At 34.2% G+C, this 72089-nt stretch overlaps 5 pseudogenes; 1 reads left to right on the forward strand and 4 right to left on the reverse strand.

Annotated features, from left to right (window-relative positions):
* Positions 1-11478: 11478 nt before the first annotated feature.
* LOC128867145 (cytochrome b-like) lies at positions 11479-12818 on the reverse strand (annotated as a pseudogene).
* LOC128868872 (NADH-ubiquinone oxidoreductase chain 6-like) lies at positions 12723-13321 on the reverse strand (annotated as a pseudogene).
* Positions 13322-15444: 2123 nt separating this feature from the next.
* LOC128867146 (NADH-ubiquinone oxidoreductase chain 5-like) lies at positions 15445-17022 on the forward strand (annotated as a pseudogene).
* A 2762-nt stretch (positions 17023-19784) lies between these two features.
* On the reverse strand, positions 19785-22151 carry LOC128867147 (cytochrome c oxidase subunit 1-like; annotated as a pseudogene).
* Positions 22152-22641: 490 nt separating this feature from the next.
* Positions 22642-29290, reverse strand: LOC128867148 (NADH-ubiquinone oxidoreductase chain 2-like; annotated as a pseudogene).
* Between the last annotated feature and the right edge of the window lie 42799 nt (positions 29291-72089).

A 72089-nucleotide genomic window follows, 5' to 3' on the forward strand; every position in this document is an offset into this window, starting at 1 on the left:
TTTAGAATATCATATGACACAAAAACAAAAAAAAGGGAGACGTGAATAGCCTAACATGTATCTAAGATATATTTAAGTATAGCTCTCTCTCTCCCTTTCCTCCACGTTACATCTTTTTTCTCTCTCGCGGAACGAAAATGCCCAAAACGTTGCATGGTCTTGCAATTTTACTCTCTATTCTCGCTAGTTCATCGACGCCTAAGAAGTTTCACTTCAAAATTGTTTGTTGTATATATGAGTATAAACAAAACTTCCAACGTAAATATTTTTTAGTGAACAAAATTACTTATTTCATTTGCAAAAAACGCATTATTTCAGAAATATAGCCGGGGGCAAAAATTTTATTTAATCTCTCGAAAGTTTAAAGACTGTACTTTTAAGTGAAGTAATGATGAAGTAAGGAAACTTATAAATATTTTTTTATTTATTCCATTAAAACTACCATTTTGAAAGTTTATCAAGAACATTTTTTTTCGAAATACCAGAGGCACATTTTATTTAGCTTTGTTGAAAAATTTGTATATTTATAGTCTCGACAAAAAGTATGGAACAATTGCGCTAAATACAAACAGATTTTTTACGCGAATATTTTCAAACTCGTTCGTTGTGTATTCGGTTCCACGTGGCGTATGAGTGACCTTAACTCAATTACACACCTTTGGCAGGTCAGGTGAGGAATTGATTTCCTACATCTCAGACCTTTATAATTATAAAATCTAAACCACTAAATTTGTGTCTTAACGTTGGTAAATTACGTTTTAATGAGTTCATATTCGTTGGCTTAGAAAAGGATGCATACATATATCCCTGTAGAGAAAAACTGAATTAGTGACGCAAATTTCGAAGTTAGCAATGCTAAGGCTTCTATTTTTTATTTCTGGCCTAATAATGGGGGAAAAATATTGGTGGTTAAAAACTGTTTTATTGCTTTTCTAAACAAGCAGAACAACTTCGAACATCGAATTCGGAATGATTTGAACATCGAAATGGTGCTTTTCACAGAAAATGAAATAGATTCACTTATAGAAGGTGGGTAAAATTATTTGGCAGACGTTATCACGAACAAACCACATTCAAACAGCAAATTCCAAATGAAACTACATGTTGGGTTGATTAATTGACCGAAACTGACTTAAAAAACCAAGAGCAACATTTTTAACAGAGATTGTATATTTATAAATTTTTTTTTTTTTTAATTAGTTAAATATCAAATTATAAAGAATTTTCTAAATTCAAGTGAAAATCTTCATATGGCCAAAACCCAAAATATGATTTAATGAAGAAATGAGGTTGTCTGTAAAGTCGGTTTACTGACGATAGTTTAACGTGACAACGTCATAAGAAAATACTGATGTAATGGTTGCAATTTTCAAAACAAAATTTTAATTTTATTTGTTTAAAAGATATGTTGTATGGATATAGAGAAGGAGGTAAATGGAATAGCAATGGAATAGGTCAAGTTACATTTACACAATCGTGAAAAATTACGAAACATTTATCAAATTCATGAAAGATATGTTCAATTTCGATTGTGCATCAGACGTTAATAAGTCAACAACTCTAAGAGGCACCTTCATCGATTTGCCTTTTTCAAGACACTTTACACTCGAAACACCCCCTTTAATTTCCTACTTTTCCTATCATCGTCCTACTCTCAACAGAGAAATGGTTCATTGGAATGGAAGAAGGCCTATGCAAATACAAATATGTGAATTTATATACAAATTTATATACATACATATATATGCTCACTCAAGTAGGAGAGAGCCAGATGTCGAACGTTGTCGAACGCGCGAGCCGATTGTGCTCTTTGTCGTTCGTTCCGCGCTCTCGCTTGCACTTGAAGCAAAGTAACGACGACGATAAGACGTTATCACGTCAAAAAACAACAAAATGTAGAATTTTTTTATTAAATTTTTTAACAATATTCTTGCTCATACTTAAAGATATATTATACACATACAATTGGCGCTTACACCTTTTACGAGATTTTAACAAATTGACTTTGACTTAACACGTTCACGCCGGTGCGTACCACCGGTGGCCCGCACAAGTCTGCTTTATGGGGCGGCGCGTACCACCGGTGGCCCGCACAAGATTGCTTCATGGGACGGCGTGTACCACCGGTGGCCCGCACAAGATTGCTTCATGGGGAGGCGTGTACCACCAATGGTACTTTATTAGACGGTACCTATGAGATGAGAAGCCATAAACGACTACCCTTATGAAAAAATTTCGTTTTATATAACCTGCAATCGCTTCCGATAGAGCGAAAAGATGTAAACATTGCCGTCTGTGGGCGAAGACCATGAATAACAGCGCCGGCGTGAACGTGTTAATACAAGTAAGTCTATCGTTAGTACATTACGCACGCATTAGTTTTCCACTGTATATGGAGCCAATATTTTATCTCGAGAAATGCATTTTCGTGAAGAGCTCACGAAGGCTAAGTACTGACTACAATTTTAAGTATTAAATTTGCTAATTTTATTTGCTTTCTGGTAGCCGGTTGGGAAACTTAAGTCTCGTTTTGTCGTGTTTAGACAAAATGCATAAATAGTTTCCGCTCAGGTAGTCGGCTGAACAATCTCGCCTCTTCTAATCGTGCTAGCACTCATTGACAAATTTAATTGTCTTTTCATATCATTAGAAGAGAATAAAGAAGATCGCTCTAAATTTTTCTTTCAATTAGTGAGTTGTCTTGCCTTGAAGTTTTTCGTGGCTTTCCTTTGCCACGCGTTGCAGAAACGCAGCTTGTCAATTTAAATTTTTAATTAAGACTTACTTACTTACTACTACTTTTATGCATAGCCTTGCTACTTTGTAAGGCAAGTTAACTAATAAATTACAAATTCGGGCTTTCGTTACAAAAACAATTAGGATGTGCTTTGGCTTTGACTAGAGAACGCCTGAACATCGGTTTCGGTTTCGGTCATGTTCGGCCACAAAATTTCAGTTCGATTTCATTACGACTTCGACAAAAAAACCGAACGTTACTGAAATATTTTATAAAATGTTTCTTGTTTATGTACATTTTTTTAATGCTGGTACCCAATTTTTTTTTAAATTACTTTGAATTAGAGTCTGCTCCTCAGTCGAGCTAGTGAGTAATTGTTCAATGCTGCAGCTCACCTCTAGAGGTATAGATAGGGCTGCCAGCGGGGTGAATATGCTAATAAGCTAATGTTTTAAATTATAATACAAAAATATTGAACAATGAGTATTAAAAAATTACTAATACGCTATAAAAATGTGTCTGGTAAGTAGAGTTATTTGTTATTTCTTTACGCAGGAGAACTAATTCATACACAAACACGTTTCTTTTAAGTGCCCATGGTGGAAATTTGGTGACAAGGACCTTCATTCGGTGTGCGTTCATATTCAAATCAGACGCTAATTCTTTTATTTCGCATAGTGCTGACTTATGTGACATGCAAGTTTTCCTTTGTTTAAGAAGCTAAATTTCTTGATGTAGAATATGTTTATATATATATATATATATATATATTTATTGGCACGTACACCCTTTTTGGGTATTTGGCCGAGCTCCTCCTCCTATTTGTGGTGAGCGTCTTGATGTTGTTCCACAAATGGAGGGACCTACAGTTTCAAGCCGACTCCGAACGGCAAATATTTTTATGAGTAGCTTTTTCATGGCAGAAATACACTTGGAGGTTTGCCAATGCCTACCGAGGGGCGACCGCTATTAGAAAAATGTTTTTCTTAATTTTGGTGTTTCACCGAGATTCGAACCAACGTTCTCTCTGTGAATTCCGAATGGTAATCACGCACCAACCCATTCGGCTACGGCAGCCGTCAATGGAATATGTTTACTGGTGCAAAATAGTTTGTAAACAATGCGACTGCGTACATATTGTATGCGGTCTTCAATTGATAGAAATCCACCACAGGTAAAAGATTTTTTACTGGTGTCGACCTGAATACTCTAAGGCTTCGCCTTACTGCCATGTTAAAAGGCGCCTTGATCTTGTTAAGGGTGCGAGCAGAGTGAGCGCTGATGCCGAGCGGAGCCGAGCCGAGCTTATTGACGCTTATTTTCATGCGAGAAGAAAATTTGTATATAACACAGTGAATGCGAGAATCAGCGCTGAAATTCTGTTTATTCCATGTGTTTTGCTCTTATGTCATTTAATTTTGTTGTTCATTTGTGTTTATAAAATTGCTGTACACGGTAATGGATTCATCTGATGAGGAGTATTTTGCTTCTCCTAGTGTGATTAATGCAATTATTAACACAAAAGAGTTTGGAAAACATCAACAATGCAAAAAAGCGCGCAAAACGCTTTGAAACTGTTTTCTCGCACTCATCGGCTTTGCTCTCTGCTCTTGTCGGCGTTCACTGTGTTATATACAAGCTTATTTGTATTGACTTGTATGTAATCAGTTTTATCGCACTGACAATCTTTATTGCACTGACAATCTCGGCTCGGCTTTCTTTGCTGGATTTACCATATATTTGTGGTCCGTAATCGATTTTGCTCTGTAACGTGAGCCTGGTGACACTAAGAAGAGTTTTTGTGTGTGAGAAGCTTTTGTTTGAGCTTAGGTATTTAATGATATTAAGCCTGGTAGCTAGTACATTTCCTAAATTAGTACAGATTGCCTTAAAACTATGTTTGTTGCCAAATATAACACCGAGTATGCTTAGAGTAGTTACATTTGGATTTTAAATTTTATGCTGCTTGTATTAAAGGTCTTTATTTTTTGCTAATATGTAGGTGCTTGCATTTGTCTGATGAAATGCCAGCACCGGAGTATTCACTCCAACGTTCAATGGCATTTCGAGCGCTATTGAAAGTATCTTCGATTTTTGTTGTGTTTTTGTGACTGCAAAATGTGTATAAGTCATCGGCATAGGCATTATGTTGTTGGCTAAGCAGTCGACTTACATCATCGAATGCTATCAGAAATAGTGTAACAGAAAGCGGTGACCCCTGGGGGATACCATTCTCTAACGGAAATATTGGTGATAAAGCACTATAAATTTTACACCGGAATTTTCTGTTGCTGAGGAAGTACTTAATGAAGTTAACAATCTTCGGACCAAGCTTCCGTTTTTGTAACTTTTTTAATACAACGTGACAACCAATTTTGTGGAAAGCTTTAGTGAAATCAATAGAAAGAATAGAAGTGTGGTTTCTCGAGCATATATTTTTCGAGATATGGTGGTCGAGGAAGAGTACGACATCTAGAGTGCTTATATCACGTTTAAATCCAGTTTGAAATTGAGATTTTTTATGTTTTTCCTTCAGAAACTACATTAGCCTTGTCGATATTATCTTTTCCATAGTTTTACTGACACACGAAATAAGGGAAATTGGTCTGTAGTTAGCAATTGAACCAGGATCTTTATTAGGCTTCGCTATTGGAACAACGACTGCTGTTTTATAGCTTTGGGGAATAATGCTAAAACTTAATATAGCGTTTCAAAAATTTCATTAAACGTTCTTTAAAAATCACAAGAATGAAACGCAGAATTTGGTAATTTATATCATTAAGTCCTGGCGTAGTTCCTTTCATTGTTTTAAGAACTGATTTTAATTCATAGAAGGTAATATCATATTCAGTAATGGCGACACTGTAACCAGTGGACTGCTCCCGAACTATGCAACCATATTTGAGGGTATACTATCAGATTTGTCTGTGACTAAAGGCATCAACAAAAAATCGGTGATATGCACGGACAGTCTATCTGTCTTTAAAGCTGCAAAAAGATTTCGTATTACTGTCGATCCTCTATACCGTTTACAGGAGCTACTAATAAGTCTGTCACCAAAAGTAAGACTCATGTGTCAGTCTAGTCATACAGGTTTTACAGGTAAAGAATATGCCGACAAGCCAGCAAAACATGCTTTAAAATTGTGTCTCCACTACCACATGCTATTCGGACAAAAATCCATCAAAAATATATTCTCCAAAGCTATGGGCTCACGGTAAGTATGTAATTGGTCCAATTATAAACACCAGTACAAAGAAGTGAATCTTCATGGGAACGGGATCAACTTACCAACAAAAACATCAACCTGGATGTAAAAATGTTTTATACGACTAAGGTTAGGCCACTGCCTTCTAACACATGAATACCTTTTGAAGAATTCTCCACCACCATCATGTATGATACTTTCTGCGACGCATCTGATCTAAGTGTACGTCATATTTTACTAAGTTGTACCGCTATCTCCCATCTACGCACGCAATATTTTGCAATTAAAAACCCAATTGAAATTTTCTCCAATGCAACAGAAGCCAACGTAAAACTAATTTTCAACTTTTTAAAACATTTGAACATGGCGCATCTAATTTAAGATATTATAATATACAAGTATAGTATGTAAATAAGTATAAGCATAACATATAATATACAATAAGTAATACTAAGTATTTCACGTAATGACTTAGCCGATAGCCCTGGTAGCTAGTGCTGTAAACATATTATTTTGTAATTTAAATAATATTTAAATAAATAATAATTACTACATACACACATATGAAATTAATTTTTACATCAACATTAGTTCTATGTTATGAGATGAAAATTTAAGTACCATTTTTGTTCCTTGATTAATTCAAATACAAATTAAAAAAAAAAGTATTAATTTTTTAATACTTTTTCTTCTCTCACGCGGTGTGCGATACAGCTTCCTTCACAAAGCTCCTCCAAACCTGGCGATCTTAAGCTTTTGCTTCGTAGTTACGTATTCCCAAACCCTTGAGATCGTATTCCACTGCGTATATCCATCGGTTCCTTGGACTGCCTTTGACCTTTACGCCCATAGGCTTTCCTGTCATGGCTTTCTTCAGCATACAGTCCGCAGGCATACGGGTGACATGACCTAGCAATCTTATGCGCTGCGCTTTAACAAAACGAACAGCTGTCTCGTTTTCAGTGAGATTGTTTACTTTGGAGTTGCATCGGATTCTATAGGTACAACATTTTTAATAATATTAATATTTTTTATTTTAATTAGCGAACTTTCAGTTAACTTTGTTTACCTTTACAAAAGTACCAAACACTTTTCCATTGCAGACAATGCATTTTTCGATTTTGGCCCAATAAGGCGGCCCACTATGCGTCGTTACATATACTCGCATAAACTCCTATTATCGCAAACAAAAAAGTTATTTTTGCCAGCACAGTGTTACGGTAAAGTATGTTAACCAGACAAAAGTGAAACATTTCATTTATGTTTTTGCAAACTTCGAGTACCGAAAAGTGAAAGCGTTTACTTCCTAACTTTTAGAAAATTCCACATTAGCTGACTATATTTATTTACAGCCACATATTTAAAATGATTTTGTATAGCGCTCACACACAAATGTACACAAATTTATTACTGGCCTGGTAACCTCTGCTATGCTGGTCAAGAACATGTGCGTACACACATACTTACATATACATTTTGTCGGTTAGCGCTATTATAACGATGATTTGTTTGCACTGGTGCCAAAGACTAGCACAACAAAAATTGTATCTGCGCAAGCCGAACAGCCCAGCAGGCGAATATCCAACCACACCTCATTTCGAAGGTGGCTGGGTGTGGCAGAGATATTCCATTATTGGTTAGACGCTCGAAGCTTTTACGAACTTCCCCTGTGCTCTTCCCTTTGCACTGTACTGCCTCGTTAGTTTGCGACTCTATAGCGTTGCCACCAACCAAATCGGATGTTCGCGCGCTAAAATGTCGGTGTCATGCAACACAAAGCAGCCGTTGTTGGGCTATGTTGCATGTGTTCAATCTGTGCTTCACGCAGCTTTGCGCCGAGTAGCCGAATATTCGATTGTACGCGTAATAATGATCCTTAGTAGGTGTATGTGTCTGGCTGTGTGTATGTGTGTGTGTGAGGACGCAGCTTGTTCGCTGCAGCTGCAACTCAATTTTCGCCAACGGCATTTCCTTGCATAGGATATGCTTCATCCTGAGCAGCACCAGATTCCATCACCAATACCAAATACGAGTATGTAGGTTTTGAAAGTTATAACTTTTCTTGCAATACAACTCCACCCTCACTACCACCGGGCATTCCTCCTCTGTCACAGCCATGCTGCTGCGGCTGTGCCATGTCGCCGCAAGTGAATTCTGTCTCCACTCCTCGCATGAGTAAAGAACTTTTTTTAACGCTTTGCTCGAAGCAACAGTGGCGGCAGGCATGCAACACTTATGTAGCCACATATATGTGTGTATGTGCATGTGTATGAGTAGCCAACGTGCACCATCTATCATGTTACAGTTTTTGTGAAATCTGCGACCCTAAATGCGCCTCCATCCTATACGCAGATCACGCTGAACTCTGTGCTTTACTCCTCCGAGCCATGCAGTTTTTACAAATAGCTATTTTTTGGCTTCCTCCTCCCCTTATCCTCCTGCAGCTATGCGGATATACGCCGTTTTTCTTCTACTTTAGCGCGCAATTTTCCAAAAGTGCCATTGCAAACCAAATTTTTGTGAAGAGACTGCGAGCGGAATGCGGACTATTTTTTGGGTAATGGGAGCAGGGAGTCAGGCAGAATGCGTTTGCGTTGAAAATTGAATTGTACTAACAAAAACTATGTAACTATAGTAAAGTATGTATGTATGTAGTTGATGCATATTCAAGCAACTGCACCGTCGTTGCCTTGGTGATTTGTTAGCATACACTGCCGCCTTGCCCTGCCAAGCTATGAGTGCTCGAGCACTCAGCCATTCCCCATTGCCGATGGAAAAAATCACTCTTTTTCGCTGTCAAAGCGTGTGTTTTTGCTCTTACGGAATGCATATCAGCTAAAAAATATCCACTCACATCCCATTTTGGCATTTTTTTGTTTTTTTTTTACTAGTAAGGGTTACCATTTAAGGGCACACATTTTAGTAGTTCGAACACTCAAGTGTTTAAGAGGGTGTAGTCTATTTTCTACACACTTGTTATGGCTTTATTTTGGCACTTACCACTAAGCTGGGAAATTGTTTACTTTATTTTGGCAACCATTAATGCTGAGTGGTAGGTAAACCTAAAAATTTTATTTTTCTAAGAATTATTCGATCTTTGTAAATGAAAATAATAATTTTTTTTTTAATTTTCTATGAATAAAATCAAAAGCTTTCAAATATAGTAGAATAGTTTTGAATTTACGTACGTTAGGGTTGGTTAAATACATTCGCTACTTTGCCTCAGCGACTAAAATATTCTACTGGCAATTCTGAATAGAAAACTCCATGGAAGCTATTAATCCCCAATCAGGTTTTTTCTTTTCATTATGCGAAACATTTATAGAAAAAAATTTGTGTATGTAATTTGATTTAATTTTTTATGTAATTGTTTATGCTGTTACGATTCACAAATTTGAGCGATATAGGTACATATATAAAAAATATTATTAAGAATCGCATTTAATTTTTTAATTAATCGCTCAACAAATACAACCATACCACTTTGGTTGAAAAACATCCGGAATTCAGAAAGTTCAAAATAAAAATTTATTCCTCAAAAGTAATTTGATATTATCGCCTTCTAAGTACTCCCCATCAACTACAACATACCAGGCGTATACATATGAAGTGTGACTTTCAGCTATCAGTTCATAGATGTCGCTAGGAGTATTTTTAAACCTTCCCACCTTGTTTTTTTCGTCTGTCATCTGTAAACAATATTCAGTTCATTGCTTGTTACGTTTCATATAACAATGCATTTTTGTCGTTCTTAACAATGTCAAACTTCGTGCCTTCAAACTACGATTCGCGGACATCGTAAAACCACTTGTTTAATGCTGCTCTCCCGGTTCAAAAGGAAGTCTTTTTTGCATCGAATCGTTACGGGTGATGAAAAAGGGGGGGCGTAATCGATCGTATGGTTCGCCCGGCCACAAGCCAAAAACAACATCCAAACCAAATCGCTTCGGCCGCAAGGCAATGCTGTGTGTTTTCTGCGATCAGCGTGGTATGATTTGGTACGAGCTTTTATAATCAGGTGAAACAGTTGACGGTGCACGCTACCAACGACAATTGACCGATTTGAACATAACATAACAAAGCATAATATAAGATAGCATAACATAACATAACATAACATAACATAACATAACATAACATAACATAACATAACATAACATAACATAACATAACATAACATAACATAACATAACATAACATAACATAACATAACATAACATAACATAACATAACATAACATAACATAACATAACATAACATAACATAACATAACATAACATAACATAACATAACATAACATAACATAACATAACATAACATAACATAACATAACATAACATAACATAACATAACATAACATAACATAACATAACATAACATAACATAACATAACATAACATAACATAACATAACATAACATAACATAACATAACATAACATAACATAACATAACATAACATAACATAACATAACATAACATAACATAACATAACATAACATAACATAACATAACATAACATAACATAACATAACATAACATAACATAACATAACATAACATAACATAACATAACATAACATAACATAACATAACATAACATAACATAACATAACATAACATAACATAACATAACATAACATAACATAACATAACATAACATAACATAACATAACATAACATAACATAACATAACATAACATAACATAACATAACATAACATAACATAACATAACATAACATAACATAACATAACATAACATAACATAACATAACATAACATAACATAACATAACATAACATAACATAACATAACATAACATAACATAACATAACATAACATAACATAACATAACATAACATAACATAACATAACATAACATAACATAACATAGCATTACATAACATAACATAACATAACATAGCATTACATAACATAACATAACATAACATAACATAACAAAACATTGGTCTTAAGAAAATTTCCTCTGCTCTGTTAGAGTTTTTAACTTTTTCTTTTGGCACAATGATCAGCGATTTCCACTGGTTCAGTAAATACAATTTTCTGTTGGCAAATAATTCTTATAAACAGGCCCCATATTAGCAGTAATGGTTGATCACGAAATTTTGACATATTTTTAATGTAACTCCCTTATTCCGGAATTTCAGGATTCTTTTCGGGGTTTGGTTTTATTAAATTTATTAAAAATTCCATAAGTCCAAAGCAGTTAGAAGAGCCCCCAAGTATATTGAGACCTTGTATAGCTACATACAAGTCTACAAGAGGATTTATGTATTAATTTATTGTATTCACTCATCAAAAATTTGTATAATTACTTATCGATATCCCAAAACGCTTTAGTCTTTTTTTTTAAATAAAAATAACAGTAATTCGTTTTTGAAACTTCAATTGTCACCTTTTTCAGATTTATTTTCTAAAAGCGGACGCTTTTCGGCGAACAGTAGCAAGCCTCCGAGTATATTTCTGCCATGAAAAAATTCCTCATAAAAAACCATCTGCTGTTCGAGGGGGGCATCAGGCTTTAGGGCTCTCCATTTGTAGAAAAACATTAAGAGGCACGCCAGAACTTGGATGAGGAACTCGGCTAAATACCCAAAGGAGGCGTGAGCGCCAATTAATGTTAATGTTAATTAAATTATCTCATCATTTATTAATTAGTGGATTAATAATGTAGTATAAGAAGTAAATTACTGTTAAAATTTGTCCAACTAGTACATAAGGATCTTCTACAGGTCGTGCTCCGATTCATGTTAATAGAATTACAGTAACTACTATAATTCAAAATAGAATTTTATTTACAGGGTAAAATTGGATTCCTCGGAAGTTTCTTAAATGATAGAATGGTAAAATTGCTAGGATTGCAATTGATAAGACTAATGCAATAACTCCTCCTAATTTATTAGGAATAGAACGTAAAATTGCATATGCAAATAGAAAGTATCATTCAGGTTGAATGTGTACTGGTGTTACTAGAGGATTAGCAGGGATGAAATTATCAGGATCTCCTAATAGATAAGGGTTAATTAAAGTTAATAATAGAAGTACTATAATCATAATAATAAATCCTACAATATCCTTGTATGTAAAATATGGATGGAATGGAATTTTATCAATATTGGAATTTAATCCAATTGGATTATTAGATCCTGTTTGATGTAAAAATAATAAATGAATTAGTGTTATTGCTAGTACAATAAATGGTAAAATAAAATGAAATGTAAAGAATCGTGTAAGAGTGGCATTATCTACTGCAAATCCTCCTCAGACTCATTGAACTAAATCAATTCCTAAATAAGGAATTGCAGATAATAGATTTGTAATAACTGTGGCTCCTCAGAATGACATTTGTCCTCACGGTAAAACGTAACCTATAAAGGCTGTTGCTATAACTAAAAATAGAATTAGAACACCTACTAGTCATGTAGGTGTAAATAAATATGAACCGTAATAAATTCCTCGACCAATATGTAGATAAATGCAAATGAAGAAAAATGATGCACCGTTAGCATGTAAAGTTCGTAATAATCAACCATAATTTACATCTCGACAAATATGATTAACACTATTGAAAGCTAAATTAATATCTGCTGTGTAATGTATAGCTAAGAAAAGTCCTGTTAGAATTTGAATAATTAAACATAACCCTAATAGTGACCCGAAGTTTCATCAGGCTGAAATATTAATTGGGGCTGGAAGATCTACTAGAGCATTATTTGCAATTTTGAATAATGGATGTTGGGTTCGTAAAGGTTTGTTCATTAGTTTAATTTATTAATCGAAGGGGTCCGTGGAATAATTTAGTAATTTTTACTACTGCAATTAATGTAATTAATAAATAATTTATTAATAAAACAGTAATTAAATTTGTTGGGTAATTATATAATTTATGAAGATTTAGAGAATTTTCTTCTGTAAATGTATTTAAATTAATTATAGTTTGTATTTCGTTATTTTGAATGAAAGATGAAATGTATGATTTATCTATAAATCATCTGATATTTATTAATAAAATGAAAATTAATATAAAAGAAAAGGCTGTTTTCATTGAAAGTGAGAATATTTCATTTGATGCTAGGGATGTAACGTAGATGAATAATACTAATACTCCTCCTAGAAAAATTAAAAATAATACATACGAGAATCAGAATCTTTTAGTTATTAATCCAGTTAAAAGACAAATTTGTAATGTTTGAATTAATAATATTAATCCTATTGCTAATGGATGATTTATTTGAATAAAAATGAGACTAGAAATCAATGTTGTTGAGTATAAAGTTAATTGTATAATATCAGGAGGTAGTTTATTTAAAATATTAATTTTGGGGATTAATGAAAAAGTTGTTTCTTTTCTCTTGAAGTTTTAAAAGATTAATTCTTATTTTTGATTTACAAGACCAATGTTTTTGTTAAACTATTAAAACTAATGTTAATATTATTATATTGGGGATTACCTTGTTTTTTAATTTTAATGGGAGTATTTGTTTTTGTTTTTAATCGTAAACATTTATTGTCTATACTTTTAAGATTAGAATATATTGTTTTAAGTTTATTTTTTTTATTATTTATTTATTTAAATTTAATAGATTTTAGAAGATATTTTAGTATAATATTTTTAACTTTTAGTGTTTGTGAAGGGGCTTTGGGTCTTTCAATTTTAGTATCTATAATTCGAACTCATGGAAATGATTATTTTCAATCATTTAATGTATTACAATGTTAAAATTACTTTTTATAATAATTTTTATTATACCTTTTTGTTTTATTATAAATTCATTTTGAACGGTTCAAAATTTACTATTTTTGGTAAGTTTTATTTTTATTTTAATGAATTATTGTATAAATTATTTTGTAAATATTTCTTATTTTTTGGGGTTTGATATTATTTCATATGGATTAATTTTATTAAGTTTTTGAATTTGTACACTTATAATTACTTCTAGTGAATCTATTAATAAATATAGTAATTATGAAAACTTTTTTTTAATTAATGTGTTAATTTTATTATTGTGTTTAGTTTTAACTTTTGGTAGAATAAATTTATTTATGTTTTATTTATTTTTTGAAAGAAGACTGATTCCTACTTTATTTTTAATTTTGGGTTGAGGGTATCAACCTGAACGTTTACAAGCTGGGATTTATCTTTTATTTTATACTTTATTAGTATCTTTACCTATATTGGTAGGGATTTTTTATTTATATAATACTTTGATGACATTGAATTATTATCTTTTGATAAATTATGTTAATTGTTATGATTTATTATACTTATCTTTAATTTTAGCTTTTTTAGTTAAAATACCTATATTTTTGGTTCATTTATGATTACCAAAAGCTCATGTAGAAGCACCTGTTTCTGGTTCAATAATTTTAGCTGGGGTTATGCTAAAGTTAGGTGGGTATGGATTATTACGAGTTTATTCTTTTTTACAAGTAAGTGGTATTAAATATAATTATATTTGAATTAGAAATAGATTAATTGGAGGTGTTTTAATTAGTTTAGTTTGTTTACGTCAAACTGATTTAAAGGCTTTAATTGCTTATTCTTCTGTTGCTCATATAGGAATTGTTTTAGGGGGTCTTATAACTTTAAGATATTTAGGGTTTTGTGGTTCTTATACATTAATAATTGCTCATGGACTTTGTTCTTCAGGACTTTTTTGTTTAGTTAATATTACATATGAACGGTTAGGTAGTCGAAGTTTATTAATTAATAAAGGTTTATTAAATTTTATACCTTCTATAACATTATGATGATTTTTGTTAAGAGCTTGTAATATAGCTGCACCTCCTTCTTTAAATTTATTAGGTGAAATTTGTTTATTAAATAGAATTGTTAGTTGATCTTGATTAACAATAATTTCTTTATCTTTATTATCTTTTTTTAGAGCTGCTTATACTTTATATTTATATGCTTATAGTCAGCATGGTAAGTTATTTTCTGGAGTTTATTCATTTAGAGGGGGTAAAATTCGGGAATATTATTTATTATTTTTACATTGATTTCCTTTAAATTTATTAATTTTGAAGAGTGATATTTGTATAATTTGACTTTAATTTTATTTAAATAGTTTATTTAAAATATTGATTTGTGGTGTCAATGATATGATTTTTGATCATTTTAAATCGTGAGAAAGTATTTATCTATTTGTAGAATTAGATTTTTGATTTTAATTTTATTTAGAACTAAATTTTTTTTTTTTAGATTATTAATGTTAATTAAGGATTTTTGTATATTTATTGAATGAGAAGTAGTTAGATTTAATTCTTGTAGAATTGTTATAACTTTTTTATTTGATTGAATGAGTTTATTATTTATATCTTTTGTTTTGTTAATTTCTTCTTTAGTTATTTATTATAGAAAGGAGTATATAGGGGGAGATGTAAATATTAATCGTTTTATTATATTAGTTCTTATATTTGTTTTGTCTATAATGTTATTAATTATTAGTCCTAACTTAATTAGAATTTTATTAGGATGAGATGGATTGGGGTTAGTTTCTTATTGTTTAGTAATTTATTTTCAAAATGTAAAATCTTATAATGCTGGTATATTAACTGCTTTGTCTAATCGAATTGGAGATGTTGCCTTTTTATTAGCTATTGCTTGAATATTAAATTATGGAAGTTGAAATTATATTTTTTATTTGGAAACAATAAAAAATAGAATTGAAATAGAAATTATTGGTGGATTAATTATATTAGCTGCTATAACTAAAAGAGCACAAATTCCTTTTTCATCTTGATTACCTGCTGCAATAGCAGCCCCTACACCTGTTTCTGCATTAGTTCATTCTTCTACTCTTGTTACTGCTGGAATTTATTTATTAATTCGGTTTAATATTTTATTATGTGATTCTTGAATAGGTCAAGTTTTACTTTTATTATCTGGGTTGACTATATTTATAGCTGGATTAGGAGCTAATTTTGAATTTGATTTAAAAAAGATTATTGCTTTATCTACTTTGAGTCAGTTGGGTTTAATAATAAGAATCTTATCAATAGGATTTTATAAACTGGCTTTTTTTCATTTATTGAGTCATGCTTTATTTAAAGCGTTATTATTTATATGCGCTGGAGCTATTATTCATAATATAAATAATTCACAAGATATTCGGTTGATAGGGGGGTTAGGGATTTATATACCTTTAACTTCTGGTTGTTTTAATGTTGCTAATTTAGCTTTATGTGGTATACCTTTTTTAGCTGGATTTTATTCTAAGGATTTAATTTTAGAAATTGTATCCTTGAGTTATATTAATATATTTTCTTTTTTTCTTTATTTTTTTTCTACTGGATTAACTGTATGTTATTCTTTTCGGTTGGTTTATTATTCTATAACTGGTGAATTAAATTGTGGTTCTTTGAATATACTAAGAGATGAAGGGTGAGTTATGTTGCGTGGTATGAGAGGGCTATTAATTATAAGAATTATTGGTGGTAGAATACTTAGATGATTAATTTTTCCTACTCCTTATATAATTTGTTTACCAATTTATTTGAAATTATTAACTTTATTTGTTTGTATTAGTGGGGGATTATTAGGTTATTTAATTTCAAATGTATCTTTATTTTATTTTAATAAATCTTTAAATAATTATTTAGTAAGTTATTTTTCTGGTTCTATATGATTTATACCTTATATTTCTACCTATGGTGCAATTAATCCTCCTTTAGTTTTAGGAGGAATTGTTTATAAATCTTTTGATCAAGGATGATCTGAATTTATAGGAGGACAGAATTTATATAATAAGTTGGTAGAATATTCTCAATTAGTTTATTTTTTACATAATAATAATTTAAAAATTTATCTTTTATTATTTGTTTTATGAATTACTTTCCTTTTTAGTTTTTTTTTCTTATTTTATTCAAGTAGCTCAAATTGTAGAGTATAACACTGAAGATGTTAGGGTAATTGTTTAATTCTTGAATGTAGTGAATAAGTTTTAGTAACTTACATAATTTACCCTATCAAGGTAACCCTTTTCGTCAGGCAATTCATTAAAGGAAAATAGCTTATTTGAAATGAAAAAGGCTGTTTTCATTGAATTTTTTTTATTATAATAAATAAATTTATTATAATTTTATATGTATTAGATAAATGTAAGGAATAAAATTTAGTAATTTATAAAAAAAATATTTTTAATTTTACAATGAAAATGTAATGTTTTTGTTAAACTATATAAATAGAAGTATAAATGGAATTTAACCATTAAAAGATAAAAGTTAGCAGCTTTTTCTTGAACATCTTACTTCCTTAATTGGAAATTAAATTTCAGTTCTATCATTAACAGTGATATGCCTCTTTTTGGCTTCAATTAAATTAATAATTAAGAATTTACTAAATAAATAGATTAAACTAAATTTAGAATTTTAGAATAAGGGTAGTAAATTACCTAAAATTAGGTCGAAACTAATTGCAATAAATCGCTTCATATTCGTTTTTATTTATTAAATTAATAATTAAGAATTTACTAAATAAATAGATTAAACAAGATAGATTGAAAATTCAATACTTTCTGAATGCAAATCAAATGTTATAATTAACTACAATCCTTCTTTATTTGTATTATTTATAATGTTAGTTAGATCAATTTAATATACCTTGATTTCATTCGTGATATAAACCAATAATTAAGATTAAAATAAAAATAATTGATGTAGTTGTTCATATTATAATGTTTGATAAATTAATAATTAAAATTATTGGTAAAATTAATGCAATTTCTACATCAAAAATTAAAAAAATAATTGTAATTAGGAAGAATCGTATAGAGAATGGAAGACGTGATGATGATTTTGGATCAAATCCACATTCAAATGGGGAGCATTTTTCTCGATCTGCTATACTTTTTTTTGATAAAATAGAAGCTAAAATTATTACAATACTTGTAATTGCTATTAGGGTTAGAGCTATGATAATAATTGAGAAAATTATCTATACTACTAATTAGTAGACTTTATGATTGGAAGTCAAATATACTTTATATATTATATAGATATTGTAAATATAAATTATATTATTTTATTACCCTCCTCATCAATAAATTGAAATATATAGAAATAATCAAACAATATCAACGAAATGTCAATATCAAGCGGCTGCTTCAAAACCGAAATGATGTGTTTTTGAAAAATGATTATTTAAATGTCGGATTAAACAGATTAATAAGAAAGTTGTTCCAATTAATACATGAATTCCGTGAAATCCTGTAGCTATAAAAAATGTAGAACCGTAAACTGAATCAGCAATTGTGAATGGTGCTTCAATATATTCATATGCTTGTAAAATAGTAAAATATACTCCTAATAATACTGTGAAGAATAGCCCTTGTGTTGCTTGAGAATGATTACCTTCTATTAAACTATGATGGGCTCATGTTACGGTTACTCCTGAGGCTAATAAGATAGCTGTATTTAATAAAGGAATTTGAAATGGGTTGAAAGGTTTAATTCCGGCTGGTGGTCATGAAGCTCCTAATTCAATTGTTGGAGATAGTCTTCTGTGGAAAAAAGCTCAAAAGAATGACACAAAAAATAAAATTTCTGATAAAATAAATAAAATTATTCCTCATCGTAGGCCTAATGTTACAGGTAGGGTGTGTAATCCTTGGAAGGTTCCTTCACGAGAAACATCTCGTCATCATTGATAGACAGTTAAAATAGTAATAATATTACCTAATAAGAATAGTGAGATGTCATATTGATGGAATCATTTAACTAAACCTGAAACTGATGTTATTGCTCCAATAGCTCCTGTTAAAGGTCATGGGCTATAATCTACTAAATGAAATGGATGATTAGCGTGTGTTGACATTATAAAAATTAATTTACTTCTCTAGAGTATAAAGTACTTAATACTGCGAATACATAGGATTGGATAATTGCTACAGCTGATTCAAGTACTAATAATGCAATTTGGGCAATAATTAATAGTGAAATAATAGTGTATGAAAGTGATGGACCTGTATTTCCTAGAAGAGTTAATAACAAGTGACCTGCAATTATATTAGCTGCTAATCGTACTGCTAGAGTTCCTGGTCGAATTAAATTTCTAATTGTTTCAATACATACTATGAATGGTATTAAAATTGCTGGTGTTCCTTGAGGAACTAAATGTGCAAATATATGTTGGGTGTGATTAATTCAACCATAAATTATGAAACATAATCATAAAGGTAAAGCTAATGTTAAAGTTAATGTTAAATGACTTGTACTTGTGAAAATATAAGGGAACAGTCCTATGAAATTATTGAATAAAATTAGTGAAAATAAAGAAACGAAAATAAAAGTTGATCCTGAGTGCCCTGTAGATCCTAATAAAGTTTTAAATTCTTTGTGTAAAGTTAATAAAATTGAATTTCAGAAAATATGATATCGTGAAGGTATTAATCAATATATTGAAGGAATTACTATTAATCCTAAAAGAGTTCTTATTCAATTAAGAGATAAATTAAAAATGCTTGAGGTGGGGTCAAAAACTGAGAATAAATTTGTTATCATTTTCAATTAAGAGGTTGAGTTGAAGACTTTTTAGTTGAGTCAGATTTAGGGGATTGAGGAATTACAGAGTAGTAATTTATTATTCTAAAAAGTATAAATGTGATAGAAAAAATAATAAATAAACTTAATCAACCAATTGGGGCTATTTGTGGAATTAAAAAATACTAATAAAGTTTAATGATTTTAGTTTGACAAACTAATGTTATGTGTTTAACTAATTTTTTTAAAAATTAAATATAATTTATAAATCATTAGAAGTAAGTGCTAATTTACTATTGAGTGGTTTAAGAGACCAGTACTTGCTTTTCAGTCATCTAATGATGAATTTACTCTATTTGTAATTCATTTAATAAAATGGTTAACAGGAATACTTTCAATAACAATAGGTATAAAACTATGATTAGCACCGCAAATTTCGGAACATTGACCGTAGAATAACCCTGGTCGATTTATTAAAAAATTAATTTGATTTAATCGTCCAGGAGTTCCATCTACTTTTACTCCAAGAGCGGGTACTGTTCATGAATGAATTACATCTGCAGCTGTTACTAAAATACGAATTTGTGAATTTATTGGTAAAATAACACGATTATCTACATCTAATAGTCGGAATCTATCTGCTGTTAATTCATTTGTTGGGATTATATATGAATCAAATTCTACATTTATAAAATCTGAATATTCATAACTTCAGTATCATTGGTGTCCAATAGCTTTTAGAGTCACTGAAGGTTCATTAATTTCGTCAATTAAATATAAAAGTCGTAAAGAAGGAAAAGCAATAAATAATAGAATAATAGCTGGCAGAATTGTTCAAATTACTTCAATAGTTTGTCCATGTAGTAGGTTTCGATTTGTGTATGAATTAAAAAATAATATAAATATTAAATAACCTACTAAAGTTGTGATTATTACTAAAATTATAAGGGTATGGTCGTGAAAAAATGATAATTGTTCTATTAAGGGAGAGGCACTATCTTGAAGGCCGAGGGCTGCTCATGTTGTCATTATGTGTATATTATATGTGTATATATAATTAAGAATTTACTAAATAAATAGATTAAACTAAATTTTTACTTTATAATTATAATTCTAATAAAAGTGAAATACTTTATATATGGAGCTTAAATCCATTGCACTAATCTGCCATATTAGAAATTAGTTAAAAGTGGTAATTCAGAATAACTGTGTTCAGCGGGAGGGGTATTTTGAAGTCATTCAATTGATGAACTTAGTTGTATAGGGTAAATAACTTGTCGTTGGGAAATTATACTTTCTCAAATAATAAATAAGAAAAATAAAATCCCTAATAATGAAATAGAAGATCCAATAGTTGAGATAATATTTCATGTTGTATATGCATCTGGATAATCTGAATATCGTCGAGGTATACCTGCTAGTCCTAAGAAATGTTGGGGAAAGAATGTTAAATTTACTCCAATAAATATAATAATAAATTGGCTTTTTAGTCATCTAGGGTTTATGTTTAACCCAGTAAGTAAAGGGTATCAGTGAATAAATCCAGCTATAATTGCGAATACTGCTCCTATAGATAATACATAATGGAAGTGTGCTACTACATAATAAGTATCGTGTAAAATAATATCTACAGATGAATTAGCAAGTATTACTCCAGTTAATCCTCCTACTGTAAATAAGAAGACAAATCCTAGAGCTCATAGTATTGCTGGTGAGTAATTTAATTGAGTTCCATGTAGTGTAGCTAATCAACTGAAAATTTTGATTCCTGTTGGTACTGCAATAATTATAGTAGCTGATGTAAAATATGCTCGTGTGTCTACGTCTATTCCAACAGTAAATATGTGATGGGCTCATACAATAAATCCTAATAGTCCAATTGCTATTATTGCATAGATTATTCCTAAAGAACCAAATGTTTCCTTTTTACCTGATTCTTGACTAATAATATGAGAAATTATTCCAAATCCAGGTAAAATTAGAATGTAAACTTCTGGGTGACCAAAAAATCAAAATAAATGTTGATATAAAATTGGATCCCCTCCTCCAGCAGGATCAAAAAAAGATGTATTTAAATTTCGATCAGTCAATAATATAGTAATTGCACCAGCTAGTACTGGTAAAGATAAAAGTAATAATAGTGCTGTTAATACCACAGCTCATACAAATAAAGGTATTCGGTCAAATGTTATACCAGTAGATCGTATATTAATTACTGTTGTGATAAAATTTACTGCTCCTAGGATTGATGAAATTCCAGCTAAATGCAGTGAAAAAATAGCTAAATCTACTGAAGCTCCTCCATGAGCGATTAGAGATGATAATGGAGGATAAACAGTTCATCCTGTACCAGCTCCGTTTTCTACTATACTACTTACTAGTAGTAGTGTAAGAGAAGGGGGTAATAATCAAAATCTTATATTATTTATTCGTGGAAATGCTATATCAGGTGCTCCTAATATTAAAGGTACTAATCAATTTCCAAATCCTCCAATTATAATAGGTATTACTATAAAAAAAATTATCACAAACGCGTGAGCTGTTACAATTACATTGTAAATTTGATCATCTCCAATTAAGGCTCCTGGATGTCCTAATTCAGTTCGAATTAGAATTCTAAGGGATGTTCCTACTATACCAGCTCATGCTCCAAAAATAAAATATAATGTTCCAATATCTTTATGATTTGTTGAGAATAATCATTGTCGCGATTAAGACAATTAAAATATTCATTAAAGGAAAATAGCTTATTTGAAATGATTAAATGGCTGAAGAATAGGCGATAGATTGTAAATCTATTTATAAGAATAAATTCTTTTTAATCAAAAATTTAGTTATATAAATTTATTCTTATAAATCACAAAATTTATTTGTAAGTAAATTTTACAGATCAATAAGAAGTTTATCTATAAGAATAAATTTTTTATCAAAAAGAATTTATTTTTATAAATTGATAATTAAGAATTTACTAAATAAATAGATTAAACTAAATTTTAAATTTAGGGCTTTATAGTCAATAATGACATTAGACTGCAATTCTAAAGGAGTATAAATATAGTATTACTAAGGCTTAAAAGATTTAACTTATATTTATAGCTTTGAAGGTTATTAGTTTATTTAACTTAAAGCCTTTATTTTATAATAAATTAAAAATGTTTTTATATTTTATAAAATTTTAAATTTTTGATTTAGCTTAGGATGATTAAAAAGCTGTATAGATAATAGATACTAAAATTAATCTAAATGTGGAAATAAAAGATAAGATTATTATACATTTAAATGAAATTTTGTTAATTTGTATATAGTTTGTTCAATTATTTTCATCATAGTTTAGTATAAAAGCAGCGAAACATAAACGTAAAAAAAAAATAATGTGATTAAAGTTATCACAGTTATAATTGTTATGAGAGTATACTGATTATTTAAAACTAATAATTGAATAACTAATCATTTTGGTATAAATCCAATAAATGGTGGAAGTCCTCCTAAGGATAATAAATTTAGAAATAACATAAATTTTAAAATTTTTGAATTAAAAAATGAATTAAATAATTGATTAATATGATACATTTTAAAATTATTAAAGATAAATGTTAAACTAAAGGATAAAAATGTATAAAAACAAAAATAGGTTATTCATATGGATTCGCTAACTTGTATAGCAGCTAGTATTCAACCTAGATGATTAATTGATGAAAATGCTATTAACTTTCGTAAAGATGTTTGATTTAATCCTCCTATTGATCCAATAACTGTTGATAGAATAATAATTGAAAAAATAAAAATATTTTGTTGAATTGTAATATATGAGATTAATATAATTGGGGCAATTTTTTGTCATGTTATTAACACTAAAGCGTTTATTCATGATAATCCTTCTATAACGTTAGGGAATCAAAAATGAAAAGGGGCTGCTCCACTTTTTAATAAAAGAGAAGAATAAATAATTATATCATTATATATTGAATTTGATTGTAATATAGGGAAATTATTAAGGTATATTATAATAATAGCAAATAATAAAACAGCAGATGCTATTGCTTGAGTTAAGAAATATTTAAGAGAGGCTTCTGTTGATATTAAGTTGTTATCTCTTATTAGGGGGATAAAAGATAATAAATTAATTTCTAGACCTATTCAAGCTCTTAATCAAGAATTAGATGATACTGTAATTAATGTTCCTGTTATTAAAATAAAAAAAAATATGATTTTGGCAGAATTATTGAAAATTAAAAAGAAAAGGATTAAAACCTTTATAAATGGGGTATGAACCCAGTAGCTTGATTAGCTTATCTTTTTACTAAATAAATAGATTAAACTAATTTGTGATTTATTTTATTTTAGTTTTTATTAATAATTATTTTATGTTTATGTTTTAATTTTAATATGTACCATTCACACAGGTATGTAACCAGTCACACGAATATTGTTTTATTTTGCTTGCTATTGGTCTTACAAAGTGTTAATTACATCAGTGAGAATTTTCATAAGAATTTCTTTTCATTGTCGTGAAAAGCGTTGCTTGCTGTACACAATTAAGTTCCTTTAAAAAAGGATTATATAAAAATAATTTGAGTTTAATCTCATAGAAAACTAACCACTTTGACAAACACTAGCAGATGGACGCAATTACTGCATCTCTCTGCACACAAAACTTATAATCCCAAAACGAGTAAGAGCTAACAGACCTCCAGACCGGCACACACCTGGCAAATATATGGTTTGAATGCCACGTCCTCGACCTTAACATCACTAGTTACACTCAGATATTCCCAGAGAAGTATTTACCTCTCTGTATGTGTGTAAAAATGCTTGCCTTGGCAGAGTTTAAAAGTATTTTGCAGCTTTTCCGCCACATAATTTTTACGTCAGCACCTTAGTAAAATATTTACGACGAGCTAACACTGATAAAACGCATGCAAATTACATTTATGTATGTATGTAGATGTGTGCATGCTATGTATGTATATGTATTTACGTACACAATCTGATGCAATTTTGCATAAATATGTGCACAGTTATGCATTAAATAAGGAAAGTCATATGTGGGTGTAGTTGCTTCTGGAAAGCCGTACTCACCTAATGCTACATAGTTGTTGTTAGTACTTAGTTTCTATTTTTACTGTGTCTTTCTTTACTACTGTTGGACTTTACTAGGTATTATTTGCATAAAGAAAAATAGCGTACCAGACTCAAGTTCATACAAATGAAATGTTTTTGTGAGAAAATTTGTGCATATACAGACCACGGAGACTTCATGATTACATTTTGTGCATCATTCCAACCAAAAGTAACTTAAAAGGTGGGTTTTTTGCTAATTCTCAAAGAATGGGTCGAAGCCCTCCGCTTCAATGGGAGACTAAGGAAACGATGATGATGATGAATAAATGGCCACTTTTATTTTTATTTTATTTTCATATACTTGTAAACGCGGACTCATTTCATGGTTAATAAAATTTTGAAGACACGGCAGGCATCCTCCCTAGCTATGCCTCCGTTTGTACAGCCGCAGCTGCAGCGATCCTTAATGCGGTTACCTTCGCCAAAAACTCTTTACCAAAGGCAGTAATTTGCACGGATAGCAAACCAAAATTTTATGCCTTAGGCACTATAATGCACAAATGGTCACTTGTATAGGGTTATTCAATAGGTGAACTTCAACTTTTTTCCGATAGGGAGGGCGAACGACGCAATATTTTTTATTTTTCGCTTGTCATTTGTAAACTTCATTAGTATACATTTCATCATGGAACGCTACACATTTGAGCAACGATTGCAAATCGTGCAAATTTTTTATGAAAATAATCGTTCTGTTGCTGCTACTTTAAGAGCATTACGGCCATTTTACGGTCCATTTAACAAGCCGGCCCGTTTTGGGGTTATGTGAAGTCATTGGTCTACAGTAACAAGCCGGCGACGATTTGTGAACTCAGAGCCAATATTGAACGCGAAATTGTTGGAATTTCGGCCGATTTATGCAAAAGAGTGGTCGAAAATTGGGTTCAACGATTGGACTTCGTAAAACGTGCACGCGGTGGTCATGCAAAAGAAATCGAATTTCAAACTTAAATGTATATGTTCAAACTCGGTAATAAAAAAAAATTAGTTCAAAAAAGTCAAACCGTTTGTGTTTTATTCAAAAAAGTTCAAAAGTTGAAGCGCTCTTACTGAAAAACCCTATACCATCGCAACGATATCAAAGCATTTGCCCAAACTGTAAAATGTACCGAATTTTCTCTTTGTTGGCTTCCGTTGCTAACACCCTGTAACACACAATTGAATGGAACAAACAAAACACAAAAAAATAATTTCTTTAGTGTAAAATGTCACCTTGACAACGAGCATAAAGTTTGAATTGTTTGATCGGTTCTTTACGAGACATCGATCAATTTGTACGATAATTATGGCCATAGCCTTTATTACGGCTATGGGAGAATTTTCGTTGACTGTTTTATGTAAAAAAAGGAAAAAAACGCTATTTCAAAGAAACACAATTTATTTTATGTACATATCGCACCCTAAATACAAAACGGTCACAACTCAAAATGTACCTTCTGCTCAAATATGAACGAGACGTTATCCATAAAACGGTCCGCGGATGACATATGGCAAAAATAAATTTTTTGTTTTTTGGTAGGACTGTTATAAGCTTACACGGCAAATTTCAGCGTGATATGTCACATAGTTTGTTTTCTGTGCTACTGTAAACAAGTCAAGCTCGAGTGTGGAAAATTTTGAGTTGTGACCCTTTTGTATTTAGGGTGCGATATATTTAACGTAAAGGCAAATACAAAGTTAAGGCACGGCGAGCTCAAACTGATCCGCGCAACGTGGTATATTATTAAATTGCGGCTGCAGTTGCCCTGTAGTTGGGCACAGATATATACTTGTGTTAAAGTATATTATATTTTTATATCGGAATTATGAATATTATTAAGTTTTCAAATTTCTCACAAAACATTTCAGAAAAATATTAGGTTTTTCAATATGTGAGCAGGGCCGATTTCAAAGTATCACCCAAATTGTCGTTTTTTTAGATTTTGTTAAAAGTTAAAATTGTGAAAAATAAATTTTATTTACTTAATTACTAATTTTTTGGGATAATTTTCAAATCGATCCAGTTCACGTAAGTTTTAATATTTTTCCGAAATTTTTTTAGCGAAAACCTTAAAATATAATAAATTTTACAATTCTGGTGCAAAACTGAAACCTTTTGTGGTGAGGCACCCTAATGTGTCTAAACTGCCAATAAGTTTTTATTAGTCTTGTATATGTTGACGGGTGTTTACAAATCCATGCTGAGGTAATTGTTCCTAATTGCACGCTGAACATATTAATAAGAAAACGAAAAAAGGAAAGAAACAATCAATGAAAAAGAAATAAATAAATAAAAGAGGCAAAAAAGTAAAAGAAACACTTAATAACTTTTTTTAACCATAACACCGTGCGACAGAATATAAATATTATTCAGCACGTGAAAATAACAAATTAAATCGCTGTGTTGCATATTCAATTTTTTTTAGTTTTCTCATCAATTTAATTTTTTAAAGGACTTTAAACTTTAAAAGGACTAAATTTTTCAAAAATAGTTTCAGGTATCTCAGCAAAACTGACTTTTCAGAAAAGCTCAGAACAAATGCTCAGCTCCATCTTCTCTCTTCGTGTGCTATTCCGAAAACTCTTTGACCCCAGTACAATAGGCATAGGACGCAGAAAGTTCTAGGGACTCCACGCCATCCAATTTTCAAACTCGTAGTTGTGTCTTCCGGTCATTGGACGCTCGCCACACACGCAGAAAAACTAGGTTTACCATTTAACCCCCGTTGCAGAAGCGTATCGACCTTTCAGAGAAGGAGACTGTTGAGCACCTTTTCTGTAAATGTCCGGGTGTGGCAGTTAGACGATTAAGGCCATTGGGTGCTCCATTCTTCGACAGCCTGAGGCAATGCGCCAACCTAAATCCCATGAACCCTATCCATTACATCAACTCCACTAGTTGGCTGTAGATATCTGCCCGCTGAAGGTATCAAAACGGCGCTTTAGTGCTACTTGGGGAATGCTAAACTGGTACTTCAATCATTTCACTTACGTTCTTTTTTTGTCGGGAAAACTAGCAGCACTCAGACACAATTAAGCCCACTGTACTACACTCAGGTGCCCTTTTTAATTTTCTTTAAATCTGCCCTATCTCCGAGGAAATGTGAGTAAGTTTTGTGGTGCCAAGGTCGTCGCTTCTTAACTCATCAGTGCCAAAAACCTCAAGCCTGATTCGAACGGGGTTCCGGCAAACGCACAGAAAGTGGTCCGCCGTCTCATCTTCCTATCCACATACTGGGCAGAGTGCACTGTCTGAGATGCCCACTTGTTCCATGTGCTTTGCCCTTAGAAAGTGGCCTGTCATCAGTCCAACCAGCTGCCTATAGTCCCTTTTGCTTAATAACAGAAGGATCTGCGACAGTCGGTCGGACATGACAGGTAACATCAGTTTTGCCCATCTCTCGTGCGTACCTACCTCTGTCTGTAAACACATTTTTTTTTCGTTTTTCGTTGCGAAAAAAATAGTTGGGCTTTCCTCCTACGATATAAAGTATACGCAATGGATACTATAAAAAATCTATTTCTGTCCTGGCGAAAAGTAAACAAAAAAATGTTTCGTTTGATATCCATTATTAATATGAGTATTAGTATTTAAAACACTTTTTTTAATTTAGTCCTTTGTAACTTTAAGGTATTTTAAAAAATTGTATTGATAAGAAAATGAAAAAATCTATAATTGCACATTCAAATGAAAACTCTCCCGAATAAAAAAAATGGTTTTTGCCGCATGCCGTAACATCAAATGAAATGAAATTTGAAAAGTCGACCCCAGAAGCACCGAGAGATTTGGTAACTCCTAAATCGCTCAGGCTAACAAGCCCATTATATTCAAAGCTCTGGAAAATGAAAGGGTGGATAGTCAAGGAGGAAAGGAGAAAAGTAACAGAAGGAAAATATCGGATATAATAGAGAAATAGAGGTAGTTAGACCTGTAAGAATTTTTCCAGATTCTTTGGTAAATCTAAGGGGAACGAGTTTTACCGGTATGCCGTACCATACCCGGGAATTGTTTTAAAATTGCTATAAATTATATTAAACAGAGCGGCGAACACATACAAAAATGTTGATTAAGATTATAAGTTGATAAAAATTAGAATATTTTGTTCAAGTTATAATTTTATTACAAATTTTTCTCCAATGTATTGTATTTTAGTAACACAGTCGACTCTCGTTAATTCGAAGGACTCTTAAAATATTACGAATTATCGAGAGTTTGAAATATTAAATGGTTCGAAAATTTTGAGAGAAAATAAATAAAACTTCGAATTATCAAGTGTTTTTATTTAACTGCTAATGTTTCACATATTCATAATGTGAATTAATTAATCTTTGAAAATAACTCATTTAATCGGGTTTGCTTCGAAGCACATTGCTGCTGCTCAGACTTTTCAATCATTTGTTTAAGGAGAAAAAGTGTCTGATATGCTGTTTCATCAGTTTCGTTTTGTAGACAAAAGCTTTTTAAGTTATCGAATGAGGTTCTTGCTACCTTAACTGACACCTTTCCCAAAGGTTCTGATGTATCGTCTTCATCTTCATCGTTGCTCTTTTCATTCGTATCTGTCACAGATAAAATTTCGCCATCGGCTAGTGATCCAGAGGCAGCAACATCTTCATCCACTTGAACATAGTTAGAAAAACTCACACCGCTGATGTCAACTACTGGTACCATTGATGGTTTTTCATCATTGACAATTATTTGCTTCTTCTTTTCAGCCATCGTCAAACATTTATACTTTTTGGGACTCATATTTAATACAAATTTTTAATCTGTATACCAAGGACGCGATTCGTGCGTCAAAATGTGCCTATGTTGTATGCGTAACACGCAACCACGCACAGTAAAGGTATTTTTAGGGGAGTCCCAAAATTCAAAATTAAAAATTCTTTCTAACACACCAAACAACTTTGCAAATTTGAATTGTCGAGTATTTGATCATATGAGTTCGATTTACCGCGTCGTAACAATGATTTTTTCGTTCGAATTACCGAGTGCAGAAAATGTATGGACATAACCCGAAATATAAAGAGATTTTGTAGGGGACTCGTGATAACTTTGAATTAATGAGAAGGTTTGAATAAAATATCGCAGGTTTGAATTAACGAGAGCCTACTGTATTTAGTTAAATTTAATTGGGAACCTATTCAAAAGACATGAATTCCTTTCGATTTTTCAAAAATTAGTTCTAAATCGGTAAATTTTTAAACCAAAACTTGGCAAACCTTTTTTTATACGAGTATTCTTAGCAATTACCAAGAACATATACTCAATCCCACTTGTTGTGTATACAGCATTTTTATTTGAAAAAAAATTACCTAAAATCGCTAGCTGAGACCTGAAATCGCAATCACTATGCATATCAGGTTATCCCTTCAGGGTATCTGTCGAAATCCAGCACATAATTATAAATCAATCAAGCACAACTGAGGCACAGCTCCTCGTATTTGCAGACAAGCAATTTGTGCCAATTCTTCCGGCAATGACAGATAACAAACACAAAGTGACACACCGCAGTATGTGGGGCGCTCTTGCATAAAGTCATTGATTGGGTGGTGCACAAGTTTTCGATGTTAATGAATTTAGCAGATTTGTAAATGATAATTGGCGAATAATGACGCCAATGAAGGTGATTTGTGCTGTACTCGTAGACAAGTGCAAATGTTCCACTACACTTAAGGCCAAGGTAATCTGTTCCACTATACAATTTACTCAGTAATGCAAAAGCGTTTAGCCTGCGAGTATCATTTGTAATTAGGCGACTTATTGTCGCTTTCGGGAGAATGCAGATGGCGGCGCTTAGTGCTTGTATGGGTTGGTGAACTGAATGGAATCGATTGAGGCTTAATTGCCAATTAGTTGGGAGACAAGATGAACTGGTTATGATGCTTTCTCTTCAATTTGTACTGTGCGCCGCTATGTTGGCCTACAAAGTGCCTTCGGAAGGCAGTTGATTTTTGTAAGAAATCTTTTCATGGCTAAACTACACTCGCTGGCTTACAGTCTTCGTCAAAAGGACCAGGACCAACTGAAAGGTAGTAATGTAATACAAGGCCACTGAACAACAACAGTCACCTGGGCAATTAGCCCCAATTTATGATTTTCAATCTTATATCGCTAAAAATATATAATACATTTAACAAATACGGCATATTAAAGACAGTTCCACACGAATTTATAAACTTTTTTATTTTTTTTTTTTTTTATTTTAGAAAAAATGTTAAATTCAACCTTTTCAGTTCGCAAAATTATGAAAAGTAAAAAGAAAAGAAAAGAAAAAATACGTTCCTTTTAGTTTGTTTTTCTTTGGACCCTTCGAGCTACGGTATCGACTTACTCACTCACATAGCAATCAATGTGATACTTATATTACAATATAACTGACCCTTACACCATTTATTCGCCGAGCCACTCCTCCTATTTGCGGTGTGCATCTTGGTGTTGTTCCACTAATTGGGCGGCCTACAGTTTTATACCGCTTCCGAGCGGCGAATGAATTCTTCTGAAGAAATTTTTCCTGGCAGAAGTACACTCAGAGGTTTGCCATTGCCTGCCGAGGGGCGACCGATTTGAGAAACAAATTTGGTATTTTATGTTCGGAGACTCGAATCTCAACCGAATGGTAGTCACGCACCAACCTTTTGGACTACGGTTACAACAACAGCAACTACCGCGGCTGTATAAATACGTGGTAAGCCATACCGAAAATGCAAGCGCGATCAATCAAAACGTTTAGACAAAGTCAAACATATTTGCATACAAATCGACAGATAATATTCCATTTTAATTTACAGCTATTAAAATTTATTCGATTTTACAATCCTTACAGAATAGTTAACTAAAAGCTAGTTAATTCTAGGCTACGTTTGAGTTTCTTTGAGCAGCATTTTCCTTCCAAATACAATTTTCTTGGCAACATTTTATCTAATATTGCACCGGGAGTCTGTTATTTTCATTTTTACGTTTTTTGTTTTATTGTTGTTTGTGCTAGTGTTGAGTGAGTGCTTGTAAATGCAAATTGCAAATTGCAATTATTTCGGTTGATTGCGTGTATATGCTATACGTCGTTGTTGACGCATCAGTGCTGACGTTAACGTCTGTGTTGTCGTTGTCGTTGAAATTTTTGTTTTTATTGTCATGCAGGCAGCAAAAATAACAAAAACATGGTTCGAAGCATTCGTTCCGCACTGTTGTTACATTTGTCGTAAACTGTCCAAACGGCATATTTTCGCACTTTAAAGCCAGCACCATTGGCAGCATCAACTCCCACGCTAACAACAAAACCAAAAGCAGTAGTGCAAAAAACACCTTTACACGGTCTACGACAACAACTTTGCACCAGCTGTACGCATCTGTCATGTCTGACACACCTACATACATACATTCTTCCGTCCGGATTTTGTTTTTCTGCCTCTCCTTCAGCATTCACTTCTTTGAATCTCACTTCGTTCTGCCCTTAATCTTCATGCAAATAACACTTTTGCACTTCCAACCATATTCTAATGGCAATTCCAACACGCATACACGCATACATATACATAAGTATAGGCTTTGTATGTGTGTGTGTTTTCATGCAAATATCGCTCATCCATCGGTTGTGAGTGCTTTGTCCTGTATATGTTTGTCGCGCATTTTGCCATTCTGCTGCTATGGCTGGAAATTTCTTTTTGTCTCAATATTGCTGTTAAGATTTTTGTTGTTGTAGCCGTTGTCGTTTCAGTTGACTTTGAGTTTGCCTTCAATTAAGCAATCACGCACTTGCTTAGATACGAGCAAACATCCGCCTATTTGAATGAATATAAATTAAACAATTATATTTAATATAATATTAATTTTTTATTAATGAATACTTTTTGTATCACTTAGTAGTAGTACAACTTATTACTCCAATTGCCGCAAACAGAAAGAAAGCTTAATTCTAATTAGAATACCCTGAAGCCACCGCTGCTCACATTCCGCTACTCACTCTCCGCTGCATTCCAATACTCCAAGACCAGGACCATTCCAGACACCGCTCTCCCAGCATTCAACGTACTCTTGCATTGCAAGTGTTCGCGAAGCCGTTACTTATTTACAAAATATGTTACGTGGGTGACCATCATAGATTATTGGCTTAACTCCTCCCCCTCTTAGTGAGGAGCGTCCTCGATCCTTTATATTTATGCACGTAAGTACGTTATTAAAGCGTCAAGTTGCAAATTGAAAAACGTATAAGCCTGTTGACTAGACACAATGGTTTCTAGTTTGCCGATATTAAAGTATCGAAAATGAATTGTTGCGGGCTCATTACTTCCTTGTAGCGAAATGTAAGAGTACTTCGGGCGCACTCATAGTATGTGGATGAAGATGTTGCTTATATTTTGGAGCGAGCGGTAACTCGATGTTCTGGCTTAAAAACTACTTTTCTAATACTAAGTACTTGTTGATTTGATAAGCTATGTTTTAGCCGATTTTTAAATTATATATGAAACATTTTTCCTTAAACTTAAAACTTTTTAACTACTTGTGAGATGCTCAGTTCAAACTTTTAAAGTTACAATATAATGACTTGAATTGCAAATAGTCCTTCGATTTTCTGCAAGTAGCGTGTCTGAACGTTAAGCTTAAACTTATATGAAAACTTCATCAAAAAAGTAGGCTTATTTCAAATTGTCCTTATGGACCACCCTCCCTTTAATAAGAACCGTAGTTCCCAAGTCTTTTTCTATTATCTGTTCATCGTAAAGGGGGGTTAATTTATTACCAAGTCTGGTGTTTCTTTTTACCAGTACCTTGTCACCTGCATGAAATTTACGTTCTATTCTGTTTTTGTTATGAGTATTTAGCTCTAGTTGCTGTGCGTGTTTCAAACGTGCCGGTATTTCCGGGCTTATATTTGTATTTTCGGTCATAGGTCGAAATATATCAATTGGCCTTTTGTTGGTTACCGAATGAATTGTTTTATTGTATTCGATAGTCGCCAATAAAATTAAATCCCGAGTGTCCTCAATGCTCCTTTCCAATTTAATGCATCTAGCAATCTCTATCAATGTGCTGTGGAACCGTTCCACCTGCCCGTTAGATGCACTGTGGAGGGGTGGGGCATTAACAATTTCAATACCAAAGCTGTTGGCAAGGAGATATCTGACAGTATTGGAATTAAATGATTTCTCATTATCACAATAAATGGTTTTAGCATTAGGGAATATGTTCAAAAGTTGCATGAGCTGAGGCTTTATATCTACAATAGTTCTAGATTGTACAGTTTGCACAACTGCAAATTTGGAAAATTTGTCCAAACATGTTAGAAAATATTTCGAGTCTGTACAGAAAATATCAATATGAAGGATTTCTCCCACATATGACGGGATTGGTGTTTGGGATATTTTATGTTTTTGGTGATGCCTATTATACTTTGCCCTTGAACATATTTTGCAGTTTCCGACTGCCTCTTTTGCTTTTTTCTCCAGTTTTGGAAAAAAATAATCCTTTAAAATTTGTTTGACATTTTCTTGCGCAGCGCGGTGTGCGCGATTATGTTCCATAACTATAATCTCAAGCTGGTCGTTTGGGTCAAAGATATCTGTTACAAACGTTTTTGTGTATTTAAATTTCGTATTCGGAAATATTTTGACTATATCATGTTGAATATGTGCTAAAATAGGCAAACTGCAATGAATTGCATTAACTACGTTTGTGTTTACAAGGTCTTGGATAGTCCCTAACAGAGTGTTTTTGTCATGAAATTGAATAATATGTCTTGTCCTATTTCCAAATACAATAAAAGTTCGTTTAGATGGGTTCTCTGCTTCTTCAATAATAATCTGGTTTTTGAAACAGTTTATGGGTTTTTCAACTGACTGTATGGTATACGTCAAAGACCGTTCACTATGAATTGTTGCACAATCGGAATTCGTATCCTGTTCTACCAAGTTAACCTGCTGTCGCGACAAGGCATCTGCGACATTGTTCTCCTTTCCTGGTTTGTAGTGCAATTTTGCGTTATGCTCATCAATAAATGCCCTCCAACGCTTGAGTTTTGCATTCGAGTTTCTATCGGAAACTGCAAATGTTAGCGGTTGGTGGTCTGTGAATATGTTCAAGTGCTTTACACCATAGAGATAATTTCTGAGATTTTTTAATGCCCATACTATGGCCAGGAGCTCCCTTTCGTTTGTTGCAAAATTGAGCTCATTACCTTTCAAGGTTCTAGATATCATGGTGATTGGCCTGCCATCCTGAGACAGAACAGCGCCCAGACCATGGTTAGAGGCATCGGTAGTCAAATCAAAATGCTTTTTGAAATTAGGGTAAGCGAGCATAACATCTTCGGATATTAAAATACGTTTCAAAGTATCAAAAGCTTGATATTGCATTGAATCTAATGTTATTTTTACTTTCTTTGACTGATTAGCGCTGACTTTTCCATTCTCACCTTTTAGAATGTCAGACAAAGGTTTGGCTATGCTGGCAAAGTCTTTGATGAAGCATCTGTAATAGCTTGCCAGTCCCAAAAATGATCTTAGAGAGTATAAATTTTCGGGGGCTGGGAAGTTCAGCATTGTATGTACCTTGTCTGGGCACGTTTTAATACCTCCTCTTGAAACGATAAACCCGAGATACTCGATTTCGTTTTTAAAGAACTGAGACTTTCCTACTGAAACCCTCATATTGGCATCATATAAGCTCTTTAAAACCCAGTTTACGTCCTCAACATGTTTCTCTTTTGTTTGCGAAAATATTATGACGTCGTCTACGTAAACATAACAGCTTTTGCCTATTTGTTCCCGTAGCACGTCGTCTATGGCCCTCTGGAATATGCTTGGGGCGTTTTTTAAACCGAATGGCAGTCTGCAAAATTCATACTTGCCATTGCTTACGGAAAATGCTGTTTTCTCCCTATCTCGCTCTGCGAGTTCGATTTGGTGAAAGCCCGATTTCAAGTCAAGTGTTGAAAAATATTGCGACTGACCCATGTTAGACAAGATCGATGTTACATTTGGTATTGGATACTTGTCATCGATGGTAACTTCATTTAACTTTCGGAAATCTACCACCAAGCGTTTTTTCCTGTTCCCTAACTCATCGAAGCCTTTTTTGTCCACCACCCAAATTGGATTATTATATGGAGATCTAGAGGGTCTAATAATGCCATTATGCAAAAGTTCTTTTATTTCATTTTTCACAAAATCTGCTACGCCTAATGGATAAGGGTATAACTTAGAGTATATGGGCTCTTCGTGTTTTGTACGAATGGTTGCGACTATATTAGTGTTATATGGTAAAGAGTCATTTGGATCAGCAAACGCGCTTGATCGTTTGCGTATCATTTTTAAAAACTCATCTTTCACTGCGAGCGGTACGCATTCATGTTTAATTTGTATAATGTTTATGTTTTCACATTCAGTAAATAATAACTTTTCTATACCAAAGTCGTGGGTAACAATACCTTTTTTTAGGTCCACAATGGCATTAACCTGCGTTAGCAAGTCAAGCCCAATTATCGCATCAAAATTTATTAAAGTTGGCAAAATAACAAAATCAGAACTTATTCCAAATAAATGTACTTTACATTTTTCATTTACTTTAGTTTCGCCATGAATTGACTTAACTAAAAATGGTTTGGCTAAAGGTACGATTCCTTTTAGCTCCTTAAAGGGTCTTATATAACTTTTTGAGGCCCCTGTATCTATTAACATTTTTATAATTCTTTTCTCATCTCCTATTGTTCTGCTAACCCAAGGTAGCAGTGACCTTTCCCTAAAAAATTTATCTCTTCCTCAATATCCTCAACTTCACTCTTTACCAAGTCATCGTAAGAATTTTTTCCAGCCCTATCTTGGGTAATATGGTTAATTCTTTGCATTTTAGGCCCGGTACTCCTCTCAAAATCAGAGCGACGCTTAGCTTGTTGTCCTAGGTTACCAGTATTTTGAAGAAATTGTCTTTGCCTAGACCCTTGAAAATTATTGGCTTTGGTTTGATCTAAGATATCGTTCGGCGAATTTTTGAGCTCAAAGTTTGATGGACGACGAAAGCGAGACGTTGACGGATCTATTTCCATCGGTTCAGGTCCTTTCTGCGTACCGTTTTGAGTAAAACTACGTTTTTGTTGCCAATTGTAATTATGCTGGAAATGTGGATTCTTACGGGTATTCAAATATTCCAACTGACCATTGTTGTTTTCAAGAGACCTTCTGTCAGAAGGTTGGCTTCTGCTATTATCATCAAAACGCTTCGAAAAAAGTGTCGCGAAGGTGTAACGTTCATGATTCGCTTCTAGTTCCTGAGCAAGTGCCAAAGCAGACGGCAAGTCAGTTGGCCTTGTAGAAAATAAAATGTCGCAAAGGGGTTTTCTGAGGCCAGAAATAAAAACGCGTAACGCATCCGTTCTGTATTTTTCATTTATGGAATTCGCTAAATTGCCCTCGTAGGTCATTATGGTTTTATTCGCAAGAAGTGTGAGCTTTCTCTCCACTTCATCATAAAATTGTATAATCGTCAGATTCCCTTGCCGTAAAGTACTAAGCTCCTGCTCAATCAAATAAATTGGCCGTTTATCTGCATAGGTAAAATCTAGCCTAGCTATAATGGCCTTGAAATTTAGCACAGTATTGAATGAAGCTAGAACATTGTCTGCCGGACCCCTAATTTTGTTTCGAATTAGTGCCACCGCTTGGTAGTGCTTTGCACTTCCCTCATACCTCTCATAGAGTTTGTAGGCCGTGTGCGCAGCCTGCCTCCATGAAACATAATCCTCTTGTTTGCCGTTAAACTCGGGTAACGATTTGACAAGGTCAAGAGTTTCGTCACATTGTACGTTTCCTACAATTCTAACCTCTTCAAATGGTTCTACGTTTCCAGGCAATGTAGTAGCAAACTTTTTTGTGATTTGTTCTAATTTTTTATCAAACTCTTCTTTCTGCGATTTTAGTGCAGCCGAAATTGCTGCAGTAATTATAGCCGTCAACTCATTAGAGTTCATACTTACTTCGCTTTTGTCCTCTAAAATTAACGTGTCAAAAAGGTTAGCTAATTCAAGGTCGCACATAAACTTTTAAGTATAACACGCGGTTTTAAAAGGGATTATTTTGCATAAGCGAATGCTTTAATAGAAAAACTGGGAAAACAGTTCGAGAAGGGAAAAAGGTCACCAAAAAATTCACAAAGACAACTTTTCGAAACAAGCCAATGTCTCCTTGAATTATTTTAGCATTTCGTAAAATAACTGAGCATATCACTTACATATTTAATCTCCTTTTTTAAATTAATTATTCTTTTGTTTGTTAATGTTGTACTCAATTAAACGTGATATTCCATGTGAGTAGTTACTAGGCGCTTTAGATATCAACCAAGGTTACACCGTTCAATCTCAAGTTAAATTGCTGTACTCCACCGATTTTACTTGCAGTAGCACAAAAATATGTAGTGATAATTTCCGTTGTTTAAGCTTTGTTCTTCAATGTTGTATTTGGTAGACGTGTTGATTAATTAACCACCGTTCCTTAGCGGTTCTATTAAGTCCCTTTTTCCAATGTCAGCAAAGGTCAGCAGCTATTATTTCATTTAAGTTTTGCAGTGTTCCGTCTGATTGAATAAGTTCTTCGATGTTTTTTTTCCGACGAGGATATTAATTTAAATTATTCATAAACTTCCCGTGCCCCACGTTGGGCGCCAATTAAACAATTATATTTAATATAATATTAATTTTTTATTAATGAATACTTTTTGTATCACTTAGTAGTAGTACAACTTATTACTCCAATTGCCGCAAACAGAAAGAAAGCTTAATTCTAATTAGAATACCCTGAAGCCACCGCTGCTCACATTCCGCTACTCACTCTCCGCTGCATTCCAATACTCCAAGACCAGGACCATTCCAGACACCGCTCTCCCAGCATTCAACGTACTCTTGCATTGCAAGTGTTCGCGAAGCCGTTACTTATTTACAAAATATGTTACGTGGGTGACCATCATAGATTATTGGCTTAACTTATACAAGTATAGACACGTACGCAATTGAATTGAGTTGTCCGTTATTCTCATCTCTCTCTCACTCTTTGTAATGCACTTTGACTGCCTGCGTATACTTTTAAATTTTAAGCTCTGATTACTCAGTTACAGTTACGGCAATTGACACTTGCTAATAGAAAATTATAATGTAACTAGTTTCAATTAAATTGTTTACCTACTTACATACTTATGTACATAACAAAACATACAAACATATGCAGTACTCATTTGAGTTTAATCTTAGAATTGTTTTTACTTCTTTCAGCGTATATCTGTCTGTTTGAGAGTACTACTTCAGGCCTGTAACCAGAATTTTATTTCGTGGGGAGTCAGCAGATATTAAATTATATGGCAAATACATTGACTCATACATACGGCACTTATGTTTTGGTGAACACTCGTATATGTAGCTATAACAATTTGTTCTTGTTTATAACAACAAACAACAGCTTTTCTCTCACTTTACCGATCGCTTTCAAACATCTTGCAATCTCACGTTTTGTTCAATGCGATAATATCACTGTATAAGTTGTTGTTGTTGTTTTGTAGTTATGGAGCTCATCAATTCACCTAATAATAACATCTACGTAACTTTCAGTCTTATTTTTAGCAACATTTTGCTCTGAAGCTCGAGTTAAAAAGATTGTGTTTTTATGCTTTCGCTATTTCAATGTGGAAAAATGAGTTTCAAAACAGCAAAAAAACAAAGCGTGGAATGACAAAATCTACATGTGCGAAGTGCAAAGAACGCGTAGTATCTGGTCAAATACTCATTTTTTATAGATATTTTTAAGGAATTTTTTTTAAGACAATAAAATGCGATCGTGTTGATTTTATAGTATTTATGTTAAATATTATTGACATCAAATAGAATAAAAAAAAACAATTTTTTTGGCATATTTGTTTGTAGTAGTGTGGCACCAAAGTAAGCGTCTTAACAAGAAGATAGGTGGCTTGTCAACAGGATTCTGGCTCTTCAGGACATCTGAAACGAAAAAGTCAAACTGATTATTATTCTGTAGACCTGTCATTCTGGCAGGTGCTACTTTCGATTCTTTTCAGCCCTAACTTTCCTTACTACAGTCTGACTTCCACCCGAAAAACATACCTTTTTTTCAAAAGTCCGCCATTTTGTTATTTTTCAAAAAACTTTTCCCATTGTAGGGAAAAATGATTGCTCTTAAAACGAAAAACGTATTACTCTTTAAGCGATATATAGGGTGGGCCATGTAAAGTTTGATTTTTGACTATAAAAAACAACTAATCAATATTTTTTGAAACTTTTTTTTTTTTGAAGATTGAACATTGTCATTTATGAATGAAGAATAATATCTTTCTAATGACTGCCACGACTGGCTTTACAGTAGGTCATTCGATCAACCCAATTTTTAAGCACGTTTTCGATTGTTTGGGCTCCGATTTCATGAATGGCAACTTCGATTTCGTGTTTTAAAGCATCAATCGTCTCTGGATGGTTCGCATAGCATTTGTCCTTAACGGTTCCCCACAAAAAATAGACCAACGGGCTTAAATCACAGCTCCAAGACGGGCAATTGATATCGGAATTTCGGCTGATTATTCGGTTTTCAAAAACGGTAGCCAAAAGTTCTAGTGTAACTTTGGCAGTGTGACAAGTTGCACCGTCCTGTTGAAACCAAATGTCGTCCATGTCATCCTCTTCAATTTTTGGAAACAACTCGTTGAGCATGTCACGGCAACGCTCGCCATTTACTGTAACCGCAGCTCCTCGCTCATTTTCGAAAAAAATGGCCCGATGATGCCGCCAGACCAAAAACCGCACCAAACAGTGACTCGTTGTGGATGCATTTGCTTCTCTACAGTAACGTGTGGATTTTCTGAGCCCCAAATCCGACAATTTTGCTTATTGACGTAGCCACCGATGTGAAAATCAGAAAAGAAGAAGAAGACTCACCACTTTGGAAATAGGTTTTCAATATTTCCCAATTTTGTTCAAGCTTATAGCGTCCCATTTCGTAAGTGTCAAACCTTTAAGTAAATTATGAACACATTTGACATGTCATTTGTGTTACCATTCTCAAAAAAATAGGTGGTTCAAAAAGCAAACGCTATATAGAAAAAAATGTATAACACTGACAAAAAACAAAAAATACCAAAAATCAACACGATTTTTAATCTACTTCCAACTGGCACTTTAGTTGAATGAGCTACAAAACTTCTTGCCAAGAATTTAAAAAAAAAAATCAGACTAAAAAGTTTTAGATTTTGATGAGAATTTATCGAATTTTTTAAGCTTAAAACATTAGTTGTATTATTTTTATAGTAGTACGAACTATATTTTTATGAAGAAATCAAAAAGTAAAAAAAAAATTGAGTATGATGAAAATATATTTAACATGCAAGATAAAATAAAAATAAAAAATAGTCACAACTTTGCAGTATGTCGCGCTCCTACATTTACTTAACGCACTTTACGTGAGAAAGGATTACAACTAATTTTTCACGTAAACCAATATAAGATTCCACATTAGTTTTACTTACCTGATTCAGAAAACGAAATATGCCATGGAAAAATGGCGTATTACAAATGAAGAAAGAGAAACCCTGACTAGCCACAGTAAAGGGTTGGCAACCTGATAACCGTACATCTACGTAAGTCACTCTTTAACAGGTTTTAAATAATCGATACAGATGAACACGTACATTTACATGCACCTCCGTCTTGTTCTCACAATAAAATGTTTTAAATTGTGCACCAAAATTATAGTCGTATATCATTTTTAATCCTTAAACACTTTTCTGACGGTAACTTCGTTGGTATTTCGTTAAGTCCACTCACTTTACTCAACAAGACCAGCATTGTCTTCTTTGTGGTCACATGCCCTGTGTGTTTTTGAATTGAAAATTTTTCCAAACTCTGCTTGCCAATGAAAATTGTTAGAATACTTTTAGCATAAGTTAACTTTTGGTCTCCTCAAATTGGCAACGAACAGTGAAGCGCAGCTGGTAGATTTGTGCCAAAAATCTCGGGCGACATTAAGTTATACAAAAATGGACAAATCACATAAAACTATTGTATAAAAATCGACAAACCTTAGCAAGCGAAATTATTGTAGAGAAATTTTATTACAGTATGATTTTGTTTTTAATTCCAAAGATTTGTTCCTTAAGGGGGCCTCTTATCAGTCGGCTTCAAAAAATCAATTTTTTTTTACTGCAATCGATAGATATATATAGGAGAATATAAAAATTGTATAACAGAATTCAAGGTGATTTCGGAGTTACAGGCCTGTGTGCCGTCCCTCGTGTGAGTATACTGTCTACCTTCTGAAAACTTTGAAACACGTTTTCTCAAAACCATGTTTTTGAAAATGGCGTGTAAGATTTAAAAAAATCGACGAAAGTTATCGGTTCAAACCGATAGATTATAAAGATAATTAAAATGCGCAACTAATTATTGTAACTAACAAAATACAAACAAAAATTAATTTAGCAAAAAAAAGCACTTTTTTCAATAATGAATTGTGTGCTCATTTTTTCATATTTTTATACAAGATTATTTATTACATATATGCGGAAAAGCCTTCTGAATAAGACAATATTTTTCTTTGTGTTTCAGGTGAAAACTACGACCGCAATCTTACACGCCGTTTTACTAGCGCGCAACGAGAAGCTATCCTCATATGTCCGCATTTTGTTTTTTTATTTATGTTAAAAATTGTTTATTACTCTTCAATCATGCCTTTAAATAAATGCAAATGATTATTCCTGTGTGTCGCTTTTTTCTCTCAGCTCACGGTGAGCTTTAGCTTCATCCACCATCCTCTTCCAATCTGCACGGTTCATAGAAATAGACTTCCAGTTCCTTACTCGTAGCTTTTTCAGGCTATAATTTTCAAGTTTGAATAAATCTAAAAATTAAAAGATTTTATTCAAAATTTTTTCACTTGACTTTTTTTTACGTGAATAAATCAATTTTTAGAAAATTTGCCGGCAATCTCCAAAATAGTGGGACCACTACACGGCTTCGCTCATTGATGTTTGGTCAAACACTTTTGACTTGCGTACGCCCCAATAACGGCAATTTCGTTTATAAACATATCCATTGAATAGAAAGTGGGCCTCGTTCGACAAGATAATATTTAACCAAAATCCGGACCTGTCTCTTTACAACTGAGCAGGGATTTTTATAATATTTTTTATAATTTTTCACACGTTCGGAAAGCGTTAAACGATGCGCAAGGAAATGGTAAACCTTCATGAATATCTGGGTAGCTGAATGTCTTTGGTGATTTTGACAGAATATTCATTACGGATTTAATTTTTTTAAGGAATAGCGAAGTGGAATAGAGCCTTTTTAACACAATTTTTGGAATCCTACTACAGTTAAACTTAAATTTAGAATCTCTCAGCCTAACAAAAATCAAAACAGGTAAACATTCTATGAACGATTCTGAGGCACTTACAACCGCTTTGTCCCATCGTACCTCCACAAATCACTGCCCTACGTTGGCATGCAATGAAAAGTATGCTTTGAATTTTGGACAACGCATTTAAGAGTACATCTACTTATATATGTATATATGTGTTTAAACAAAACTTGCACAATTTATTAAGGTCTGGAAGGACAAAACAGAAGGAGAGCACAAAATAGAAAAGTGTACTTCCGCAAAAAATTATAACCATTGCACAGTCGCCCTTTCCTCACATTCACGAATTCATACTCGTTCGCAATGAAAAAATTAAATATAAAATATTGTCACACGCAAAGTTTTTTCTTCAACCGTTGTTTCCTTACAACTTCTGTCGTTGGCCCGAAGGCCGCGTGTTTTGTCTGAATCGTGCAGCTTTTGCAAAGCGAAGACTCTTTCCGCTACTTAAGCTCGAGAATATATGCTGAAGTGTCTCACTCACGCAACGGTAAAAAGGCAAAGTTTTCAAATATTCACATATTTACGTACACGTTCTATACTAATGCGCATACACGCACGCACGCACGCTACATTTGTAAGCACCACTTCCAAGTGATTCTATGTAGCGCGCACACTGTCGCCTCGCTACTCTCAGCCAAGCGCATTCAAGCCAGTTTGTTTGTATTCCTTTAATTAGCTCACGTAAACGCTCACACATGTGTTTTCGCCTTGCTTGCGTTGCTTCGCAGCTGATTTATGTATCAGATAAATTTTCGCCCAAATTTATGACATGTAAATTGCCTTGGCACACCGAAAATGTTCGGTTAAATTTTCTATTGAATTCTCGGCCGCTCCTTTGCAGGCCTCCAAATTCAATTTGCAGCTTTGGCAACTTGTTGTTCTCCGTAATATTAAATATCCAAAATGTCTGGCCTTGAACTTCGTCCTCATGTGGCTGCATAGGTTAAAGTAAAGAAAATTGCCTCACGTTAAAATGTTATCGTTGGAATTGCGTTTATTCAATTAATAGAAAATCAACAAAGCACAAATTCTATGACGACATCAGTACGTTCGTACTCAAAACGATGATGCTAATGAAGTACACGCTGTCTGAGAGATTGGGAAATAATTAAATTTTACAACTACTGCGATCTATTAATTTCGTGAATATAACTCAAGTGGCGTTTCTCTTCTTCTTAATTGGCGCAGTATCCTTCTAAGCAATTTTGGCCGATTGGACGTTATTCACTTGGTATTTTCAGTGCAAAGTAGGTCTTTCCCTTCTCCCAGGTCTAACTACCTCTATTTCTCTATTATATCCTATATTTTTCCTTCTGTTACTTCTCTTCTTTTATCCTTGACTATCTACCCTTTCAATTTCCAGAGCTTAAAATAGGCTTTTTAGCCTGAGTGTTTTAGGAAGTACCAAATCGCTCGGTGCTTCTTGGCTCGACCTTTCAAATTTCGAATTTCAATTTCAGACCTTTGCATTCCTCCGCGCCTTCCAGTAAGCATTTTCAGGGCTGTACATTCGTATTTCTTCAAATGAAGCCATGTTCACTGCATCACATTGTTCTAAAATTAATACAGCTTATCGGTTCCAGTGCCCGCGATACTTGTTGTCGCGAAGCTCAAAGCCCCACAAATGCTCACACATCCGACAAATATCTCCCGAGTACTCATCCGATGTTCTAATCGTTTAAATTTCTGCGTCGTATAATTAGACAGGTTTTATGAGAGTCTGTAGAGTGCGGCTTTTATTCGTCAAAAAAAAATTTGACTATTCAGTTGTCTACTTATAACTGTAGGGTACCCAATGGCCAACACTTCGACCTAAGAGATCGTTTTAGTCCCACTTAGACCAAAGTAACACCTGCTGGCAACATTAATTGGTAAAATGTTGCTTATCTCTCACGATTTTATATTATCGAGATTCCACCGTACAAGGAGTTACTTGTGCACCAAAGGTCTTGGTTTGAAAGCGTATAAAATGCAACTAATCAAAGATTTGAAGCCGGCCGATCTTCCAAAGTGTCATGATTTCGGTCGTAAGGCTCTTGAAAAACTCGCCCAACATCCGCATTTTGGGACTCGAAATTTGTTCAGTGATTACATATAACAGGTATATGGGCTGAATAGCAGCCCGCAGCCATTCAAGAACAGCCATTACATCCATTGAAAACAATCGTTTGGTGCGGCCTATGGGCTTGAGGAGTCATCGGTCTATATTTCTGCAAAGACGAGGCTGGCGCTAATGTAACAGTGAAGGGCTAACGCTATCGCGATATGATAAACGACTTTTTAATGCTAGAAATTGAAGTCCGTGATCTCCACAAGATTTGGTTCCAAAGAGACGGCGGACGGCACTACTTGCCATACAGCCCGTGAAACAATGGATTTATTGCGTCGTCGTTTCGGTGTTTAATTCATCTCTCGTCTCGGACCAGTGGATTGGCTAACAAGATTGTGTAAAATCACACCTTTGGACTTTTATTTGTGGATTCAAGTCTCGGTGAAAGACCAAAATAAAGAAAACGTTTTTTCTAATAGCGGTCGCCCCTCGGCAGGCAACGGCAAGCCTGTATTTCTGCTATGAAAAAGCTCCTCAAAATATCTGTCGTTCGCAGTCGGCTTGAAACTGTAGGTCCCTCCATTTGTCGAACAACATCAAAACGCACGACACAAATAGGAGGAGAAGCTCGATCAAACACCCGAAAAGGGTGTACGCGCCAATCATACATACATACATAGGTACATTCACGAGATACCGACCGAAGTCTTCCAGCGAATCATTCATTCACAATTGGTGTTTATGGATGGCCGAATTACAGCGCAGTTGCGACGAACATTTGAAGGGATTATCATTAAAAAATAAATGTCATGAATGGTACTACAAATAAATAGTAAAGATTGCCCAATCAATTTTAAATCCGATACCTCTAAATTAATGACTTTTTACTACATTTGTATGAATATGCACGCATGTACAGGGTGTCCAGTGGCAGAATTAGAAATCAAAAGCTAAATTAAAAAAAAATTACAAATGATAAAAGTAATTACAAAAACTATTACAAAAAGACAAGTGGGGAGTTTTTTTCAATTATATCCTTGGAGCTGTTGACTGTCCGGCTTATCACTTCGTTAGGGCAGAAATCACGCAGTATCGCCATAGTCTCTCTGGCCGTGTGCGGCGGAGCGACTTCTTGCTGAAACCATGTTTGTGTACTGAAGAAAGGATGTTCTCCCATTATTAGTAGAAAATAAACCCTCAACTAGCGCCGATAAGAGACACCATCCATAGAAGGTGCATAGTGGCTCAATAAGTCCACTGCTTGACAAGGCACACCAAACCGTCCCTTAGGGACTGTACAGTGGCTGTTGGTGTTTTAATAGTGGGTTCTGTCCTTTAGATGGCCAATAACGGCAATTTTGTTTATTTACACCTTCATTTAAATGAAAATAGACTAAAGATAGGGCTTACCGCAGAAAATCGCTCCAATATTGTCTCGCAGAAATTGTTACGTACGGTTCGAACTTTGAAATCTAAGATCCTTTCTCAATATTTATTGAATTGCAGGGGCGCTATTGGCAAAATACGGGGCTTTTTGCCTAAAGTAACATTTTGGCTTTACAGCAGAATTACAAAACCAATTTTTTTTAGACAGAGTCCTCGTCTGCTCGAACTCACTGGAAAAGATGGCATCAGTTAAGAAGCTGGAGAGGGTTCAAGGTCTGCTCTCATTGGAATCAGTGGGGCGCTTCGATCGCTATGCACCCGTGAACATTGCACGATAAACTACCGCTGCAGGCGCCGCAATCAGATTAAGATGTCCGGGCCATAAGTTGGACTTAAGCTACGGACACTCTAGCATTCCATGTGACTGGTGATTGTACGCTCACGCTAGGTCCGAGCAGAACTTTTTCCATTCATATGGGAGAAGTGGGCGGTGGGCAACATTCGGAGGCAGGGCATGGTAAAATGGCTTACGGATGGCTCTAAGTTGGACGGAAGAGTTGGTGGGGAAGTATTCTGCTCTTGGAGCTCTCCATCAAGCTCAAATTTAGGCGCTACCGGACCACTGTAGTGTTCTCCAAGCGGAGGTAGCCGCAATTATGAAAGCAGGGATTGGTTGCGCATTACGGTAATTACCGTAATGGAAGTAAATCTTCACTCCGACAGCCAAGCGGATATAAGTGACTTGGGCTGGTTGTTTGTGCATTCGAAATTAATCGGTATGGTATCACAATGGACGAATTTTGAATATTTGTCTCCAAGTGGGTCCATCGCAAGGGCCCCTCCTAACCTAAGTTGCACAAGATTCATTGGCCTTGAAATATTCTTTACTTGCAAACTCACACTGTTCATCCGTCCACTGCGACCTCGTGGCTTAATAGACTGTACGAATAACGAAACTAACGCTGTCCCCTCCCTGTTGATAAACTCAGCGGTTGGGGAAAACTTTAAATTTAAAAGCTAATTTTGCCACCGGTCGCCCTGTATGTGGTTTCGTACTTGAATACCTTTACGAGTAAATAATCTAAAGGGCAAGAGGAGCTAAATTTACCTTCCTATGTAGCCGTTCTTTGTCACGTAAATAGTTGTTGTTATCTATGTTTAACGAGCATTATATGCTTTTCATTATTTTTTCTCCTTCTTTGTTTTTTTTTTTGTTGTTCAAAATGTTTCACATACCTATATGCACACATAGACTCATACACACCCATCGACTGCAGAAGACAACTAACTTTTGCTCATTAGAGTTGCCAAATGTAGTTAGTCGGATAAGTAAGGCAGGCAGCAGCAGAGATATACCACTTAGCCTGACAGGTGGCATATCTGGGTAAATAGTTGTGAACAAGAAGAAAAAGCTAAGGTAGCACACACCGACCGATCGACCGACCGACGACGTTTAGCAAACAGGCTAAGGAAAGTTGTTAGTGTACGAAGTGGCTGACTGCCTGGTGGGACATGTCGACGTGCTGGCATATATTATTTATGCGCTGTTGCATGTCCTCCAGCACTTTTTCGGCTACTTGTCCTAGAAAGCAAGGCGAATGTAACGCTAGGGAGAGAGAGAGAGGGATAGTGCAGCATGAAGGTGCCACACGAATCCACCTCCACATATCCAAGTTGGCAAAGCAAGCACCGTCAGGCGAGTTTTCAAGTTTCAACTTCCAAATTTTGCTCTGTTCTTTCGGCTCTGACGTTTGCATTTACTTTCACTCGTTCAACTGCTTTTGAGATTTTCTTCTTGCACTCATTTATTGTTGCATTTCGCATTACAGATAATTCAGTTAAAACTACTTTGCAAATACGCAGTGTGCACATAACCAACTGCATATGCACACATGTTTGGGAGTATGTGTGCATGTGTGCTTGCATACATATTTGCAGCCACAAGCCTTTCAACTGCAATAGCAACAATCTTAAAGAAGGTTAAGTAGAACGAAACCCGCAATAATGCTCTTAATGGCGAGCGTGCGTGTGTATGCAATGAGAATAAGGAGAAGAAGTTTAGCAAAAGTTGCCCTGGAAAGTTGGCAACTGTAGTGAAAGTTGTTTTTACACGGCATTTCTTGCCACAACATCAACGAATTGGCTGCATGTTTTTCTCAAAGCCACATATCTCAAAGTGCTCCTGCAATACCAGCGGGTACATTTTTTATTTTCTGTGCTTGTATTTTACGAGTATTTATGCGTGTTTGTGTATGAGTTTTGTATAAGTTTCGTAGCAATCCAAAACAAAAACAAAAAGCAATAAAAATTACGCTTACTTTTTTTGTTAAATTTCTTTTCAATATTAAGATATTATGTTCCCTTAAACAATTTTGAATTTTGTGCTTTACATTAAATGAAAGAAAAAACGAAAGCATGACTTTGCAAGTTTGCACAACCGATTCAATAAGGCACGACTTTGAAGGAATAATTTATTTGATACTTACATTTATACCTTTACAATATCTGAAATATTATATGTGCTACATTTTATTTTTTAATTTTTAATATTGCAATATAAGCAAAGTTCATTGCATCACAAAAATCTTATATTAAAGTTCCAAACTTTGTACAAAATTGGCAAAAATTTTACAAAATTCAAAATTGGATACGTTTTACTCAGAATCCATTATTCAATAATAAGGGGATGTTCAGACTGGAGATACTTTTTGCAATAGAATTTTTTAACAGATCACACGTGAGTGCTGTCAAACTAAATACATAATTTTTTTCAGTATTCATTGACATTTCTTCATGGAAAGACTTACGCCTCAAGAACGTTTACAAATCGTACAACTGTATTACGAAAATCGAAGCAATGCAGAAGACTTCTCTTTCAAAAATATGAGCCATAGGGTTTACTTTAGTAAAGTGCATGGCAGATACCCATAAAAGTTAGTGAGTATCCCAGATTACAAATCATTATAGTATCTTAGTAAAAATCTCAGTTTCTTTTCGTTCAAATAAAGTAAAACGAATACAAATTTTAATTTTCCAAGGTTTCATACCTGTGGCTATTAAATAAAAAAACATGTTTTTTGAAAGACTAGGGGGTGGACAGAAAAATGTTTTTTGATTATAAAGGGTGATTTTTTAAGAGCTATAGGAAAGTTTAAAAAATAACACACCTCAAATTCAGAAAAATACATAAAATTTTTATTCAAATCGTTAGTACAGTACATATAATTTAATGTTTGAAGATTATTTCATGCAAATGTTGACCGCGACTGCGCTTCAAATGGTTCATCCGCTTATTCCATTTTTGGCATACTCTTTCCAATGTTTCGGCCGGTATCTCACATATAAATGTTTACTGTTGTCTTCCAATGCGTTAATTGAAGCAGGCTTGTCTGAATAGACATGAGCTTTAACATAGCTCCACAAAAAAGAATCTAAAGGCGTTATATCGCACGATCTGGGTAGCCAATTGACAGGGCCAATTGATATGTCGCTCGTGAAGGCCACTAAACTTAAAAAGTAAGATAAATGAACCGAGATGGTATTACTTGTGACATGATTTTTATTTTTATTTGTTTATCGTAATATGCAATCTACGAATTTGTACAGTCAAATCTAATTGGCAGACTTAAATTTGTCATTAGTGGTGTCTAGAATTTTCAAATAATCGATTTTTTGTTTTTTCCATATTTCGATAGCATAGGCTTTTGAGAATATATAATGAATTTTTTGGAAGGATATTCCCAGTATTTTCGATTCTACAGGCGTTTTAGCAAGTAGAGTCAGATGCGTGGTGTTGTCAAAAAACAAAAAAATAACTATTCAACCAAATCGTCTGAAATTTGAGTATGTTGTTCAGAACATCAATGGCTATCGCGCGTACTAGAATCATATTATTATTTCAATTATTTCGTTTCTTTTTTTTTGGATTAAAAAACTGAAAAAACCCCAATTTTTAGAGTGTCGAACTCAAAACCCCGTCAACTTGCCAACAAAAATTTTATTCTAGTACGGAATATGGCTACACTCATATTGATTAAACATTTTTTTGGTTTTTGTCTTTCAGATAAATAGAAGAGCCAAAATGGACAATTACGTCCAGGTCCACTTTGGGAGGGTCCACATCAGCGCCATTTTTTAAATTATTAAAATAAAAAAAATAAATTTTTTTCAGTTTTGGATGTAAAAGAAGTTAAATACAAAAAGTTAAATATCGTTTTTAATTTTTGTATTGTAAAAAAAATTTCCGAAAATACTCTAATTTTTTTATTGTAAAAAAATTCCTGAAAATACTCTAAATTTTCGAGCTCTAGCCCACCGGAACCCTTTAAGTTTGTTAATTATTAAAGGCACGGCCAAATGTGCCATGTGCTATAAGAAAGAAAAACGAAGAAAATGGCCGTTTTTGATGTTACAAGACTACACACTAAGGACTTTGTTTGTGCTAATCACTTTTCACCCGTGGACAAGAGTTCTTTTTTTTAATCATATGCTGCATTTTAATTATAGGAATTTTTGGTATTTTTATTGAAAATTTTAAAATTAATTGATTTGAGTTAAGCTTATTGCTTCTAGTACGGGTGGGCCATATGGCGTTTGCGATTTGAACCACCTATTTTATTGAGAATGGTAACACAAATGACATGTCAAATATGTTTATAATTTACTTGAAGGTTTGACATTTACGAAACGGGATGCTATACGCTTGAACAAAATTGGGAATATTGTAAACCTATTTCCAAAGTGCGGAGTCTTCTTCTTCTTCCGCGGTTACAGTAAATGGCGAGCGTTACCGTGACATGCTCAACGAGTTGTTTCCAAAAATTGAAGAGGATGACATGGACGACATTTGGTTTCAACAGGACGGTGCAACTTGTCACACTGCCAAAGCTACACTCGAACTTTTGGCTACCGTTTTTGAAAACCGAATAATCAGCCGAAATTCAGATATCAACTGGCCACCTCGGAGCTGTGATTTAAGCCCGTTGGACTATTTTTTGTGGGGAGCCGTTAAGGACAAATGCTATGCGAACCATCCAGAGACGATTGATGCTTTAAAACACGAAATCGAAGTTGCCATTCATGAAATTGGAGCCCAAACAATCGAAAATGTGCTTAAAAAGTGGGTTGATCGAGTGGCCTACTGTAAAACCAGTCGTGGCCGTCATTTGAACGATATTATTTTTCATTCATAAATGACAATGATCCATCTTCAAAATAAAAAAAAAGTTTGAAAAAATATTGATTAGTTTTTTTTTTATAGCCGATTCAAAAAGCAAATTTGACATGGCCCACCCTATATAAAAACTTGCATTACATCCAGAAAACTCAATAAAATCCAATTCATATTAAATGAAGTGAATATAAAAGATGAAAAAAAATATATCCATTTTTTCAAACAACTTATATTAGGGCAATTTTTTTTAAGTAATAAAATTTTATTTAGAAGGGGATGCTTTTTTCCTATTCTTTAGAAAAAATTTCTAATTTCCTTAAACATTAACCAGCGGGCCGGCTACTTATCATCTTGCTTGAGAACATTTTGGAAAAAAAGGTGCTTTAAAATTCCCCTCCAATGAAATGTCTCAATTGAGAGCAAAAAGGTCAGAAAGCAGAGAAGAAGAAGAAGACTGCGCAAAACTAAATCAACAAAAGTTTATTAGAAATGTATGACAATTAGCTAAATTGCAGCATTGTCTCACATGCGTGAACTGCCACAAAGTTGCGAATAAGCGCAAAATCCTATCTGACGCGATTTGTCGGCCTTTCACACTTCAAATTTCTCGCGAGGCTGGTTTTGTTTTTATTTTTACAAATTGTTTTATTATTGCTTTCAAAAATTTTTGCGCATTATTGTGTTTTGTTCACTGATTTTTCTGACAGAATTTAAAGGAAATATTTTGCATTTAAAGCTTTAAAAGTAAAGCCAGCACCTTAACACCCTTTTCAAGTTCAGCCGTACAAGGTGCAATTCGTGACAAATATTAAGGAATAATAAATATTCAATTGATTCTTTAAATAGAGTTTTTTTTGTTTTGTTTTTGAAATTAGTGCCTTTGTCATAAGATATCATCCCGTTAATATGCGTCCACTCAGTGTACCCTTGAGGTAAGTTTCTCGATGTGCAATAAACTTGCGGTAAAATTTTCTATTTATTTATAAAAAACTGGCAAAGAGAGAAAGCGCAAAATCAAAGTTCACGTTTGATAATTTCATGCACACAATTGCAACTGCCAACTTTTGTTTAATACTGAATAACAAAGGACGTCGGCTAAATGATAAGAATGTCGCCAGACATCACAGTCCAAGCAGCACACACACTTTAACATTTCCACAAAAGTTAAAATAAATTTGAAAATTAAAAAAAGTTTTAGGGCGAAAATGCTGCAGAATTGCACGAAGATGAACTGTGAAGAATAAGAAATGCAAATATGACGCAATTTGAATAAAATAAATTCTTGCAATAAATAGACGACATTTAGAGAAATTGAAGTGAAAGAAGTTTGCGTTTATTGAAATTGCATTAAAAGAAGTTTCTTGACAAGTTTGAAGCTCACATTGGTACATATGTACATACATACATACATACACACATACATACATACACCCATACATACATACATATATTATAGCAATTGAGAGCGATAAAATGTGCCAAAGTTTGAGCGCCTGTAGTCAATGCAGTGCAATGAAATAGCAAAACGTGTTCTCGTCATCCGATGCAAATGAGCTTCCATCAGTGCACAGCAAATCATCATTCTATATCATACACTAACCTGGGAATACATGCCAGAGGAACTTGCTGGCTCTGAAGGGAGGAAGGTGAAACCGCCAAGTATGTGCTGGCATCGTACCCAGCACCGATCCAAAAGATGGATCGTTAAAAGGAAGTTTTTTTGCCCGAGGAAGAAATAATACTCCACAAAATAAGATAAATACTAAAATTTACTGAACAAGTTGAGCTCAACGGAATTCGAAAAATAAAAAGCATTTAATTGTTTGGAGTAAAAAAAAGTATTGCTGAACGTTAGAAAACAGATTGCAATAAATAAATGAATTAGAAAAAACAAAAAAAAGTTCTTTGGAGCAAACCATTTTTATTTTTCGACATAGTCTCCCTTTAGGCTTATACACTTCGTCCTACGTTGTTATAGTTTGATGATCCTTTTCGAATAGTAGGAGTGAGTCAAGAGCGGAGAATAGGGTAAGGTATGTGAAACGAATTGTAACAATATTTCCATTAATTTTGTGACTACAACTGCTGAAGGAAAATCACTCGACTTTCTCGATTTAAACGAATAACAAGCACAAAGGAATAAAACATGAGCTAAAAGTCCCGGGCCTAACATACAGGGTTGCCTATGTCCGACGGACCCATCTGGCAAACTCGTATCGTTTGACAGAGACGTCAGATCGCTTAATGACATACCGCGTTGAAAGTGTCAGTCCAAGCAGATTTTTACCATGGAACAGTACACGCTACGCGAGCGCTCCCAAATTGTTGAAATTTACATTCAACAAAAGAAGTTAATTGTGAAAACTCAACGTGCGTGTAAAAAATTAAATAATGTGAAAAGTGCGCCTTCTAATAACACCATTAAACGTTTGTACGAAAGGTTTTCGACAGGTGATGCGACCAAGGCGATCGGATGAGAACATTGCTCTTGTACGAGCCAGTGTTGAGACGTCCCCAAGGACATCCCAAAATCGCCGTTCTCGGACCACTTTACAACGAATTATCCGCATTGATTTGCATTTATTCCCCTATAAGATTCAATTGACGCAAAGATTGTTGCCTGCGGACAAGCCTTGTCGATTGGAATGGGCCCAAAAAATACATGGGTCCGTCGAATATGGGCAACCCTGTATAATTGGCACTATTTTTATTGCCTTTACCTCTTTTTCAGTTAGTACTACCCTTGCAAAGACAGCTGTGAAAATTTCATGACATTTTATTCATTAGTTAGTGAGTTATTGAGCTAAAAGTGGATTCAAAACAATGGATCAAAAAGAATTTCGGCTGCGACGTCCAATGCGTCCAAATGAGGCGGCAAAACATAAAAAAACCATAAAATCGTTTTGAATGATCGAAAAGTTAAGTTGCGTGAGTTAGCGGACATCGTAAAAATATCAAAAGAACCTATTGGCTTTGTATTGCATGAGGATTTGACTATGAGAAAGCTGTGTTCAAAATACGGGCTGTGTTTACTAACTGTTGACCAAAAACAAGAACTTGTTGATGATGGCAGAACTACATGAATTGAACTTCGAATCGCTTACGCATTCACATTATTCGCCAGATTTGGTTCCCAGCGGCTATTGGCTGCTCGCAGACCTAATATTGATAAATAAAGCTAATTTTGAACAACAACAAAATGTGTTTTTGCATTGTTATGTCCAGGACTTTTCAGCCCGGTAATCTGGGTGAAACTTGGTGTGTGTTCTTTTCAGAGGTGTTACTAACTAAACATAGTCTCGATATGCGGCAGTAGTGCCATCTTTCTGACTTTACAGGGACTTTTCTAACGATCCTTGTACTTTGAGTACATGAAGGGGCACAATAGATCTTTCAGGTCGCGGTGCTACACCACTTTTAGTATAAAACTAATAAAATCATATGCATTACACGCACAAAATACACGAATTCTCAATTGTTGTTGAATAAAAAATTTAGTAGAACGAAAATACACGGGAAGTAAATACTGTGATTAACAACTCTGGTTGTTACTTGAGACAACTAATTAAACGCAAAAAAAATTTAGCACTACGACGTAAACACATCAAGTTAAATTAAGCAAAAATAAAAAAAAATAAAAAAACAACAACAAATACAAAGAGAAATATTCTTGGCAGAATAATAAAAGACAATGCAATAAAACAGCTCGCTCTATTCATTTTTTGACATTCCTTTATCTTGTATTTTACAACGTTGCCTTTTTTCGTTGGACGTTTATCTGTTGCTTCTTTGGAGGCATTAATTTGTACAGGGTTACCAGGTATACGTTGCCATGTTCACAATCAGATATCAAAATCCAGTTCACAAGTCAAGTCACACAACGATGTATACATATAATGCATAGGGGGAGCCAATATCAGATCATTAACCGGCTCTCAGCGACTTTCAGGGAATCAGCTGATTTGCTGATGTAACCGGGGAAGTGATAGCGGTTTGTTTACGACAGCGGGCAGAAAAAACTTAGATTGTGTTGGTGATATACGAGCACAGCCAAATCAAAATCAACGAAGTAACTGACTGAAATACTAATTGGATGCGTGTGCGAGTACGTGTGAAATGATCGAAGTTATCGATGTTACTCCCACAATTTTACTTCGGATAATCTATCATCCTTGAAGTGCATCTATCACAGATGAATTGCATAAGCAGACTAAAGAAAAAAGAAACGATTAAACACAGTGAGGCATGCACACTTAGAGGGTCTCCTGAACACAAAACAATGTTCCACCGACCTTTTTCGATTGCTTAAATTATGCCTGATTAGTAGGTAGTGTTTGCAATCAATGTTTCGTTATGTTGGACTACCTGCTAAGTCTATAGCATTCAATTACATTACTCCTAGAATATTATGCCTAAAAGGACATACTACAATAGTTTCTAAAATAATTCGCGAAATAGTATTCATATAATTTTTTTCATGATGTGGCTTGCAAGCAAAAAAATATTTTCTTAAAATAATCTTTTAAATCAAAAATTTCAAAAATGGTTACGTTTTGGACATCATGTCAAGAAATCAAATTAATCAAAAATGGTCTGAACAAAAAGGTCCTTGAGTACCGGGGACGACTTTTTCGGAAATGCTTTATATGTACAATGTCTAGTTCAGATAACCAGAGTTTCAGTAACGGATATGTTCTAAATAGAGGGCAATTTTCAGAAAAAATTTAAGAAAATCGACTCTAGGCATGATTGTTTAACTAAATAATTAAAACAATATTTCGAAAACACTGAAAAGGGAGGTCCTACGCTATTTCCCAGACATTGCCCCTTCTTGCACTTACTGCTTGTACATCATTTTCTTCAATAAATTTTCGAAGTTGTAAGAACTTTAAGTTGTATTTTTCTAACGATTTGATAATATTCAAGGTGGCGCAAAATTAGTCACCCTACCGCAAGATTTATAATTTGTTTAAATGCCGTACGTCAATCATATTTGACACTTTTGAACTACATAGCTGTACGAGGGCGAATTACGTTATGAACTGCCGAAACCCGTATTCACCTCATCTGGCTCCCTACGAATTTTTCTAGTTTCCAAATATGTAGAAATGGCTCGCGGGAAAAGGATATAGTTCAAACGAGGTAGTTATCGACGAGACAGAGACGTATTTTGGAGAGTTCGGTAAATCCTATTTTTTGGAGAGGTAAAGCAAATGGCCGGAGCGTTGGGAGAAGCGTATCTTTCTAAAAGGATTTTTTGAAAAAATGGCGTCTTCATTTCTAACCCGGGTACTTATTGAACCCCCCTCGTATTATACAAACAGACAAGCAACGGGGGTCATCAAGGTCCAAAAACAGATTTTCTTCACTTTATTTATTAAAAAAAGTTAATCAAAAACAAAATTGGATGATTGACTTTGTGCCACCTTGTACATAAGTATTTATTAAATTCATGTTCAGGCTATACAAATTTAAGTGCTATTAAGATCATCTAAATATCCTGCAGTTATGACCAAGCAAGTAGCTGCATACATACATAGATTTGCATACAAAGTTTTCACGTGAAAGTAGATCCACAGAAATACTGCACTTAATCCTAAAGCAACTGAAAGCCATAAACTTCTTCGAATTGCAAGATGTAAATTTTTCCCAGAACAACGTAGTAACCAATACTGCTTTTAACATCTTCTTCTGCTATGCAGCACCTGTGCCCCGAAATCCATGAGTCCAAAACAAAGTTATTCATTTTTACCTGCGCTTGACTGAAATATTGTGGCCGGCTACAGTTTTAATTTCGCAACGTAAACTTTTTTAGCCAAACTTTTCGATTTGTGCAAACGAGACGATTGCAAGTCCAATGGCAAGACGCGTGAGGCGAGCGGAAGCTAAACTTTAGAAATTGCACTAAATCGTCAAAGTCCTTTGCAAATTCGCATGGCCATCAGGCACCCGCCCCCAACAATAATTCCCTAAACGAGAGCACAGTAGTGAGAGGAGCGGAGAATACACTCGCATTACACCTTGAGAGTATGTGCGTAAGTGTGTGTAATGTCGGCAGGGCGACAGACGTACGACTTCATCCTGACAAAAGTTTTACTTCATTTGCACAATTATTATTTTTTCCCCATTTTGTTTTTAGTTTTTTACTTTTTTAATTTTTATTTTTTTCATTGTCGTTGCTCTTATTGGCGTAGTTGTAATGGAAGCCTGAGAAAGTTTCACAACTTAAAGCGAATTAAGTGGGATTTTTGTCCACTTTCGGCGAGCACGCAAAAGCCGGTAGAATGGCTGTGGGCGCTGTAAACAGGCAAGAGTCTGTACTCTTGGGTGGGAGAATAAAAAATGCAAAAAAAGCAAGTGCGAGAGATCGGCTTAAATTGTTTAGTAGGCTTAAATGCGCTTACAGTGCACAAAGTTGTCGCCATTTTAGTTTTTAATTCCGCCTAAGTGAGAAGTTAGCATCAGTTGATGGGTGAGGAGGAAGCTGAAGCAGCTATGGCTATGGATGGCTATATGTACGGATACCCGGAGCAAGTATTTAAATGACATTTTTAGTAGGAATAGAGTTTGATTAAATAACTCTGAGCGAAATTATTGAATTTATTATGAAAGGTTGTGAGTATGAAATTTGTGATGGGAGGCATTGAAAAAATGGTAGTTGAGACAAATGAGTTAAAAGTTTTGCATTTGCTAACACTAATCATCAACTCCATTAGGTGGTGTATAGTCCACTTCATCATTACTATTATTATTAATTTATCTTAATTAATATTTTTTGTACTCTGATTGGTTGGTTAAAGTGGTGATTCATCCAGAATCCAACAAGCGCTTCCGCACGATTTTGTTGCCACATCCTCGCTACTAACCTGTTTAACAGTTATTTACAGCAATACTATATCCAGTCTGTGTGATTTAGGAACCTTAGATTGTTGACATCCAAGCCAGACAGTTGTTCGAGACTCTCGAACGGCGGTTTGCCCAGGGCTAACATTCTATCCTTACATACCTCTTCTTCTTCTTAAAATAAAAAAAAATAAATAATTGGCGCGTACACTTCTGTTAGGTGCTTGCCGAGCTCCTCCTCCTATTTGTGGTGTGCGTGTTGATGTTGTTCCACAACTGGAGGGACCTACAGTTTCAAGCCGACTCCGAACGGCAGATATTTTTATGAGGAGCTTTTTCATGGCAGAAATACACTCGGAGGTTTGCCATTGCCTGCCGAGGGGCGACCGCTATTAGAAAAATGTTTCTTCTTCTTAATTGACGTAATAACCGTGCTAACCGGCGGCAGTTGGACTCACAAAGTGAAGCCACCTGATCTTTCCATCGCAGAGGAGACCTTCCTCTTCCTCTGCTACCACCAGCTGGTACCGCATCAAATACTTTCAGAGCCGGAGCGTTTGTATCCATTCGAACGACATGACCCAGCCAACGTAGCTGCTGGATCTTTATTCGCTGCGTTATGTCTATGTCGTCGTAAAGCTCATACAGCTCATCTTTCCATCGCCTGCGATATTCGCCACTGCCAACGTGCAAAGGTACAAAAATCTTGCGTAGCTTCATCGGATGTTGTCATCGTCCAAGCTTCTGCGCCATACGCTAGTTTTGTTCGTCGAGAGAGGACTTTACTGCTCAATTACCTACTTAGTGCAAAGTAGCACTTGTTGGCAAGAGAGATTTTCCATTGGATTTCCAGGCTGAACTTGTTATAGATGTTGATGCTGGTCCCTAAATACAACCTCTAAATTATAACTGTCAACAGTGACGTGAGTGCCGATACGCGAGTGCGCCGACTGCTTGTTTGAAGACAGGAGGTACTTCGTTTTGTCCTCGTTCACCACCAAACCCATTCGCTTTGCCTCTTTATCCAGTTTGGAGAAGGCAGAACTAACAGCGCGGTTGTTAAGGCCGATGATATCGATATCATCGGCATACGCCAACAATTGTACGCTCTTATAAAATATTGTGCCTGAGCGATTAAGTTCTGCGGCTCGTACGATGTTCTCCAACATCAGGTTAAAGAAGTCACACGACGGCGAGTCACCTTGTCTGAAACCTCGTTTGGTATCAAACGGCTCGGAGAGGTCCTTCCCAATTCTGACGGCGCTGCTGGTGTTGAGCAACGTCATCTTGCAAAGACGTATTAGTTTTATGGGGATATCAAATTCAGACATCGCGGCATACAGAAAACTGCTTTTCGTACTGTCGAATGCAGCGTTAAAATCGACGAAAAGATGGTGTGTGTCGATTCTCCTTTCATGGGTCTTTTCCAAGATTTGGCGTATTATGAATATTTGGTCGATGGTAGACTTTCCAGGTCAAAAAACCCACATTGATAAGGTCCAATAAGTTGGTTGAGGTGGGCTTGGGCCTTTCCCACAATACGGCCGCTAAAACCTTATAGTCGATATTTTGAAGACTAATCCCGCGGTAATTTGCGCAGATTTCAGGATCGCCCTTGTTATGGATTGGGCAGAGCACATTGAAATTCCGATCGGCAGGCATGCTTTCATCCGACCATATTTTAGAGAAGAGGGAAATTGCCAAAGGTAAATAATTAGCGGCCGCTGCAGCCGAATGGGTTGGTGTGTGACTACCATTCAGGATTCACAGAGAGAACGTCGGTTCGAATCTCGGTGAAACACCAAAATTAAGAAAAACATTTTTCTAATAGCGTTCGCCCCTCGGCAAGCAATGGCAAACCTCCGAGTGTATTTCTGCCATAAAAAAGCTCCTCATAAAAATATTTGCCGTTCGGAGTCGGCGTGAAACTGTAGGTCCCTCCATTTGTGGAACAACATCAGGACGCACTCCCCAAATAGGAAGAGAAGCTCGGCCAAACACCAAAAAAGGGTGTACGCGCCAATTATAAAAATAAGCGGGACAAGGAAGCCAATGTATGTTGCCAAAACGCAACAGCGATAAAGTTTGATCGAGAGAAGTCGTTGAATACGGCGTAGTGATGGCTTAAAAGGGTTCGGCTTTTGAGGAAAAGTATGTAAAAAACTGAAGAACGTGTTTGGTCAAAATAAATCGTCTTAGTCAGACGACCGCGAATGGATTTGGGGAAGTAAAAGCCTTATCTAGTCTACATAGAAGGGTCCAATTATGGTGTGGGGTTTCAGGACGGCCGAGGTAGGCTCACAAAAAATTTGAAGACGATTGGGACACAATACAACGGACAACAAGATATTTGATGAAAAAGTAATCGGTTTAAAGTTACAACACGAATAGATCGTACCCTATAATGCAACTCTGCTTCAAGATTTTCTTCTTTTTCCTTTTCATCTTTTTGTATAACATATTTAGTCTTTGAATAAACGCCATTGTACTTAAACGTGTTTTTCCTTGATTACGATTCTCGGCTCTACCCAACATAGGTTATGGGCCCAGGGCACGGTTCGGGCGAAGGTTGTTAAAAGTTGTACGTGCAAAGACTCCGTGAAAACGTATTTCGGAAATTAATAAGAAAATTGAAAGCGTGTGTGTCGCGTTTGAAAGACAGATAACAATATGAATTCGCTATATCAAATTGACAAACTTGATGAAAAGAATTTCGATTCGTGGCGGGTGCAGATGAAAAGTGTCCTCATACATGCTGGACTATGGAGTATAGTGAGTGAAAAAGGCTTAAAGCCTGAAGAAAATGTGACCGAATGGGAAGCGCTCGATGAAAAAGCCTTGGCCACAATTACACTAAGTGTAAAAGCGTCGCAGCTCAGCCACATTAAGCAATGCAGAACGTCCACAGAAGCATGGAAGGCTCTAGAAACTTTGCATCAGCCAAGTGGGCCAGTGCACAAGGTGTCGCTGTATAAGAAGCTTTTAAATATGAAGCTTAGTGACAGCGAAAGCATGGCAAAATATTTGAATGATTTCACATCCATTGCCGAAAAGTTATCCGAAGTTGGCATTGAAATCAAAGACGAATTAGTGACAATTATTTTACTTTCAAGTCTGCCAAAGCAGTACGAGCATTTTGTTATTGCTATGGAGACTAGAGACACGCTGCCGACATTAACTAATTTGAAGGTAAAACTTCTAGAAGAGTCTGAACGAAAGAAATAGACAAAACGCGGTTCTGCTGAATCTGAAGGGGAATCGCAGGCTTTTGCTGTGTGGTCAAAGAATGCAGAAAGAGGGGAAAATTCAACGCACAGGAAGAGTAAAAATACGCAAAATGTCAAATGCTTTAAGTGCGGGCAGCGCGGTCATTACGCTGCAAACTGCAACACGAAGTCCAATAAGAACGATTATAAGGCAGCGAAAAGAAATGAGCATTCGTTTACGATGTTAGCAGCAGCGGACGCTGAGGTGTTCGACGACTCAACCTGGCTTCTTGACAGCGGAGCGACAGCGCATATGTGCAGTAACCGAAATATGTTTATATCACTCAAAGAACATAAAGAAAAAATTTGCTTAGCTGGAAACAATTATCTTTTCTCAGAAGGTGTGGGAGAAGTGCGTGTGAGGTCTCAAGAGAGTGACATTATTCTTTACAATGTTTTGTTTGTGCCAAATATGTGCGGTAACTTTATGTCTGTCGCTAGAGCTGTAGAAAATGGACTTAAAGTGAAGTTCGATGAAAATTGCGCTAAAATAATGAAAGAAAATGATATAATTTTAAAAGCTCTAAAGGTAAACAAACTTTTTGTGATCCGATGCGATAGCAGCAAGTGTTTTTATGCTGCGAATGAAAAGGCAGTATCATGGCATGAACGATATGGACACTTGAATTACGGTAGCCTGCAGGAATTAATGAATAAAGACATGGTTCGCGGAATGGACAAAATGACATTTACTAAAGACATTGCTTGTGAGATATGTGCAAAATGCAAAATGAGTGTGAGGCCTTTTCCGAAGAGCACGGAAAATCGAGCAAAAGACATTTTAGAATTAGTGCACACAGATGTGTGTGGTCCGTTTCGTACAAAGTCCCTGGGGGGCGCGCGTTATTTCTTAGTTTTCATAGACGATAAATCGAGACGAATGTTTGTGTATTTTTTAAAATCTAAAGAAGAAGTTTTAGAGAAATTTAAAATATTTAAAAGTTTAGTAGAACGACAAACTGAAAAAAGAATTAAGACAATCCGAAGCGATAACGGGCGTGAATTCGTCAACAAAGACTTTGATAAATTTTTTGCGAAACAGATCGCCTACAAAGGCATTGAACAGTATGACACCTTACGAAGCTTGGTCTGGGCGAAAACCAGTTGTGAATTTTTTGAGAGTGTTCGGCTCAGAAGCTATTGCGTTAAATAAGATCAGCAAAAGTAAATTCAAGCCGAAAGGTAAAAAGTATGTTATGGTAGGTTATTCACTAACGTCGAAAGCGTACCGCTTATACGATCCTGAGCAGCGCATGGTAGTGGAGAAACGTGATGTTACGTTTTTGCCATTCAAAAAGAGTGAAATAGTAGATTTTTACGACCTGCTGTCTGCTAAAAACAATAAAGATACCACCAAGGAGAAACCTTCAGAGTCATTGAGTGAATCGGAAGCTGACGACAGCGATGATGAGTTTGAAGAGGCGAAGGCTTCGAGTGATTCTGGGAGTGATTACCAAGAAAGTTTTTGCGAATCTCCGATTCAGGAAGAGTCACCTGCGCATATTGGGCGAGGAAGACCGAAGTTTGTACGTAGTGGAAAACCAGGACGCCCACGCAAAGTGTACAATACTGTCAATACGATGCAAAATGCTTGTGAAATTAAAATCCCGCAAACTGTCGCAGAGGCTGAAAGCAGCAAATATTCGAATGAGTGGACAAAGGCGATGACAGATGAGTACGACGCTCTTGTGCGAAACAAAACGTGGCAGTTAGTGGACTTACCAACTAACGAGAAGGCAATCGGGTCCAAATGGGTTTTTGCGGTCAAACATGACCAGAATGGCGACGTGGAGCGTTTTAAGGCTCGTTTAGTCGCAAAGGGCTGCAGCCAGAAATTTGGTGTGAATTACACCGAGACATTTTCTCCAGTGGTTCGTTACGCCACTATTCGCATGGTGTTGGCGCTAGCGGCAGAGCTCAAAATGTACACTCATCAGATGGATGTTTGCAGCGCGTATCTCAACAGCGAGCTCACCGACGTGGTGTATATGAAGCAACCTGAAAAGTTTATCGCCAAGCGGTTTCCTGAGCGAGTTTTGAAGCTTAATAAGGCGATATATGGGCTGAAACAATCCGGGAGAGAGTGGAACCATAAATTGGACGAAGTTTTGAAGAAAATCGGTTTCGAAGCGTGTACTAATGAGCGGTGCCTGTACAAAATGAGTCATCAAGGTAATTTATGTCTCATAGCTGTATACGTAGATGACTTGATCGTTAGTTGCCAAAACAAAAATGATCTTCTTGCGATCAAAGCACGAATTTCAAGCAGCTTCGAATGTATCGATAAAGGTCCCATCTCGTATTTTTTGGGGATGGAGATCACCAGAGACGGCGAGACAGGAAGCATCTCAGTCTGGCAAGCGTTGTATATAAGAGAGATTTTAGAAAAGTATAACATGACCAGTTGTTGAGCAGCGAAGACACCTTTAGACGTGGGGTTTCAAATTGGGTGCACTAGTGAGACGTGTATTAAAGCCGATGTTACAAAGTACCAATCAGCAGTCGGTGCATTAATGTATCTCGCTATTTGCACAAGGCCAGATATATTGCACTCAATCTCGAAACTGGCACAGCGAAATCAAAATCCACACAAAGAGCACGAATCAGGTATCAAACATATTTTACGATACCTGGCAATGACTATAGACTACAAGTTGGTATACCGTCATACGGGCAAGCCTATCGAAGGGTTTGTGGATGCCGATTGGGGCAGTAATAGTATCGATCGCAAGTCATACACAGGGTATGTATTCTTCTTGGGCGGTAGTTCAATATCGTGGGAGAGCAAACGCCAGAGCAGCGTAGCCCTCAGCAGCACAGAGGCAGAATACGTCGCGTTAGCAACGGCTGCGAAAGAAGCAGTATATCTACGACGTTTATTGGCAGATATTGGCGTAAGTGGCTCCGGTGACCCAGTTAGAGTTTACAGCGACAATTTGAGCGCGCAGCAATTGGCGAAAAACCCGGTTTACCACTCACGAAGTAAACATATAGATATTAAGTACCATTTTGTTAGAGATGCACTGAATAATAATTTAATTGAAATTGAATACATTTGTACAAGTGAGATGATTGCTGATGTACTTACAAAGAATTTGAACAAAATCAAACATGAAAAATTTGTAAAACTTTTAGGTTTTAATGCAAGTTCTATGTAAACGACCTACTCGTGTTGAGGAAGAGTGATGAAAAAGTAATCGGTTTAAAGTTACAACACGAATAGATCGTACCCTATAATGCAACTCTGCTTCAAGATTTTCTTTTTTTTCCTTTTCATCTTTTTGTATAACATATTTAGTCTTTGAATAAACGCCATTGTGCTTAAACGTGTTTTTCCTTGATTACGATTCTCGGCTCTACCCAACAATATTGATTCGAAATATGCAGCAAGGATAACCTGTAAGTGGTTCCATGACAAAAGAAACTCTTGACTGGCCGCTGCTCTCTACAAGCCTCAAATCTATAGAAAATTTTGACACATATTAAAGCGATCGATGGCTAGAGAAACCGATACTACAACTAAGTTGTGACGTGCAGCGCAACAAGCATGGAATTTGATTTGATCAGTTGTATATAAAATCCTCGTGGCAAGAATGTATGACTAAAAGCATAATATTGATGCGTCGGATGCCAAGATAAAATATTAACACTAATTTTATACATACAGCCATTCCAAATTATACGTAGCCAGATTCTGCAACATGGTTTTCGATTTCGCCCCAAATTTAAATTAATACTCACACTGGATGTGGTCTCAAAATGTTTTTTTTTTTTTTAATTTTTTCACTGCAGTTACGGAAGGTAGAAATCAAACGAATTTCTAACAAGTAGTGCTAAAACTGGCTGACAAAATCGCGGATGTAGCTACCGACGTCGCTGAGAACGAAGAGGCAAACCAAAAAACGGGCCGCACAACAGGGCATCACCAGTGTCACCATTTTAGTGAAAGACATTCACATGTTCTCGTACAAATTCCAAAACAGTGTTGAACAGAATTACTATCAAGCCATTCTCAATGTCAACAACGAAGAGGACAAGGCGCATTGTCACTTCAGCGGTTTCGTCAATAAACAAAATTTTCCTTTTTGGGACACTGAAAATCCTTATGTGATAAATCTAGAGCTATTTCATCGACTCAGAGTCCCGTTCACTCAGGAGTAGTCAGTGGCACTACGATCACTCTTTCTGATGAACGCTAAAGGGCTATGATACACAACTTCTTGTGCCGAATTGAATGAGCGGGGCTTGGTGAACATATTTTTTCACCAAGACGGTGCAACCACACTTAGCAAGGGTCACAATGGATGCGAATGGCCTTCCTGGCCGCGTAATCTCCCGTTTTGGCGATTTGGCATCGCTTACAAGATCGCCCGATTTAACCTTCCCTACTCCTTTCTTCTTCTTTCTTTGGGCCTACTTGAAGTCCCCATAGTTGGGGCTTGTGCCACTAAGCCTTAAGGAGAATTTTCGACAGGAATGTGCAAAGTCATGTGTATCAACACTGCCGTCAGCAATTTGGCGGATATCATCTTTTCCACTTAACTGAAAATAAATTTTCCAGATACAAATTTCCATCACTCATTAATTTTTGTGTTTTTTTCTTATTTAGTAAAAAAGGTATTAAAAAAAATTGGATGACTCATTTTGTATAACTACTCGAGTGGAACCCCTACGATCACGAAGGAGAGGGCGACTCAGAAGTACATATATATTCCTTATATTTGAGGAATTCGCAAAATCCGGATGGATGGAATGCGTTAGTCTCCGGCCTATGTTCCAACTAGGAACGACACTAAATTGTAAAGTTACATTAATTTTTAATTTAATTTTGTTTTTTTTTTGAAGTGAAACTTCTTAGGCGTCGATGGTCGAGCGAGAATGGAGAGTAGAATTTCAAGGCCATACAATGTTTTGGGCATTTCCGTGAGAGAGAAATAAGATATAACGTAGAGGAAAAGGAGAGAACACAGTTAAAAGATAACATAATATGCAAATAACACATTTTTAGATCAATGAATTCAAAAGTTGTCTCAGAAAAAATTCTGAAAAATTCGTTTTTTTCGGCTTTATATAACGCCTTAAGCCACAAAATTGATCACAGGCGAGTTTTTATATATATTTTTTGTTTCGTTTTTGCCACGAAATGTTTTTGGTTTTTGTTCTTTATTTATATAAATTAAAAAAGAAATTTAGGTTTCAAAAAATCGAAGAATTTTAAAGTTTTCCGATGAGTTAAGGGGCCTTATTAATTTTATGAGTCACTGTAATGTGTTTAATGTAATAAAAGTGAATGAGTCCAAGCAAAGGCATAGTTGTAATATTATCAATTTCCTTTCGATTATTGCCTTGAAGGCAATAAATTCTAATAAATTATACATTTCCTCAGACGACCACTTAACGATCAGCAAAACTGCCGAGTGGGAGTAACTAATAAAAATTAATATCAAATAAAGACCACCACCTCATTCTTTATCTTCAAAGCTGCGTTTACTGCAGTCGCTGCCATTTCGCTGATGTCTACTACGCTGCCATTTCTAACGCAGTTGCTTATCGCATAATGGAAATGGCATTTTAATTACGTGTTTATTAGCTTTATCAACCGCCGGAGTATACACTTGTGCGCGTTAGCCACACACACACACATATGCGTTCTCGAGTTAATATTCTTTCATAGATGAGCTTTGTGTGCGAATTCATACATAGATACACACATGTTGATGTGTATATCTGTGCATATATCATTGATTTATGGTATAAGAGCAGGCGTTGAGACGTGGCGAACCCCAAACTAGCTTAGTAAGGCGTTTGATGACGTTTCAATTAAACCAATGTCGTGTCACAAACAAATTGATATCAATTCGTTTATCTTTGTATGTACTTCTGTATATATGTACGCACATACCCTGCAAGGAAATCCACTAGTACTGGCCAGGTGCGTTTCCAGTGGATTTAGAGCCTTTACTAATCCGCATAGCCTCAGTTTCCCTTACGATAAAGTGGTAAAGTTTCCACGACGATGCCCTTGAAAGTATCAATAGGTCACTACTATATCACACTAGAAAGTATATCTATTTTTGGGCTTTGCAAGTGGCGTAATATCGCTAGGGTTAAACCAGAAATTTATTTCACTGGCTCAGATTTTCTCTGCAGGGCATCTGCTTGTTTCGGTTGGTTATTTGGCTGCTTGTGAATATTTATGTTTGCGGTTTCGTTCGCCACAAATTAAATTGAAGCATTAAATAAGACCTGAAATCAAATTTTGAATTTCAAATATAACCATAATGTATGGGATAATACCACTAAGAACTTAACGAGTAACTATATGTAAATTATAAATTAAAATGGAAAAAAATTGTTTTAATCAAAAATTAGAAAAAAAAACCCAGAAGAAAGTTTCCATTAAATCAATCAAATTCATCAAAAGGCAATCAAAATTATCAAAACTTAAAAAAAAATAAATTCAAAAAAATGGAATTAAAAAAAAATTGTGTAAAACAAATTTACAAAAAAAATTAAGAAAAAGTTTTCATTTAATTCAATCAAATTCATCAAAAGTTAATTAAAATTATTGAAAGAAAAAAAAATTAAATCTAAAAAATTGAATTAAAAAACAGAAATGTATACAAAAATTTTGAAAGAAAACGGAGAAAAAAGTTTTCATTTAATTCAATAAAATTCATCAAAAGGTAATTAAAATTATTGAAAGCTAAAAAAACCAAATCTGATCCAAAAAATTTAATCAAAGAAAAATATTGTAAAAAAAATTTAAAGGAAAGTTTCCAGTAAATCAATCAAATTCATCAAAAGGTAATTAAAATTATAAAAAGTTAAAAAAAAAATGTAAATCCAAAAAATGGTATTAAGAAAAAATTGTCAAAACAAATTTAAAAAAAAAATTAAGGAAAAGTTTTCATTTAATTCAATCAAATTTATCAAAAGGTAATTAAAATTATTGAAAGTAAAAAAAAAAACAAATCTGATCCGAAAAATTTAATCAAAGAAAAACATTGTAAAAAAAATTAGAAAAAAAATTAAGAAGAAAGTTTCCAGTAAATCAATCAAATTCATCAAAAAGCAATTAAAATTATCAAAAGTTAAAAAAAAATTTTAAATCCAAAAAATGGAATAAAAAAAATTATAAAACAACTGTATAAAAAAAAGAAAAAGTTTTCATTTAATTCAATCAAATCCATCAAAAGCTAATAAAAATTTTTGAAAGTAAAAAAAAAATTGTATCCAAAAAATCGAAATAAAAACGATGTATAACAAAAAATAAGAAAAAAAATAAAGAAGAAAATTTCCAGTAAATCAATCAAGTTCATCAAAAGGCAATTAAAATTATCAAAAGTTAAAAAAAAAATTTAAATCTAAAAAATGGAATTAAAAAAAATTCTGTAAAACAAATTTAGAAAGATACGAAGAAAAAAGTTTTCATTTCATTAAATCAAATTCATCAAAAGGTAATTAAAATTATTGAAAGAAAAAAAATTAAATCTGAAAAATTGAATTAAAAAACAGAAATGTATACAAAAATTTAGAAAGAAATCGGAGAAAAAAGTTTTCATTTAATTCAATCAAATTCATCAAAAGGTAATTAAAATTATTGAAAGTTAAAAAAACCAAATCTGATCCAAAAAATTTAATCAAAGAAAAATATTGTAAAAAAAATTTAAAGGAAAGTTTCCAGTAAATCAATCAAATTCATCAAAAGGTAATTAAAATTATAAAAAGTTAAAAAAAAAAATGTAAATCCAAAAATGGTATTAAGAAAAAATTGTCAAAACAAATTTAAAAAAAAATTAAGAAAAAGTTTTCATTTAATTCAATCAAATTTATCAAAAGGTAATTAAAATTATTGAAAGTAAAAAAAAAAACAAATCTGATCCGAAAAATTTAATCAAAGAAAAAAATTGTAAAAAAAAATTAGAAAAAAATTAAGAAGAAAGTTTCCAGTAAATCAATAAAATTCATCAAAAGGTAATTAAAATTATCAAAAGTTAAAAAAAAATTTTAAATCCAAAAAATGGAATAAAAAAAATTATAAAACAACTGTATAAAAAAAAGAAAAAGTTTTCATTTAACTCAATCAAATTCCTTAAAAGTTAATTAAAATTATTGAAAGTTATATTACAAAATTATGAAAAAAGGTTTCATTTAATTCAATCAAATCCATCAAAAGCTAATAAAAATTTTTGAAAGTAAAAAAAAATTGTATCCAAAAAATCGAAATAAAAACAATGTATAACAAAAAATAAGAAAAAAAATAAAGAAGAAAATTTCCAGTAAATCAATCAAGTTCATCAAAAGGCAATTAAAATTATTGAAAGTTAAAAAACAATTTAAATCTAAAAAATGGAATTAAAAAAAATTCTGTACAACAAATTTAGAAAGATACGAAGAAAAAAGTTTTCATTTCATTAAATCAAATTCATCAAAAGGTAATTAAAATTTTTGAAAGTTAAAAAAAATCTGATCCAAAAAATTAAAGCAAAGAAAAAAATTGTAAAAAAAATTTAGAAAAAAAATTTGAAAAAAATTAAGTAGAAAGTTTCCAGTAAATCAATAAAATTCATCAAAAGGTAATTAAAATTATCAAAAGTTAAAAAAAAATGTAAATCCAAAAAATGGAATAAAAAAAAAATTATAAAACAACTGTATTAAAAAAGAAAAAGTTTTCATTTAACTCAATCAAATTCCTTAAAAGTTAATTAAAATTATTGAAAGTTACAAAATTATGAAAAAAGGTTTCATTTAATTCAATCGAATTCATCAAAAGCTAATCAAAATTATTGAAAGTAAAAAAAAAATTGTACCCAAAAAATCTAATTAAAAAAAATGTATAACAAAAAATAAGAAAAAAATGAAGAAAAAGTTTTCAATCAAGTTCATCAAAAGTTAATTAAAATTATTGAAAGTAAAAAAAAAATAAATCCAAAAATTAAGAGACAAGTTTTCATTAAATCAATCAAATTTATCAAAAAGTAATTAAAATTAACAAAAGTTAAAAAAATAATTAAATTCAATTCAACCAAGTGATCTTCATTATCCTTCGAATGAATTTTCGTTAGCATTTATTTATTTATTTATGTGTGCATTTACTTCGGACAAATTCCCCTTTCGCAACCCAGTTCTATAACCAAGCAATACTCCTCGATTTTTAATTAGCCAATACGCCTCACTCAATACGGGGCATATCTCATTACAGGGAGTGCCCAACAAAATTTCCCGTTTTGCGGTAGTAACCCATCAGCTGACCATCTTTTAAACGAATGCTGACCTTAGAGAGTATCAAGAAGAAACACTTCCGATTTGGTTGTATTAGGTTAACGGACAAATGATTTTTTAAATTAACGAGCAAAACCTCCAAGCGCACTGATAACATGTCAATAAACCACCTTATAAGTCGATGCGTCGGCAAATTCGCTAGGGATCCCCAATTTGCAAGTTCTGCTCGGAACTGTCACCGAAACAAACATAAGCAGCTATTCCAAGTTTTTAAAAATAAGCAATGGTCTGTATCAAATAAGGCTCATCAGATACTTTAACATGTTTCTTTGGAATAACTATTTCTAAAATTAATTATAATGTTATTATTTCTACTAAAAATTATAACCGAAGCCCTTCAATGCTAGTGCCAGAAATGAAAATTTAAAATTTGTAATTTATTTGCTTTTTTAAGTAAAAATAATAATAATATCAGATCCAACAAACCTTCTGATTTACTAGCTGCTATTTCTGTCGCCAATATAAATCTTCCACGAATTTGCCGAATTTTTTGGCCCCTAGTTATAACGAGTGACAATCTACCAGCATTACCAATGCACTTTCGAAATAAAAATAATGGCATCGCTAAAATATCATTGGAGTGGAACCCCCAAGGAAAATAGTAAAAACAAAAATTTTTATAAAATATTGTAACTTCACTTGATGGGATTCGCCACTAATAACACAAATTCAACTATCAACTTCAAATATCAAACTATCCCGTTGTAGATCCTGACAGCTATTATTCTTTCTCATATTAGGTTTAATATATATCAATTCCAATAAATAAATAATTAAATAAATATAATTGAAAAAAAAAATAAATAAATTGCCTTTTTCAAATAATGGCTGGGTATCCAATTTTTGATAACGCATTCGTGTATTCGATTAGTATCTGCCGAATGATGTGAGCAATTTTTTAGACGTTCCCACAGCAGTAGGTTCTAAATTACCGGAAGCACCTAGACTAATATCCGGTAACGGACTGTCACTTCAAGAAACCTTGCCGCTTCTGGATGATTATTTCCTTCAGGCAGTACAATTTTCGGTAGTAAAGATCCATATTAAAAGTTTGGCAGTAGAGGAGCAGCTCATTCAATCTCGCCAATCATCCAAATACACTATCAAAACCATCCCGAGAGTCAATTCTGGTTTATCCACTGTT

The sequence above is a fragment of the Anastrepha ludens genome, chromosome 6 (assembly GCF_028408465.1).
Source record: "Anastrepha ludens isolate Willacy chromosome 6, idAnaLude1.1, whole genome shotgun sequence".
Lineage (NCBI taxonomy): Eukaryota > Metazoa > Arthropoda > Insecta > Diptera > Tephritidae > Anastrepha > Anastrepha ludens.